At 46.0% G+C, this 72,089-nt stretch overlaps 2 protein-coding genes across 6 annotated transcripts in view; both read right to left on the reverse strand.

The window, feature by feature from the left end:
• Nucleotides 1–12,958: 12,958 nt before the first annotated feature.
• Nucleotides 12,959–49,349, reverse strand: src (v-src avian sarcoma (Schmidt-Ruppin A-2) viral oncogene homolog). Of its 3 annotated transcripts, XM_049016851.1 has the most exons (13): nt 48,879–49,349; nt 27,128–27,388; nt 26,363–26,462; nt 24,000–24,017; nt 22,159–22,257; nt 21,634–21,737; nt 19,886–20,035; nt 19,345–19,500; nt 18,916–19,095; nt 18,720–18,796; nt 18,146–18,299; nt 17,623–17,754; nt 12,959–17,347 (listed from the first exon to the last, which is right to left on the reverse strand). In XM_049016851.1, the coding sequence occupies exons 2-13, from the start codon at nt 27,378–27,380 to the stop codon at nt 17,139–17,141; spliced, it is 1,632 nt and encodes a 543-aa protein (XP_048872808.1). In that variant the 5' UTR covers nt 27,381–27,388; nt 48,879–49,349; the 3' UTR covers nt 12,959–17,138. The 3 variants fall into 3 exon arrangements, with proteins under 3 accessions (XP_048872808.1, XP_048872810.1, XP_048872811.1); XM_049016853.1 differs by lacking the exon at nt 24,000–24,017; XM_049016854.1 differs by lacking the exons at nt 12,959–17,347; nt 17,623–17,754 and having other exon boundaries at nt 17,873–18,299.
• A 7,584-nt stretch (nt 49,350–56,933) lies between these two features.
• Nucleotides 56,934–72,089, reverse strand: part of kcng1 (potassium voltage-gated channel, subfamily G, member 1) — a 19,867-nt gene continuing 4,711 nt past the window's right edge. The window contains exons 2-4 of one of the 3 annotated variants that reach the window (XM_049018475.1): nt 65,716–65,862; nt 61,045–61,872; nt 56,934–58,463 (exon numbers count right to left, since the gene is read on the reverse strand). In XM_049018475.1, coding sequence (XP_048874432.1) covers nt 57,678–58,463; nt 61,045–61,815 — 1,557 coding nt within the window. In that variant the 5' untranslated portion in view covers nt 61,816–61,872; nt 65,716–65,862 and the 3' untranslated portion in view covers nt 56,934–57,677. The other 2 variants (XM_049018474.1, XM_049018476.1) reach the window with 2 other exon arrangements.

A 72,089-nucleotide genomic window follows, 5' to 3' on the forward strand; every position in this document is an offset into this window, starting at 1 on the left:
ATTCTGAGTACTCATTTACAGAATCCTGTGCACATTTCCAAATCTCAGTACAGATTTACAGATTCTATTACACATTTATAGATCTGATTACGTACGCATGGACTGAGATTCAGTCACACAAGTCTCCATACATGTTTGCAAATAATTTTGCTACACTAATAGCCCCATAGAATCCTTCATTATAAACTGTAAACCTTTAAGGCTGTACAATTAAATGTTGAGCACTAATTGATGCATATATTGTTATATATTGTCTGATTTATTTGTACTGTAGACAAGAGAATCTGCCAAATAATACATATAAATGTCATTAATAGATTAAGGCGTAATTAACTGGTCAAGTTCAGTATATTTAGAGGAATTAGAAAGTTCTGCACAGACCCGAGTACAGTACTATTCCTTTGCTGGTAAGTTCCATCAGAAAGGTACCAAAAGATCAAACGTTGGACTTGATGGTGAAGCAGCCGTACATCAAAACTTCCGGAGCGGTACACTTGATGTTTGATGTTTGTCCTAGTGGGGAGATGTCAAATAAGTGTCCAGGTATTCCAGGGGATTGCAAACTTTTTGATCAAAGGTCAACATCAGATGTTTGTTCAACGTCAGGTGTCCGGAACAATTTTCAATAACAAAATTTTGTTTTGGGAAATTTTATGAATTAACACTGACTTTTGATATAAACATGAATAAATATCAATAATGGGAATTTAAAGTAAAGGCTAGTTGAACGCTCCCTTATCATTTCGACTCACTGTCATAAAATAGCTAACATAAAGTTGAAATCAACTGCTTTTAAAGGCTACACTGCAAAGGTGATTTTTGTTTTAAGATGATTGGGAGGGAGGGATACATCTTAGGCAATACAGAGGTAGCAATGATCCTAACTGCACATCTTTGGACTGGAGGAAAACCACATTCACAAGACAACATGCAGTCTCCACAGACACACAAAGTAGAGGTGGGATTCAGTCCCACAAGGTGTGAAGCAACAGTGCTAGCAACTGAGCCACCAAGACAGTGGCACATAAAATCCACTTATCAGCGAATCAGATTGACTTGACCTCTTTGCTTTCTAACCATGCATGTACTCATCCTCAAAGAGTGGCACGAGGCTGAAGTCGGCCAATTTGCAGACCAGCTTATCTCCGACAAGGATGCCGGCTGCCCTGAGGTCTCTGTGCATGTGGATAATCTTCTCCACGTAGGACATTCCTGTGGCGATCTGACTGTACAGCCAGTGATTTACCCCGTGCTTTTCTGATAGAACTTAAATTATGTAAAACTATATATGTTTTACATAATTTATAGAACATTGTTTTATGAATGTAGATCTGATAAGGCCACCAGTTGTATATAAAAACTTTTTTGTGATCACGGCTCAGAAACATTCACATTACTTTAGCAGAAGCTTTAACCTGAAGTGACTATTTAAGAAAGTTGGCTTAGTCAGTCCTTGGAGTATCTGGGGGGGGGGGGGGGGGGGGGGGGGCGGGGGTTAAGGCCCGTGCCCAAGCATTTCGGACACTGATGATCCTTTAATCATTTTAAATGGATTTATGAAAATAAATTTATAAAAAAATGATTCTTGAATCATCGATAATAATTTTATGCACTGGTAGCTGCTCTCTACATGGGGGGGGATATCCCATGCGTCCCGAATCAGGCCCTTGAGCTTCAGAATGGGACACACCTCTGTCAGGCAGGGACACCTCGCATCTGCATACTCCACAGCAGTGTTTCCCAACCCAGTCCTTGGGGAACCCCTGACAGTCCACGTTTTTGCTTCCTCTCGGCTCCCAGCGCACCTGTACCAGGTATTCAGTGTTCCTGATTGGCTGGGAGCCGGGAGGGAGCAAAAACTTGGACTGTCCGGGGTTCCCTGAGGACTGGGTTGGGAAACACTGCTCTACAGGACAGACACACAATCATTTTTAGCATACTTTTGATATCTGGTATTAAACCAATACAAATATCCACAGAGGCTGTTGCTAAACAACAGCACTGTCACATGACTTCCCCATTGGGAATATGTGTTCATTTCTATAATTCTGGGGATTCAAATCACTGGAAGAGTAATTATATCATTCAACCATCCATCTAATACTTTTATCCAAAGCAGCTTACAGTAGAGAGAAGGGTTACAATTTATGTGTGCTTCTTATTTGAACCCACAACCATTATATTGTCAGTGCAATGATCTACTTGTTGACCTACCAAAGATACAGCACCTTGAGAACCTGAACCCCAGCTGCCCTACAGATGCCAGCTGACCCTGCTCCTTGACCCTCAAGGTTTCCTTATTTGTTTGAGGCTTTGTATGACAAAATGTGTCCTAAATAATGTGAAGAAGCCCGTAACCTGCATGGGCCCCTCTACCCAGGTCGCGCACTCACTCCTGTACTGGAGGACCAGATCCTGTAAGTTACTGTACTGGGTTTGGGTTGTGATGCAGAATCCACCGCTCTCTGGATTTCTGACTTTGTAGTGTTTGACATTGCGGCCCTTTTTTATTGTCATCGTCCACAACAGTCAGAGAGTAAGCACCTGCCAAAAGGCATAGAGTAATGAAAGGGGAATTAGGTGCATTTTGGCTGTAATAAAAACAAAAGTCCAGACAATTACATTATGAACTATGCTCTTCTTCAGTCTTATGCAGTGCTACCTTTTCCAGTTATGCGGCAAAAGTCCCTACACTTTTTCCCAGCTCCTTGAAACTATGGTAAATGCTTATGGGCGGTATGCCATTAGAATTGTGTCTTGTTCAGGTCTTGCATGCATACTGTTGGCCACTAGGGGGTGTCAAATAGAGACAATGCCAGCCAGACAGTCTGCCTTTAGTTGTCACTCGAGTTCGGATACGACAGCTACTGTCTGTGTCTCGCGGTTCCCTCCGACCTCCACTGCTTCTGAATGCTGTAGTTAGGAGTTTATCTCAGTCTCGCTCCTTGGCCCAATCCACCAACAGCTCTGCTGCTTTGTGACTTAGGTATTGGTCACATTCACCCTTCGTGGTCTCGCTCTCCCTCACGAGGAAGGTGCCTCTCCGAGTCCCGGCGGGTGATGCTGCCGACATGTCACCCGGAGCCGACGACAGCAGAAACTGTGAGAAAATCTGAAGGGGCCCATTTGTCTTCAAGTGAGTCCAGCATATTTTTAAAACAACCATCCATTTACCCATCCATCCATCCATCCATCCATCCATCCATCCATCCATCCATCCATCCTTTCCTGCTTGTCCTATGCGGGGTTGCAGGGGCCTAGAGCCTATGGGCACAAAGCAGGGAACAATCCAGGATGGGACGCCAACCCATCACAGGGCACACACACACACCAGTTACACACACAGTCACACCTGTGGTAACTCCAATTAACCTCAGCATGTTTTTGAACTGTGATGAACATGCAAACTCCATACCTGGGGTGATTCTAAGATTTGACCCATAGGGGCCCTGACCCCCCTGAAGAAAAATGGGATGCCCCTCCCCCCATCATTAAATGTTTTGAGTAGGATATAGTTTGCTGAGTCGGGGTACTATGAAACGATTAAACCATTAAATGATTTTAGAAAGAGTATTTTTTGGGAGGGTTGAAGCCCCATTAATCAGGGTTTAGACCCCCCCGTGCTCCACACACACAGAGACTCAAACCCTGGCCCCAGAGGTGTGAGGTACTGGGCTGACCCCAATTAAAATATCAGTATAGAAATAAAAGCATTAAAATAAGGAGTAATTATTTTTATACAATATTTTTATAAAGTTTTACACTAACCCTAACCTCCATCAGTGGCGTTCATCTTTTTTGCAAAAACTTGTAAAGCTTCAAACCTGGCTGGACAAAAGCAGCATATGGCCTGTGTGACGCTTCAGTCTGTCTGCTTCCTTCTAAGTGTGGTTCTTGTGAGAGCTTGAATTTCCATTTTAAGCAACAAAACTCCTGTCACATTTTTATCACCGTGTTTTGAAAAATGCTTTAATATTGGCAGGACTTTGGTGTGAAAAGCAAGCAGCATTATGGGAAGGGAGGGTAACTCCTTCAGTGATGTTCATCTACGGTGCTTTTCGGTAACGTGTCATTAAAAAACAAAAGGATCAAAAAAGAGAGAGAAGGCTGAGATTTACTCTTCTGCTTGAATGGATTCTGAAGAAGCAACGTAGTTGCTGGGAATGTAGCCACTTTGTCCTGAAGTGAGGGATCGAGCCAGCCACCAGTCCCCTTCTCTGTAAACACAGACACAGTAACCACACTGCCAAACTGCGCAATTCCTTTACAAACACAAGCTCTTTCCTTCTGCGCATGAAGAACCTGAGGTTTAAAGGATCTGGAAAGTGCTTCCTCCCAGTCCTTTCTGTCAGATTTGTTTGGTTTCCGGGCAGTGCTGGGCTACATGGCGGCCTAACAAACTAAGTAGCTGTTTAGGGCCCAGTGACCACCCACGTGATCAGTCTGTCAGAATGGGAAGGAAGATGATAAATGAAAGTTAGGTTAAGGAGATTTTGCTCTGCAACGCCATTGGTGCGTTGGGTGAGGCTGCTTCTTACGTGTCTGTAGAAGGTCTGTAGAAGTGCGTGACTCATAGGCAAACCAGGTCACAATAGTGGTGCCACCCCCCTGCAGGAAGGGAGGAGACAATATATGTGGTTTTTAGTTATACAATGGAGCTTGGAATAAGACACTAAGGTTACTTAATATAATTAATATAGAACACTGTGAAGCAGGAAGTGTGGCCTTGCTGAGGTGGGCGGAGTCAGGTGCTGACTACCCTTCTTCCCCATAATATGAGCTCAGGTCTGTTTTCTCTCATGCTCTGTAACCACATTTAGGCCCCGATGACCTGTATGGCAGCAAAGCTGTGCCCCTCTTCTTGACTCAATACTTGTTTTACTGTCTTGCATGTCACCTCTTGAGTGTGTGGTGTGCGTCTTTGTAGCTGTTATCAGAAGGTTACTAGTTCGTATCCCAAGGTTAGAAGACTGATTTCCCCATTGGACTTTGAGCAAAGCCCTTCACATCATTTGCGCCATGGACTGACTGACCCCACTCTCTGATCTTCGTGTCACTTTGGACAAAAGCACCTGATAAATGTAATCCTTGTGTCCCGATGCCGAATCCCCTCCCCCTTTCCTAATCCTGACTCCATTCCCATCCCCAGTTAATGTCCCTAAGTCTTCCCCCCACCTCCGTGTCACATGATTCTTTTTGCCATCCTGCCTTGAACAATCCCTTGACTATCAGGTTCTTGGTTAGGTATCATAATTATGGACATTGTATATAAATGACTTATTATATAAAACAGGCCACTGTAATATCAAGATCGACATGCAAACCACAGGAAACGCCTGCTCTCCTCTCCCTTGGAGAAGTGTGAGGTCATGAGTGCTGAAGAATTCTATCTCTTTTACTTCACAAATGGTCAAGGACATGAAGGCACCAGTAATCCAGGAAATAATTGACCAATACAAAAACCTGAACAGGAGAGCCGGTTGTCTAGCGAAGATTGCAGCCAACGCGTTACTTAAACCATTGTGTTGATTTCTCATTTTCATGAGGCGAGGATACAGTGAGAGATTGTTTTTCATCTCTTCCTTGAATTCTCCTTGGCTTCTGGTTGTCTGATTGCTTGGACTAAGTTGCTGCGTCCCTCCCAGACTGTCCTGGGTCTGTGACTTTGTTTCAGTTTCCTCCCGTTGATGGGCCTGCAGGACACACAGAGCGCCCCCATGTCACCGTGCCCCCAGTGGCACTTCAGCTCAGAGAACAGAGAAGGTTTTTACAGGATTCATTTGGTCAAAGCATTTCACATTTAAAAGCTGATATAATTGTCTTCTGCTGAATATGTGTTTATTACTTTTGGTCAGTGGACATTTTTTTTTCACCATCATGAGAAAAATTAAGCAGAAATTTCGTTCTTTTACCTTTATCCATTTTAATATGCACCAACATACTTCCATCCATCCATCCATCCATCCATCCATCCATCAACGGGCCGCATGACGTCACAAAGCGAGCGTATCACCGGGCCGCATGACGTCACAGAGCGAGCGTATCAACGGGCCACATGACGTCACAGAGCGTGCGTATCAACGGGCCGCATGACGTCACAGAGCGAGCGTATCGACGGGCCGCATGACGTCACAGAGCGAGCGTATCGACGGGCCGCATGACGTCACAGAGCGAGCGTATCGACGGGCCGCATGACGTCACAGAGCGAGTGTATCGACGGGCCGCATGACGTCACATTGTCAGCACATGCATTTCTGTACAGCTGATGAGCTCTGGGAGAATGAATCATATCTCTTAATGAATCAGAGACTCTTAGGACACCTGCTAAAAGTCTACCTTGGACTTTTCAGAGTACTTTTCCTCATTGAACGATGGAATCCCTCCTTAAATAAGAGAGAAGATTAATCTGTATAATCTGAAAGGCTCTCTCAGATCTCAGGATGCAGGCCTTCATGTAAGTCCTGCAATGAGTAATCTGTAAAGATCCCAGCTGCAGGACTCGTGCTTTATAGGACAGCCGACCAGCTAATGCCCCATAGTCTCAGCATTTATCTCTACACTGCTGTTTCCGTCTTAATGTAAACCACATGACTTTTTTTTTTCCTCTTTCATCTTGTTGTTTTCCTCATTCTATGATTTTAGAAGGATGCTGTATAAAATATGTATTTTGAAGTTGGACTGAATACTGCCATTGCCAAATTGCCCATAATGCTCGATGGTCTGGGTAAAATATGTGTGTGTCGTACAATGGACAGGCCTCCCATCAGGGTGACCTATGCTCTGCAACTGGAACTCTGTAATACTATACATAACTCTCTTTATACAAGTCTACGGTAATCACATTAAATTAAACCACTTTTCAGTTCACACCGGCCTCGTTGTCAGGGTATACTTTTAGCAAACTCCTACCACCATAATAAAGAAAGCCTTTACATATCATCAAGTACATTTTCTTAATATAGATTTCTAATAATTAGTTTCTTTAGGATTAAGATTGGGGATTCCGGAATTGGTAGCTAAGGACGCAGCCATTTCCACTTAATGATACCACTTTAGAGCAGCAAGAGTGCTATTCGCTAGAAACACTGATCCATCAGAGATCTTCCCTTGTTCCAGTACGACGATCCCAGCACATGCACTGCTCAACAAGTGATTTCTTGAACACCAGCATGAAATCAAATGCTTTCCATGCCATCCTCGGTCACCAAATCGAATGCTTTGTGGGAAGTCCTGAAGTGCAAAATGAATTTCCACCTTAAAGGATTGTTCTTATAGAGGAATTGTTTAGTATCTCGGTAGAAACAGTTAAGGACTTGTATGGCACTTTTGCAAGATGGCTGAAGTTGTTCTGAAAGCAAAGGGTGGCCCCAATCATCATTAGGTCCAAAATATATCGTTAGGTGTTTTTGTACACAATAGACAAAAACCTGTCAGAGAAGGTAAACTTATACTAAATGAAAGACTCTATTGTGCACCTGTAGTGAAGATTCCCCTTTGAAACCTGGGTGCCGCCAGTTAAACTGACTTCTGGCTGAGGCACAAAACGCGGAACAAATGCTTCTATTATAGTCCCAAGACTCCAAAGCGGTCATCAGTTCCTACATGGTCATCTTGAGTTTCTCTTTTACTAATTTCCTGCTCTAGCAGGAAGTAAATGCCACCGGATCACTGGCTGTAATAAAACACATTTAGCCACTGCTGTGCATGTGACAGGTGGAAGCCATAGGAACCAGCCTTGTTCACATTCCTGGCATTCGCTCATCTGCTTGGTCCTTTCTCATTTAACAGATATTATCTTTAACTCGCTGTATGAAGCACACAGATTTGTATAGACACAATGGAATTTTTAGGTTTTTATCGACCTGTTCCAATATGAGAGTGACGCTCTATTGGTGTACCATTCTTGCATGTGACAAAAAAAAAATATATCTTTAATCTCATATCTTGAAGCTTGGAATCAGACACTTAGGATGCTTTTTAGACGCATTAGACAGCATTACCAGCGCTTGACAGAGTTTCATTGGGGTCACATTGTGGGTTTTCACGAGGGCAGGTTGTCGTATGGTGCAATCGCATGGCATGGGGGGCATGCAGATGTCACAGTCGCCCGATATTGGAACCAATGGGCACATGAGGGCACCCACACACGTCGTGAACATTCTGGTCGCCCAAGACAGACCACACCAAGGGAGGATCGTCGTAATGCGCCAAGCATTACAGAACCCCATGACATCTGTGCCTGCCATCTGGTCACAGGTATTGGACTCTCTACAACTCTGTGTCGTCCTGCACCATGTCTCGACAACTGACATCAGCCGGACTGTGGGTGCACTGTCCCATGCGTAGGCTGCCATTAACCTCAGCGCAGAGACGGCTGCGTTTGGAGTGGTACCGTAACCGGGAGGCATGGACAGATGATGGGTGGCATCGTACTGTGTTCAGTGATGAATCTCAGTTCTGCATTTCCATGGATGACCGTCGTGTGCATGTATGGTGGCGCCGAGGGGAGAGGACCAATCCTGCCAATGTTGTGGAGAGACGCACCGGTGTTACTCCTGGCATCATGGTGTGGGGAGCCATAGGGTATGACATCATGGTGTGGGGAGCCATAGGGTATGACTTCATGCTGTGGGGAGCCATAGGGTATGACATCATGGTGTGGGGAGCCAAATAGGCGATGACATCATGGTGTGGGGAGCCATAGGGTATGACATCGTGGTGTGGGGAGCCATAGGGTATGACATCACGGTGTGGGGAGCCATAGGGTATGACTTCATGCTGTGGGGAACCATAGGGTGTGACATCATGGTGTGGGGAGCCATAGGGTATGACATCATGCTGTGGGGAACCATAGGGTGTGACATCATGGTGTGGGGAGCCATAGGGTATGACATCATGCTGTGGGGAACCATAGGGTGTGACATCATGGTGTGGGGAGCCATAGGGTATGACATCATGCTGTGGGGAACCATAGGGTGTGACATCATGGTGTGGGGAGCCATAGGGTATGACATTAGGTCATCTCTGGTAGTGATTCTGGGACCTTGATGGCATCATGTGTCCGCAAGTCTTACCCCCCTTGAGACAGTATCCTGGTACACTCTTTCAACAAGACAACGCCCGTCTACACACAGCACGTGTGTCTATGAACTGCCTGCTTGAGGTCCTCCTGTGGCCAGTCAGGTCCCCCGATCTTTCCTCTATCCAACATGTGTCAATTCAGACCCTGTGCCAATCTGCAGGATCTCGAAGGCCAGTTACAATACCTGTGGGCTGACTTGCCACAGGACAGGATACAATGGCTGTACGACTCCCTTCCGCACTGCATTGTGCCTAGCTATGGTTTGGTGGAAGAGGGATAATGGTATGGGTTTATTTTTCAGTGATTGGGCTAGGTCCCTCTGTTGAAGTAAAGGAAACTCTTAATGCTCTGGCATATGAAAACATTTTGGACAATTCTATGCTTCCAACTTCCAACTGTGAGGTCAGTTTGGGGAAGGCCCTTCTCTGTTCTAGCATGACTGTGACCCAGTTCACAAAGCAGGGTCCATACAGATGTGGTTGGGAGAGTTTGGTGTAGAAGAATTTGACTGGTCCTCACAAAGCTCTGACCTCCACCCCATTGAACACCTTTGGGATGAACTAGAACAGTGATTGCAAGCCTGGCCTCCAGGTCCAGCATCAGCGCCTGACCTAATAAATGCTCTTCTGGATGAATGGGCAGAAATTCCCTCAGACATACTCCAAAAAAGCCATCTCAGAAGAGTGGTGTTCGTTATGGCTGCAAAGGGGGCCATATTGATGCCTATGGATTTAGAGTGGGGATGTCATAGAAGTTCTAATGGCCAGCTGTCCCAATACCTTTGTCCATGTAGTGTAGTATACAGTTGGATAATATGTACAGCACCCTCCACAATTATTGGCACCCTCATAAAGATTTGTGAAAAGGGTTAGAAAAAAAATCCACCTTTTGGTGAAGCAGCTTCATGTTGGATTTTTCAATTTTTCAGTGTGACGTTTCCTTAAAACAAATTTATTGAAATAAAAACAAATCCTTCAAGAATTAATTCCTTAACAAAAACACTTGTGCCACAATTATTGGCACCCCTGCTTTTAATACTTTGTACAACCTCCCTTTGCCAGTATAACAGCACTGAGTCTTCTATAACATTTTATAAGGTTGGAGAATACAGAGCAGGGCATGAGTCCATTCCTCTTCACAGAATCTCTCCATAACATCCAAGGTCCTAAGCCCTCTCTTGTGCTCTCTCCTCTTCAGCTCAGCCCACAGGTTTTCAATGGGGTTCAGGTCAGGGGCCTGAGATGGCCATGGCAGAAGCTTGATTCTGCGGTCAGCTAACCATTTTTATGTTGATTTGGACATGTGCTTAGGATCACGGTCCATCTGGAAGATCCAGTGATGGCCCAGTTTTCGTTTCCTGGCAGAGGCAGCCAGATTTTGAATTAAAATGTCCTGGTATGTCATGTAGTCCATAATGCCATGTACCCTAACGAGGTTTCCAGGGCCTTTGGAGGGACAAACAGCCCCACAACATCACAGAACTTTGACCATAATTTTGCATTTGGGATAAGGTTCATTTCACTATAGCCATCCTTCTTATGCCAAACCCACCTTATGTTTATTGCCAAAAAGCTCCATTTTTGTTTCATCAGACCATTGAATTTGGTTCCAGTCAAAGTTGTAGTAGTGTTTCACAAACTCCAGGTGCTTAAGTTTGTGGTTAACTGACAAAAAAAAAAGGTTTTTCTGGCATGGCTTCCAAATAATGTGAGCATGAAGGGGCCGAGTTGTTTTTTCAGAGACGTAGTAACCTCGAGATGTTACTTGGACTTATAATTCACCAACAGTCATCCTTGGGGATTTTTTTGCACCCCATGATCCTCCTCACTGTACGTGGGGTGAGGGGGGGGGGGGGAATAAACTTGGGTCCTCTTCGTGGCAGGGTTGTAACAGTTCTAGTTGTCTACTTTTTTATTGCCCTAACAGTGGAAATGGACATTTTAAGGTGAGTAGCTATTTTCAATACCCATTCCCTGACTTATGAAGGTCAACACACTTCTCCCTCTTTTGGTTTGTATGATGGATGACTAAGGGAATTTGGCCTCTGTGTCACCTCATGTTCGTGTCCCCATTAACCAGAAAGTCATGGATTACAGCTTGAAGGCTCCTATTCACTCCACTCAACTCGAAGATGTACAATTTATAGGGGAAACATGCTTCAGTTACATTTTGTTCTCTATAATTCCTAGGGGTGCCAATAATCGTGGCACATGTGTTTTGTTAAAAAAAAATCCTTTGTCAAGAAATAAATAATAAAGAATAAATTTAATGACAGTTTGGATTTTTCCTCTTTTTCAGTGTAACATGAAGCTGCTTCACCAAAAGGTGGATTTTTTTTTCTAACCCTTTTTCCAGGTCTTTACAAGGGGTGGCAATAATTGTGGCGGGCTTGGTATATAATACAGGCTATATGTATTTTTATTTCAGAACCACACACGCATGCCTGTAACAGAACTTGACAAGTGTCTATTTTGTGTATAGCGGTTGGAATAAGACGTGCTTTATTGTTCTAACCGGACAACCGGGAAGCAACTGTCATCTCACCACTAGAGCTGGAGGCTCAGGTTGTCAGACACTCTAACCCTGCACAACAAGTGGGCTGTCAGAGCCCTGTCAATTAGAGGGACGTTTGGATTAATGCAGAAGGGCTCTGCTGTCAGCATCCTACGGTGCAGTGTGCCTCTTCCAGGCGAGAAAGTCTTGCTGATCACCATGTTCCTGTCAACCTGTCATCATAAAGGTTTGAGAAGCACAGTTTAAAAAGAGCTTTTAGTAGCTGACATTTTGGTAGCTGTGGTTAATCTTACATGACCTGAAATTTAGTTTTTGTTCCACTTAAATATCTGAACAAATGGAAACTGTATGGACCGTTTGCACTAATTGTACTTGCACAATTTCTACTGTGTACCTGATGCCTGTTATACTTAGTGTATCTGTACTACCACAGATTTGCAGATCAGCGTTTCCCAATCCACGTTTTTGCTGCTTCTCAGCTCCCAGTGCACCTGTACCAGGTATTGGGTGTTCCTGATTGGCTGGGAGGGAGCAAAAACGTGGACTGTCCGGGGTTCCCCGAAGACTGGGTTGGGAAACATGAATATAGATTGGAAATCCTTATGAATGGTGACGACCAGCAGGTGGTGCCCTTTCTACAGTGGTGAGGTTACTGAATCCGGGTTAAGAACTTAAAGGTAAGCCCATGTAGTTCTCACCCAAGCGCATGCATACAAGTATGTACCATAAAATAAATTAATATCATTCTCATTATATATATATATATATATATATATATATATATATATATATATATATATATATATATATATATATATAAATAAATAAATTGGGGACCGTCCACTCATTTCTATGGGAAAAACCCCTTATCCCAATCACTACACCCTTAACCTCTACCTGCCCCTAACCTTAACCATAAGTAACCAACCCAAATAGAAGACTTTTGACATTTTTACTTTTTGGATTGCATTCAAATTTTTATAAAACTGACCTCAAAGATGCCCCCAAAAGTAGGGAAATTTCAGGTTTTACTGCACTTTGGGGACAATTTGGTCCTCAAATGTGATCTATGCAAACTCCCCCCCCCCCACACACACACAGGGTTTGAATAGATTATTAAAATCTTCATGCATTTCAGATATAAATGGATCCATTTCAATTTCCAATGATGTTGGTATGATAGGAAATTTATACCAGTTTTTAATGCAGCCAGTAAGTGCCTTCCTACTCTTGGCAGGAAACTGTGCACTGGGCTTTTGGTTTCCATAGCAATGCCATCTACTTCTTGGCAGTACTGGCTTTCAGCTTATTTTTCAGATTGGGTCATGGTTTCCCAACAACGAAGAAAGGTGTTGTGACCGATTTCCTTGATGGGGAAGGTATTTATTGACTTTGCTTTCAAAGCTCCAAGATGTGCCACACATGTCTGGGAGGTGCTCTCCATTCCCAACTCTTTGCTCTTTATCAAGTCATACATTAAAAAGCAGCTCACACAGAATCCACAGGTTAAAGGACAAAATAAAGCCGGGGGGTTAAATAATAGGCTTTTCTCACACAGGTGTGGTATTAAACTGGGATCTCTGGCTCTTATTTACCTTGGGAGCTTAATAGGTAAAGAACGTTAACAGTAAGTAGTAGCATTTAAGGTATATGGAAGCATTTAACTAAAACACCTCTGACTGTATTTAATCAATTTAAATACAAAAAAAAAGGAAATTTATTGCACATTTAAGGATTACAACATGAAATGGTACATTGCAGCCTGTTAGGTACAATTCCAATTTATTAGGTTTTCTGTTTGTTTTTTTTAAATGAACGAACTGATTCGACTGCTACAAAATTATTGTTGTTCTGAGATCATAATTGCCTTTAATGTCCATTTGTAATAGTAGAAAAATGGTCACAGAGGAATAGGACAAACCAGACTGCATAGGTTACAGTGGGAAAAATGAACAATGGCATAACCCCTATGCTGTGAAGCAAACTGAGAAAGACAGTGTCCTTGGCATTGCCCCCCCCCCCCCCCCCCAAAAAAAAAAAAAAAAAAAAAAAAAACAGCTGTCCGAATAAATCAGTTAACACCAATAAACAATACTGGAAATGTCAATCAACAGTTCAGAACTAGGGGTACATCCTGGAGGGGATGCCAACTACATCCACTTACATTTGCTTTTTGTAACAGCAATAGAAGCACAACTGAATTATACAGACCTTCCAAGAGACAAGCGTAACAGAAAATGCATGAATGGACTGAATCGGTTGTGATAGACCTTTATGGTAAAACTTCCCAATTGTAACAGGTGCCTTTAAAAACCTTGGGTGACTTTCTTGAGTTCAAAGTTACCTTCTTTAGGCTAGCAAACTAAATTTGAACATAATGACAAACTCCTCATTTCTGTGGTGGCAGAAGGAGGTTTTATATCCTAAGACAAAGTATTTTGAGATTATACTCCCATCTAGTACCAAAATTCAAGTGTCTTAAACCAAGAGACCAGCACAAAAGGGTTGGTGTCAAGTCAGGAAAAGGTCAGATCTACATCATTATCCATTTCGTACCTTTAGACCACTTATGGTGCCCTGCAGATGGTGTTCTTAATCTGCAAAACATACACAAATAAAAGTGACTTTGTTAGACACTGCTGAAGGAATATATTTTTAAATACCTCCATGACTAACGCACAACCATAAACCAATGACTTCATAGCTAGTGGTTTATAATAAACCAAACCCATTCCGATTTTGCAGTAAGGAAAAGCTGCACCATGTTTTCATGCCAGCTAACACAATCTTGCATGTAGAGAAGCTCTTGCATTTAGCCAATCATCAACAACATTCCAAAAACGTTTTTCCTCATTTAAATATCAGGGCAAGACCCTACCAACCTGATTTATTACATTACATGACACTGCGGTTGTTCCCAATAATCTGGACGCTCTTTCTTCATGATTGCACAAAAATACAGGAATTTAGTTTTAATTTAATTGGTGCAAAAACAGGTTCAATGAACTGCAAAGGTCTTAGGATTTCAAGGGGACCCTTTTGGATGTCAGAGTGAATCGACTTAGTCAGAAACGGGTTCCTCTTCTCCTGAACCGTTTGCATAAATGCAGATGTATTCATACTGATCAATGGCAGAAAAATCCCAATCATATTACATAACTGAAAGCTAAAAATATTTGATGTTCACCCTGCCGGGCTACAACAAAAATCAATTCGGCATTTATTGAATTACCTCCAAGGCAAATTAAGGCAGATGTTTTAGGCATAGTCAAGCAAAATCTAAATTAAATCATGACACACCGGAACAGATATAAAATGCAACAAATGCAAAAAAAAATCATGAGAAAGTCCTGCGATTGTCCACAGTTGTAGCTCGGTCACTGATTCGATTTTGCAGGACCATGTTCATTGGTCATACTGAAGTCCTTCTCTGCGGTTAAATGACTGCACCAGGAATCTGGCTGAATAATTCATGACAAAGAAAACATTCTATTCCAATGCTTTCCTGAATGGTCCTTGGGGACCTGCAGACTGTCCACGTTATTGCCCAAGCTGGAAGGGAGCAAAATTGTGAACTGTCTGACAGGTAGCTGGGAGGGAGCAAAAAATGTGGACCGTTTCTGTGTCCCCAAGAACCAGGTTGGGAAACGCTGTTCTATTCTATTCTATGACCAGTGAAACACACTGGTCAGATTACATCCAGTGCATCCATCCAGATTATTAATTTAAAAGTATAAAACATTTTTGAGAGCCACACATGAAAACATTGCACCCACTGACTTCCTGAATGGGGAATGCTAATATTAATGCACCATTTTCAGTGTCTATCAGCAGTGTAGTGATGTAGTCAGAATCATATAGGATTGCAGGCATCTGTAGACAATCAAACAAAGGCAAATCTACACAAAATAGCCCCCTTGTGCCATTTTGTATCTCTATTAATGGTCATGGCTGAATCAAGAGAAGCTGATCCAGTGAGAAATGCAGAAGAGAATGAAAGGTATGGATGATTGACTGAAGAAATATTGGAAATGTGTTTTCAAGGAAGAAAAAAAACCCAGAAATATTCAGTGCAGCTCAAAATTAATGGACGGTGTAACAGGACCTAGAATTCTGTCAAATATAGAAAAATGATGCCTGCAAATGGCACACGTTTAGGACACATTTTTATATAGAACATTCAAGTCAACATCGACAAGGGAAAGGATTTCCATCAAAAAGGAGTGTGTTGGGGGGAATGGGACAGAGCATTTTACTCGCATAAACATAAGATGGGAGGGGGATTAGCAGGTCACTTTGTGGACAGTCACTATACCTCCAAGGCGGCCCAAGTGCAAGTACACCACCCTGAATCCCAACCACAGGGGTGGCCCAAAGCGGAACGAGCGTCAAATCAGTGGGGGGGGGGGGGGGGGCGTGGGATTCTCAGATAATATGGAACCGCTGCTCGGGGCTTGCCAATGGACGGACATGGTTTTGTAGGAAACCGCGAGATAAAAAATACGCTCTTTCACAGCAGACAGTACAAAAGAAAAAAAAAAGTTTCATTGGCACCAAAAAAAAAAAAGAATCTGCAGCAGGATCCCAGTATTAATAAAGGACTGGGCTGATCAGTAGTTTCACAGGGTTGTTTTCTCAGAATTCCTACAGGCTGATCACAGCAGCTCTTGTTGACTTTCAGTAACCTTGTGGGTTCTTCTTTGAGGAAGCTCTAACAAAATAGTAGTACCCCCCCCCCCCACTCCACCTCCACCTGCCTCGTTCTTCTTCATGAGCCTCCTAGTGACTAGATGCTGCTATCTTCACCTTCAGTCCTCCCACGGACAGCTACCGTTGCCGCTGGTCTGAACAAATGCTGAATTCCAGTCAATCCAGTACTGGGGGGAAAAAAATGACTAAATATTGACCCTGTGTTTCATATGGCAGAGATCAGTAATGCCTTGTCGAGCTGGGAGATACTGGGGGGGGGGTTGTTTTTCACTTTGCAACTCCCCCCCCCCCCCCCAACCAAAAAAAAAGAAAAACAAGATAAATGTCAAAGAAAAAAAAATGTGCATCTGAAAGAGTGAGAGCAACACCAAGGATGGAGATAGTGGTCACCAGAGAAACGTAGGGCTCATCGCAAGCTTGACAGGGCCAACAGACCTGACGGAGACTGAGGGCAGAGGGGTGGAGCGGGGTTTGAGGATGGAAGGGGCCACAGGTCGATGAGGATCTGTGACTCACGACATAAGTTGATGTGAAAGTCAAATCGTTTAGAGTTTCTATCACCTGACCCCAAAACAACACACAAATAATAATAATTATTATAAAAAACAGCCAATTCTGAGGGTTCCGATTATACAGCAGTGAACTCATCCCCCAGCATGGGGTGGCGGTTTCCAACGGCAGACATCACGACAGAGGCAGTTTCGGGATGTAGGTGGTATAAGATAAGAGAGCCGAACGGGATTGGCAGTGGCTTGCCAGGGGTCTCGTGGGGGTAGGGCACAGCTAAACACCCACTCTTATCTGCCATTGAGTCTACATGGGACCTGCCTCCCTAAAGGTTCTCCCCTGGCTGGTACTGGGGCTCCGTGGAAGTGAAGTAGTCCTCTAGGAAACCCTGCAGGTACTCGAAGGTGGGTCTCTCCTCGGCCTCTTTACGCCAGCAGCTCAGCATCAGGTCATGCAGAGACTCGGGGCATTCGGCAGGGCAAGGCATCCGGTAGCCACGCTCCACCTGCTCCAGGACCTCTCTGTTCACCATTCCTAAGAGTCGGGGAGGAACCCATCAGCAAGAAGTTCTACTTGACCATCAAGGCCCATTATAGTTGAGTGTATGGTGTGATTGACAAAGAACTTGTCTCCAGAGCTGGAGTTCTGTCCAGTGCCAGATTGCCTCAGTAAACAGGTTTAATGAGATCCAGAAAATTTAAGTGGCTCTTAATAATGACGGAGAAAGATTATAAGTCAGGATACATTTGGCCACTCCACTACAGAACACTAACAAAGGAAATAAACTACAATAATCCGCATCATCTCACCTGGGTATGGTACCCTTCCCTTGGTGGCCAGCTCAGTCAGTAGGACACCAAAGGACCAGACATCAGATTTGATGGTGAAGCGACCGTACAGCGCAGCTTCCGGAGCGGTCCACTTGATGGGGAACTTGGCTCCTAGTGGCGAGACGTGAAGAAGGTGCCAAAGTATTCTTTCTAGAAACTTTTGTGTGCCCGGTTTGAGTAGAGTGAAATACCTTTGAATTATGGTCATTACTTCTCACGACACTTCCACTACACGCAACAATTCTGAATATCATATGTATAGCAACTTAAGTAAAATAAATGAAAAGGTAAAGGCCCAGAACAGACTGTTGAGATTTTAATTTATGTTAACACGTATATTTATTCCCTCAACAGTAGTAAATTAACACTAAACATCCATCCTCCCTGCCTTACCACCTCAGCTAAGGAAAAACAAGCTTGTATAAAAGTTATAATTCCTTAAACTCGACTAGTACTGAGATGTTGACTTAGGGGTCTTATAAGATGCGTCTAGGTGTGTAACCTTGTCTGGCTGTGTACTCATTGTCCTCGATAAGCCGTGCAAGGCCGAAGTCGGCCACTTTGCAGACCAGGTTGTCTCCCACGAGGATGTTGGCTGCCCTGAGGTCTCTGTGCACGTAGTTCATCCTCTCCACGTAAGCCATTCCAGAGGCGATCTGATGGTGCAGCCAGAGTGTTACGCTGTGCTTTTCTGAGGCAATTCATATACAGACGCTCCTATACTTACGAGTGAGATACGTTCCGAACCACCGTTCGTAACATGAAATGTTCGTAAGTCGTTATTCAACATCATTTAAGGGTTTACGCAAGTACTAAAACTAGGATGCTGGGAGTACGCACGCTACGCTGCTGCGCGGCGGGAGTAGCGGCCAGAAGTCGTACTGGGCGGAATTGGCGCACAGAAAAAAACATTGATGTTCCGGACATGAAACGGGAGCCCAAGGAACACAATTTGGACTTACAGTCCTCTTTGTTCGTATGTCTGAAAGTTCGTAAGTTGAAAGTTCGTAAGTAGAGGAGCTTCTGTATTTACAATCATGGCTCAGAAACAAGAGTGAAAAGTTTCAGACACCAACCTGTGAGGCCATGTCCACTAGTTGGGGTAGTCGCAGCACCTTGCCCATTTCTCCTTTGAGAAAGTCCAGCAGGCTTCCTGAGGGGACGAGAACAGGAATTGGTTGGTTACTGTTAATTTGCAGACACCACGACTCAGCCAGTCGGGCCACTGGGCATGTGTCAGAGATGTGTGTCCCAAGTGCCTCTGGTGCCGACCTTGGCCCATGTACTCTGTGACGATATAGATGGGCTCCTCAGAAACCACTGCGTACAGCTGCACCAGTTTCTCATGCCGGAGCTTCTTCATGACCTGGGCTTCCTGGAGGAAAGCCTCTGGGGACATGGTTCCCGGTTTCAAGGTCTTGATAGCCACACGCGTCGTACCATTCCACGTACCTTCAGTTGTAAAGGTACAGGCATATTAAGACAGATAAAGGGAACGGACCCACCACATCCATTAACCTACAATTGTTAACTTTCACATGTCAGAAAAATATTATATCCATTGCAGCTGGATTCATCTAGAAAGTAAGAATGACTGTAAACATAAGCAAAATGTATCAGTAGATAAACCCCACACAGGTATCAATGACATTGTGAAAGTTTCTCTTATGTGGAAATAAAGTGATAAAGAAAGACCCTCACCCATCCAGACCTCCCCAAAGCAACCCTGACCCAGCTTAACATCCAGCCGCAGTGATTCGCGGGGGATCTCCCAGGCGTCCCGAGCCAGGCCCTGGGTCTGGGGCTTCAGCACGGGACACACCTCTGTCAGGCAGTGACACAGCCCATCTGCATACTCTGCAAGACAGACACACAGGCATTTTTAGCCTGCTTTCAATATCTGGTATAAGACAACAACAAATGGAGTTTTCCTACTGCAATCTATAGGTACAATATGGAAACCAATTTCTTTAATGTTTGGCTGTTAATTCTGCATTAAGACAAGGTTCCGAGTGAATGTAAGGATAATTTTAGTTTCAAAGAGACGGTTAAATAAGCAGGTCAACTTGTCCTTATATTATATCCAGTGCTGAATAAATATGTACTGTCCGCATCTGTGAATAGTGATCCTAGGTCTGGATTTATTTGTGACTCAAAAGACCTGAGCTGTGACCGTCATGTGACCGCCATGCGCCATCACTCATAATTTGCATGGTCTCCCTTTCCATGTCTGCAGACTCACTGCGATAGTGCATGACCAGCTGTTGCAGGTTGCTGAACTGCATTCGTGACGTGATGTAGAATCCTCCGCTGTCCAGTTTGCGGATTTTATAATGCTTCACGTTGAGACCTTTCACGTTGTCATAGTCCAGGACGGACAGACAGTAGGCACCTGTGAAAGAGCAAAAAATAAAAATAAAGGTGTGGGAGAACAGAGTTTACAAACTTCCTCAGTGACCGATTGTTAGAATCTGTAGTACAACAAGCAAATTTAGCTATCCTGGCTGAATACCTTTCCTAAAGTCTTATTTAACAAAGTGCCTCTGAATATCCATCCATTCATCAGTCCAAGTTCTGGAAGCTTATCCTGGTCAGGGTCACGAAGAAGGAGCTTAAATTTCCCTCACATTACTGGAGATATATTTATTTTTGTGGCGCAATCTTAGCTTATAAATCTTATAAATCTGGATAACTAAAGTTCTGCATGTCTGATTTCAACACTGTCTGTCAGCTGGCAAATCCCTACAATGCAAACTCAATGACTGGACAGGCTTTAATGACATCATGGGGTCAAGGAGTGTCAAAGTGAATGAATTCTAACGAGTGAATTGCATTTTCAAAACACCACACACAGCACTGTTGAGAACTACTTTCCTGATGTTCATAATGGGAAAATAAACCAAAAATGTTCATTTCTACCAAGCATTTCACAAATCTATCCGTCTGGTTAACAGTCTTTGATGAAGAAATTCTAATGTTTTAGTAACTACATCAATACACTAGTCATTTTTAGAGATGTACAAAGAATTAAAACATATTCAAAAGCACTGCTCTGAGAATATGAGAGCTGAAAGTCTTAAATTTAGGCTCTGCGTTTGTCCATCACGAAAACTCTGAATTCACAATGAAATGAGGAGTGTAGTCCACACAATATCTGCCTTAATTCCTGGACAAAAGCTGTTAAATAAATATAAATATACAGTACATGCAGGCACCAATACTTGTTATTGCTCTACTGATCACTTGGGGGTGCCATACAGACTGAGCAGAAAACGGACTGACTTCTGTAGTCACCCTGCTTTTCAATTTCACTTCGGGGGAGAGTTGCCCAGTAGTTATGCAGGCTGGCTGAACAGTGACCTACTTATGTCCCTCTCCTTCAGTCTGTTGCCTCAGTTGCCTGCCCCTTCAATCCTTTGTTGTCAACAAGGACTCACCCCTGGCCCGACCCTGCAAGGATCCCACTGCTTTGTCCCTTAGCCTCTTGAACTGTCTCCACAGCCCTTATTCTCATTCCCCTGGCCTACTGACCTACACTGATAAGGGATGCTAGACGAATTTGCACTTTTAAAAGGAATGTTTCCATAAACTTCCCGTCTCATTTCTGGCTGCAACATCTGACGCAAACATCAGCAGAGTTATACATCTATGGCTGCAGCTCAGACCTGCAGCAAAAATGTTCCGACGAACTGAAAAAGTATATCATCTCTATATTCAGTGGATTTCTTGTGTATTTTGGAACACTTATTAAGCCCACTGGGTTGTTTCTGACACATATTTAGGTCATCGTTAAGCCCCTCAAACCCTGAACTCATGTGACTTTGTCACATGACGTAGGAAAGTTTTGTGGAGTGTAGGCTGGGCCCTTCCTCTGCTCCGTAGTGTAACGGCAATCCACACTGAATTCTCCTCTTGATGGTATAAAGAGCCGAGATAGTGAGAAGACCATTTTGGCTTAAGGTATCTACTCTTAATTAAGGCCACACTCACCCTTTGTGGTCTCGCTCTCCCTCACGAGGAAGGTGCCTCTCCTGTTCTCCAAGCTCAGCAGCAGCCTCTCCGAGTCCCGGCGGGTGATGCTGCCAAAATACCACCTGTAGCCGACGACAGCAGAAGCTGTGAGAAAATCTGAAGGTGCCCGTTTGCCTGCCTGTCTGTCTTCACACTCATTCTACTCCATAATGTTTTTTTTTTTTGTAGCAAAAGTATGTGAAGCTTCAAACCTGGCTGGACAAAAGCAGCATATGGCCTGTGTGACGCTTCAGACTGTCTGCTTCCTTCTAAGTGTGGTTCTTGTGAGAGCTTGAATTTCCATTTTACTCAATGAGACTCCTGTCACCTTTCTATCATCGTGTTTTGAAAAATGCTTTAATATTGGCAGGACTTTGGTGTGAAAAGCAAGCAGCATTATGGGAAAGAGGGTAAACTCCTTCAGTGATGTTCATCTACGGTGCTTTTCGGTAACGTGTCATTAAAAAACAAAAGGATCAAAAGAGAGAGAAGGCTGAGATTTACTCTTCTGCTTGGATCGAGTCCGAAGGAGCAACGTAGTTGCTGGGAATGTATCCGCTTTGTCCTGAAGTGAGGGATCGAGCCAGCCACCAGTCCCCTTCTCTGTAAACACAAAGACACAGTAAACACACTGCCAAACTCGCTCTCCTCACTACTCTGTGATTCCTTTTTCAAACGTTACTGTTCATCTTCCACCTGAATAGCCCAAACTAGGCATAAAATACAGAAAAACATCCAAGTTTAAGAATTCTAGTCATGTGCATCACCTGCTACACCTGTGTTTACTTACACCAGGATGTGCAGTTTTGTATTCAATCTATGACAAAGGTAACTTATAAAAGTGCTGCTCTTCAAGGCAGTTCTGAGACATTTCATTCAGTTCATTGTTCAGTGCATCACATAAAAAAGAGGCAGTTCTGTGGTTTGACACCATAAAGGTTATTGGAACTATTTACAAGAAAGTTCTTCAAATTCTCTTATGTGAACTTATGTGATTTTAGGTAGCTAGATGATCCAAATTTTGTCAGTGGTGCACTGTTAACCAAAGTAGAACAAATACTTATGACCTTAAAAGGTCACTTAATATTTTTCAGTGATACATTCTGAGATATTCTTTGTAGTTGAGGAATACCAACTATTCTGCAGTAGTAAACTTTTCTGTTTTTTTTGTATGATTCTGCTGAAGTAGTGGTTGTTTTTAAGTCTAAGATAAGACAGGAAGAACTTTATTGATCCCAGGAGGGGGAAATTCTGGGAAAAAAAGTCCTTCAGCACCACAGCAGGAATCTCGAACCAGTCAAGCTAGCCAGCTCTTTGGCTAAACGGAATGATTCATTGGCTAATTTCAACTGCTATTTCATTTATCCATTTTAGTGGCTAACATGATCTACTGGCATCCTGTCCAGCCTGTGCTCCGGCTAATGCTCTGTCCTTCTTGGGATTGGCTGCTCACCATAAACCAGGATGGAACAATCTGTTACCGAAGATGGATGAATAGATATCATGGCCTACAGATACCTATCAAGATATAAAATAACAGGTGCTGGCTTGGTGATAGTTCTACCATACAGCTATACTGCTGAATTCTGCTTCTCTGGGTAGGCCTCAACTGAAGCCGGAAAGAGTAACGCTGTGTTCTAGCTGTTGAACTTCAACCCAAGAGCCTAGAATCAATGCCAACTAAGTCTGGAAGATCCACATCAAAGAATGAACTGGTGAGTCTAAACAGTAGTGAAATCACAGGAAGAACAAATGTTGAACTAAACTGTGTGAATCGTCATGAAATTAATCATTACAGGACACTGAGGTCAATCATTTTTGTCCATCTATAGATTGATGTATAAGATAAAATGACTATAGCTACAAGTAAAATGCAGTCAGTGTATTTCAGCATGACCAATCTGTAAAATTATACTTTCATACTCCCAAAGAATACCTAGGATGGTGTGACTTCAGAAGGCCAAGGCACAGGAGGATGGACGCTATACAGCTAAATGACCATGCGCTCATGAGTGGTGGAATGGCAGAAGGAGATTTTTAAGGAGAAACACTGTCTACGCAGAAAATGAGGGAAAATCTCAATGGCGGACCAGCATGATGGCAGCAACCCCAGTTCGGAGCAGGACTCGTGCTATTTTGGGCGCTGACACTGTTACGATGGGAGACCTCATAGGAGGAGAGAGAGTATGGGCTGACAGAGCATGGCATCCAAAACACACACACGCACTCACACAGACACACGGGCACGCTCTCTCTCTCTCTCTCTCTCTCTCTCAGACACACACACACACACTCCATGAACCAAGGACAGGTGGAAACGGATATAAGAGAGTAAACATACCAACCTGCAGTTCAACTTTCTCCTAAATTACACCATGCAGCAGAAAGGTGGGAGAGAGGGGTTGGGGTAGAGAGTGGTTAGAAAAAACAAATCGCAGGCATTAGAGCAGAAGAACACAAGCAAAGCAGACCCGACATTGCAGAGAAGAGAACAGAAGCCCCCCCCCCCCCATTACAAAACAACACCCCACTTTCCAGTTTCCCAAGGAATGTCTCGTTTCATAAACAGCACATGAGTCCAATCAGATGGACCAAAAATACCACCAACAGAGTCTCTGTGGCAAGCACCACAGGGCAGTCTGTAGGTAAGGGGAGGTCAGACACACCCGTGTGCATAGATAGCGTGAGGCTTAGAGACGTAATTTAGTGCTTCAGGCGTAGTCTGGGTCAGTGTCCGTGTCAGGAAAGCCTGCTGAGGAAAGCAAACGCACTCAAAGACGAGAATGTAGCTGAGCAGGTAAGTTAGCCAGGCACAGATGTTTCAGAGGAGTCACACAGAAACAGGAAGCCTGGAGGGTCTTGTGCCTGAGGACATCACCCACTGCGGAGACCTGAATAAGAGGCCCCACCGACCACTAGAAAGGCTCAGAGCTTCTCCATCAGCCTGCTGTCAGGGTGAGTGTGCACACAGGAGTATCCCCTGGTCGGTAAAGTGGTCTCGCCGTCGGACCCCTGAGCCCTAAACCCCCAGTTGCTCAAGGGGCTGCGTGACCCTGCTTTCAATTGTACATCACTCTGCATGAAAGCGTTGGCTAAATAAATAAAATGTTCAATGTCTCCAATGACCCAGAACAGAAGGGAAATGATTTACCTACATCAGTGAACCAGGATGTAACACATATATACATCGGCGGTGAACTTCCTGTGTGTGAAGTAAAATGCCCGCCCGCCCGCGCGCACGCACACACACACACACACACACACACACACACACACACACACACACACACACACACACACACACACACACACACACACACACACACACACACACACACCACATGGCCCTTATTAAGCACAGCCCCCCTCCCCCGCCGCCCTAGAAAACGGACTGCTCAGTCAGTGAGCGTCACATGCTCATCGCTGTGCTATTTAAAGCGGCCAGGCAGGTGCCCAGGGATCAGAGGGAGAACAAGCAGGAGAGAAGATGGAGGCATTTGGCAGGGCGGCTGCAGAAACTGCGCCCCCTGGGACTCTCACACACCACGGCGCAGTAAGTGTGGCGAGAGTGGCTCACTAGCCGCAGAAAAAAATGTAAAAATAAGAAACAAAACACATGCGTCCAGAAAATTCCAGGCCTGTGATTGGTCAGGGCCCACTTGCCGCAGAAGGCAGAGCGGAGTAAAACACGGGTCACGATGAGCTGACTGACCGCCGAAAGCAGCAGCCGTACCAGAGGAGGTGCATTAAAAGTGGCTGTAATGGTCGTCTGGGTGGCGGTTTGTCTGGTATCCAAAAGCAACCGGACCCACAGTCTGATCCCGGAAATGTTTAGCCACTCATTTGAAATGCTCCACCCACTGTTCAGGTGACCTGGTAATTTATCTGCATGACTATCATGTAATGCAAATCGGTCTCATACTCTATTATAATGTTGGGGAATTTCGGGTGAGTGACCAAATGTTTCCAAAATCGAACAGCGAAACAAGCTGGTTTTGATTTATTGGGAGATGTGCATCGGGAGACAAGATTAGTCGACACTGGCTGGGGTGATAATAAGGGGGCAGCAGCCTAAAATTTGGGGGGAAAAAATGGACTGTTACAAAGGATTAAGGAAGACAAAAGCTGGGGGGGGGGAGCAGCACGAGCTTATTCAGCGAGATGGTGATACAACTGCATGGGAACGACTCCAGGAGCCAGGGTAGCGCTCCAACCAAACGGGAACGGTTCCAGGAGCCGGGGCAGTGCTCCCACTATATGGGAATGGTTCCAAGAAGTTCCAGGGTCAATCACACGGCCATGAGGTGACATGCCATGGGCCAGCCACAGTTAAAAAGCTGCCACCGACTAATTTGTGGCAGCAATGGGAGTGGGTGGAATCGCGGCGGGTCAGCGTTTCTGCGGAGACATCTCACAGAGTCAATGCCCCGTCTAATTCAGCCTCTTATGGGGGCGAGGTGCCATTATACAGGAGCGGCTAATAAAGTGGCCACTCAGTGTATTTCAAGACAAGAACTCGGAAAGGGCTTGTTTTGGACCAAAGCCTGTTTCTACGGCAACCAGCTCACGGAGGGAGCCTGAGATACAGGCAGGGCCAGTCGGCGATACGAGGGGTGAGGAAAGGCAGAGATGCCGGCTGGCAGAAGGCCCACAAGATGGGCACTGGAGGGCACTGCAGAGCTCTGTTTGTGTATCACTGGATCCTTACGTGTTATTGACGATCTGCAGGCGCTCGCCCTTCTTGAAAGACAGGTCTGCGGCTGTGCGTGACTCGTAGTCATACAGTGCCACGAAAGTGGTGACTCCCCCTGCAGGTGGTGGGAAGAACAGCAGTGAGAGCTCACTGATAAACATTTATTCCATTTACATGCAGAAATTTCAAGCGCAATCACAAACTCATTAAGCAGAACTGTGTGCAAACATACACAAACATGGATCATTTAAAGCACTGCAATTTATTAATTATTTTGTATGCATGCACAAGGTTTGCATATCTGTGTGCAACTAAGATTAATCTTTGGAGCAAAAAAACAGCAGCAAAATGACCAATTATCCACACTGCATAACGTTTCCTGATTGTTTAAAAAAAAAAAAAAAACAATTTATTACAAGCACATAGAATGAGCGACTTGAGGGGCTATGACCGGCTCAAGACATCCCCCCCCTTAAACTTGCAAACTTGCACGTTAGCAATTACTCACCAGTAATGAGGGAAATTTAAAGATCCTCTCAGCCAGTCTAATTACTTTTACAGATATTGAGTATACTTATATTACTATAAAACTATTATTAGAAAAAACCAAAACACTTTCATATAGTAAAGCTGCTTTTTAAAGACAATTTAAGACACTGTAGATAATTTTTTATCTTTCTTCCTATTATCCTGTTATGTACATTAGCAGTCATGTTAAAGGACACATCGCTGTCGCCATGACAGCATTTCCACGTTGACCCTACTCCAGCACGACCGTACCTGCTAGCTGTCCTCTGTGTGGGGAGGTGATGGTCCCAGGGTGGTCCACCCCCCCAAAGAGGGCGAGCTCTGCGTTGCTGACCAGTGGCTGAGTGCCCCGGCGGGTGCCGTCCCTGCCCGGACTCCGCGTGGGCGTCAGGGACTGCGGCCCGGGGCTCAGGTGGTGCCCCCCGCCACCGCAGGGGCCGATGGTCCCGTCCAAGCTACGGGAACGCTGGCCCGGCTCCTTGGGTTTGCTTTTGGTCGCCCCCATTGTCGGGCCTGCGGCACAAGCAGGGTAATGTTATGTGACACAGTGACATCACACCCAGCAGCCCCACCACACATAGAGGCATCTCTATGTACCAAGCTTACTTCTTACCCACCCACATATTAGAAGGTGACCGGAAAGTCGTCGGTTCAAATTTTACGTTCAGCAGAATTTCACCTTTGGGTCCCTAAGCAAGGCCCTTAACTCCCAATTGCTCCAGGGACAGACGGACGGACGGACACACTTACACACACACACACCACACACACAAACTCACTCAAAAAAAAAGTCACCTTTGGATAAGTGCCTGATAAATGTATAAAATGTAAACCAATTAAACATCTTTTTCTTCTCCTCTCCTCCTTTCTTCTTTATTTCTCCTGCATCAAACTCTTTCAACATTCCCAGTTGCTCGGAATCCTTGCACTGATGTCCAAACAACAAAGTAAATCTCATAGCATTTCGTTTGAAAACACGGATTCCCATCCTGAACAGCAAAATGTCCACCTGCCCCACAAAGCTGTAGGACGATCTGCGATGGTCACCTTGACCAGAAGTGCTACAGTCCAAATCAGATCAAAGAAGAGAGCAGCACCATGTATCCCCCCACCTCCCGGGTCGCGACCCCAATCTACCCTCTTTTACCCAGGTTCCGGCATCCGAAATGGCAAGTTATCACTGTCAAAGGAATCTAAGACGGCAGTGCACCCCCATCCTGGGAGAGAGAGACGGGAGAAAGTTTGGAAATAGAAAGGAAAGACTAATTCTAAAAACAGCTCTCACATCAGGGGGAGACAACCTCATTCACAGCTTAATTGCTGTCAACCTTAATTGCTGAGACAACCTAATTCAATGCTTAATTGCTGTAACGGCGAGGGCCGTCGGGCCTCGACACTTCCCTGTGCTCTATTATAAGCGCTTGCCTGCACTGAGGGACCCCTGAAAGCACCGTCTCCTAATTACAACGGCAGCCGCAGAGACCTGACACGTGGGAGAACCGCTAAGAACGTGGGCAGCACCTGTCAGCCCGCCAAGAGAAGGCGGGGTGGGGAGGGTGAGTAAAAGTATTTATTTACAGACAGGAAGTGCACAAATGGTGCTTGGAATCTGAGAACAGGAGAAAAACAGATGCTCTCAATAGCATCTAAAGGCACCTGTTAAGTTCGCTTCCCCACCCAATGAGTTAAGGGCTCTGTGCCAGATTCCAGGAGGTTGTGGGTTTGAATCCTGTAAATCAGCAAAGTGGTCGTATAATCGTTTTGGTTTCTGAATCCTACCCTCTCCGGTGCATGCCTAGACCCTGCTCCCTGACCCAAAGCTTTCTCTTGTAGGTCGCTTTAAACAAAAGCATCTGCCAAATAAAATAATAATAATAAAAAAAGCAATGTGATGTCATTAGATGAGGATCTGAACCTGTAGATACATCAGCTGGTCACCAAGGATAAAAGAGGATGGAAAAATAACCTTTTTTGGGCTGGGAGGGGGCATGAGCCAGAGCTGGGAATAACCAGAGCTGGGGAAGACTGGGAAGATGCTCAAGTCACCCAAAGGAAGATCTGGTAAAAAAGTTTACTGGGGGGAGGGGCATCAAGATCTGGATTAGCCAATCAGAAATCGTCCAACACAGAGATCATCAGTACGGCCAGGAAGCTGTTCCATCCATCTTCAAAAAGTCATTAAAAACCCGATTAATACTTTGAACCTCACATGGATGTCGTGGTTATCTGCCCAAATGCCAGACCAGTAGGCTTTCTGCTCTGGAATATCTCAACACAGATCCTTTCCCAGTATGACCAGCTTCCCAGCAGCAACTCCGGTGAAGCCTGTCGCCCCCATGACCACACTGCGTTTCATTCGCTCACCACCACTCGGTGGAGCTGCAGCCAGCGATCACACCAGGGTACGTGTCGGTCCCCTTTTACATGTCGGATTTACCTTTCTATACCATTTAAGGGAAGTTTTACTTTCAGGCGTTACACCATTTTGTGTTGAGGCTTCTCTGAGCTCTATACATCTCAGGGGGACTGACGTTGGGAGTACGCAGCTGCTAGGACCTTCTCATCAGAGAGCATGGTCACATGACAAAAAAAAAATCATAAAGATATAAAACTAGGACAAACCGTTTTTGGTCTGAAACAGCACACCTCTCTAGTTCAGGTGATCCACCTTAAACTGTCTGTCACTGACCATGTCTGAGCATGACTGAGTCAATAAGGTCACTTGGGATTGGCTGTTGGGCGTGGCCTGAAATAGGAACCCCGCCCCAGTGGCCGTGAGCCTTATAACCCAAAACCCATGGGTGCCTGGGCGGTTAAAGGGAGATTCAAAGACAAAGTCACACAGTGGGCTTTGGGCTAAATGAGATTCTTTCACCACCACCACCCCCCCCCCAAGGTCCTTTGACACGATGGGTCAAGGTGGCCTTAGACTCAGAAAACAAAATGAAATTAAAAAAGCACACACACCCAGAGGGCATGTTTTTGTATCGCAGACAGGCTGAGTGTGACAGTGGCCAGACGGGTCAATGAGATCAGGGCGTTCAATAGCCCGGCCCAGAGGGCAGCCTCTGCTCTGCTCACCCCAGGCACGTTCATCCCTCCCCCAGCGGAGGGACATGGGACACCACTCCCTCTCGACACGGCTCCAATGACGAGCGGGATTAAAGCTTATTAGAGCCATTAAATGTGAATATTTATTCGCTTTATGGTTGCCAAGCTTTGTCAGACGCAGCGAGAGTTAGCATCCGGCCCCACACAAAGGTCCTCGTTGCAGGCCACCAGGAGGGGCGTAATTGAGACGTGTCATAGGGCGGCCGGGCGTGTTGCCAGGCAGCTGACAGGGCATCGAGGGCAAGGCGGATCGCCACGAAAATGAGGGAGAGCCCCCCCCCCAGTTCTGGAATTATTCGGACTCAGTGGGAATTCTCTGAGCAGCAGTCTTACAGTACAACACATAAAAACACACAACACATTCAGACAGCTCCCCTGGTGGAGGGCGTGGGCTTCTGTGACCAAAAAAAAATAAATCTAATGTATGAGAGCCCCCCCCTCCTTCCACCAGTGCCCAGGCTGAAAGGGAAAAGGTGTTTAATTTCACCATGTTCCAGCACCATGTCCACCTGCTCATAGCTTCCTTCACCCCTCCCCAGTAAACGGTGGATGGGTGGGGGGCACACGACGTCCCGGAAAACGCTTACTGGCACCCCCCCCTGAGGAAAGATCAGCCTGGCTGCTGCTGACGTGATACTGCCCGGAGATGGGATTACTCGTGAGGTGACAGGGGGGGCACTTACATCTGCTTTGTTCGTTATCATCCATCCTCAGTCCCACAGGGGCTAGTCGGGTGGGGGGGGGGGTGCTATCGATTTGCTCTCAGTATGACCCAGCCGGTCCCGCTCTGTAACTTTTCTGCTTATCCACCACCTGTTCGGATCGAAGCCCCCATCCCAAACAGGACCAAATAAAGTTCAGTATGGAGGCATGAAGAAACTAAATTAACTCCCCATTCCAAAAGCTGACATGGTATATAAAACCAGCATGATGTTTTTCATAAAGGGCTTATTTTCTGGAGGAGCAGACCAGGGGGTGGCGCTGTCCACCTCATACAGAGGCATCCTGCCCCCGCTGCGCCTCCCTCCCGCAGCGCAAGGCGCAGTGGTGGTGGCCCACATTGGGGCTGCCCATCAGGCCCCGGGGCCCCGTCTGACGTCAGCCGGAGACGACGTTGGCGCAAACAGCTGGCCGAGTTCTTACCCTGGATGCATTCGGCATCGGAGAGACGAGTCACAGGAAAAGCTGCTTCTATCACCAGCCGAACCCTCCAAACACACACACACCCTCCCAACAAACAGGCTCACAGATACACACACACCCTCCCAACAAACGGGCTCACAGATACACACACACCCTCCCAACAAACGGGCTCACAGATACACACACACCCTCCCAACAAACGGGCTCACAGATACACACACACCCTCCCAACAAACGGGCTCACAGATACACACACACCCTCCCAACAAACGGGCTCACAGATACACACACACCCTCCCAACAAACGGGCTCACAGATACACACACACCCTCCCAACAAACGGGCTCACAGATACACACACACCCTCCCAACAAACAGGCTCACAGATACACACACACCCTCCCAACAAACGGGCTCACAGATACACACACACCCTCCCAACAAACGGGCTCACAGATACACACACACCCTCCCAACAAACGGGCTCACAGATACACACACACCCTCCCAACAAACGGGCTCACAGATACACACACACCCTCCCAACAAACGGGCTCACAGATACACACACACCCTCCCAACAAACGGGCTCACAGATACACACACACCCTCCCAACAAACGGGCTCACAGATACACACACACCCTCCCAACAAACGGGCTCACAGATACACACACACCCTCCCAACAAACGGGCTCACAGATACACACACACCCTCCCAACAAACGGGCTCACAGATACACACACACCCTCCCAACAAACAGGCTCACAGATACACACACACCCTCCCAACAAACGGGCTCACAGATACACACACACCCTCCCAACAAACGGGCTCACAGATACACACACACCCTCCCAACAAACGGGCTCACAGATACACACACACCCTCCCAACAAACGGGCTCACAGATACACACACACCCTCCCAACAAACGGGCTCACAGATACACACACACCCTCCCAACAAACGGGCTCACAGATACACACACACCCCCCCAACAAACGGGCTCACAGATACACACACACCCTCCCAACAAACAGGCTCACAGATACACACACACCCTCCCAACAAACAGGCTCACAGATACACACACACCCTCCCAACAAACAGGCTCAGATACACACACACACACACACACACACACACACAATCCTACATACAGCCTCACAGATATACACACACAGGCTCACAAACACACACATATAGACTAACTTCCCCCAAAAAAGCTTAATGGCCACCTCATTTATAAATTTCTTATGTAACAGATACACACATACATATACACTCCCTGACATGCACACACTACCCTGACAGATAGACCCAGACCCACACACACACCCACACACACACCTCAGGTTCAAACCCACTACCCCAAAGATAACTCAGGCTCATTCGATTTTGACGGCCCTTCTTTCCTTGCACCTTCCGGTAATTTCCTCCTTCGCTGTCCTCGGTGGCCCAGAGACTCAAATTAGTTTCCTGACAGCAGCACTTGCTCAGCAAGTAGGACACCTGAAGTATTACCCATAAAGCCATGGTGTCGGTGAGCGGCCAGCTGGCGCTGGGGGGGGGGGGGGGGGGGGGGGGTGGGGGGGGGTGGGTGCTCACGGTAGAAACCGTCCTGACCTGGCCTGATGATGCGACCGGAGCAGGGAATTGGGGAATCTGGGATAACGGGAGTGCCGGCACACGGAAGCGGAGCGATACGTCACCACGGATACGGCCGGGGGGTGGGGGGCAAATGTCACAACCAGTTAAGCAGAGGCGCCCTTCTGGTGGTATCTGCGGCCCTCAGTGGGGCCCCGTGTTCGGTCGAGGGGCCCCAGCAACCAGTGAAGCACCGGCTGAGATTTAGGATCAGACACACAGGGACAGAATTAACCTGCTCCTTTCTAATTAATGCCCCCTCGTTAGCCGGCCCCCCAACCCCTGATGTGGGGGGGAGGGTGGAGGAGAGAATTCGAGGGACCATAAATCATAATTCATACATAGAGGCCAGCCTTACCATAAGCCAATGATACGTTTTGAATTGGTTTGCAATTTACAATTTAGCCTTCGGTTATGCCCCTGTCACCTGTAAATACACCCCCAGGTGCACAGCTGTGACATCCCCCATCTCGCTACGACACACTGAGTTGTGCCCCATCAGGTGGGCTGGGGGGGGGGGGGGGGGCCTGGAAAAACCAGAGTTTCAGACTCTGTTTAGTTTGTGAGTCGTCGGTGACTCAGGATCACTGAAATGAGTTGGCAAAACAGGTACGTGCTCGAGGCGTGACGAACCCCAACGGACATGCGAGGGAACAGCGAGCAAAGTCAAACGAGAGACATGGGGGGGCCCAACCCCTTCACGCTTCTCCGTCCTTCACGAGAAGGCCGATGGGGGTGTGCCCGCGTGTTAACCTGCCTGCCGTGGCCCCCAAAGCCGCCACTCGGGGGAGAGTAACTGGAGTAAATATTTACTGTGTTAGAGACCTGGGGTTACCATGGCAGCATCCCCTGCATTCCAAAACACGCACACACACAGACACACACACACACCACCAGGGAAGGCCTGGCTTATGACAATCCCACTGCTTGAGGAACAGTACTTCAAAGGCTGCAATTAATCTGCGTGTCGTTTTGTTTGGCTTTCGTGTCTGTTAATAGTCAGATGACATAGCCGGATCTAACGATCCCATTAGATAAAAGGGGTCAAAGGTCATAGGCTCTGTATACGGTAGTAAGTCACAGTAAACAGGACTTTTTTTTGGGGGGGGGGGTTGTCATAAGGGAGGGTATAATTCATAAAGTGAGAGCAACCTTAACATTAGTCAAATGCGTTTTTAATTGGTGAGTGACAGAGGAGAGACCAATCAGCTTTCGGCTAGACCTGGTGCCCCTCTGCCTCCGACCCCGTACAAACCCCTGATGGTAAGAAGCCTGCATATAAACACAATATAGATAAGGGCCCCCACATACACCGTTCCTCAAAACCAGACCGACACTATGAGTCTGAGGTGACCTTTCCCCAGTGAACGGTGCTTGAGGTTAGTAGGATCAGTTCCCGCTAAGGAATGGCATGAGAGGCCAAAGGCATGAGGCAAAAGCGAGCCTCCGTGGTCCATATGCAGAACCGACGTCCACGATTGTGTCTGTGCTGACCTACAGCCGACACGAACCCGCTGCCCTCCGTGAGGGACCGGCGAATACTCTGCCGTTAGCTTTTAAAGCAAAAACCTGGTTTCGTTACATGGCAGCACAAGGTAAGAGTGAATATAAGATAAGTGATAGGCGGGCCAACCGTCTGATTAGCCAGTTTTGGATTGGTGAATGACAGGGGAGGGGGCACTGAAGGAGCCAATCAGATCCCAGTGGGGGCCAGTGTCGAAGCAACGGTGAAACCTTGATTTAGCAGCATCTAGGAAAACTTTGGATGAGCAGCTCTGCACCCCTCTGCTCCTGGTCATCCTGGAGGACGCTGCTCATTTTGGTAACATGGCCCTACAGAGAGGTGACCGATCCCAGGGGACAGTTAAAAAAACTGCAGATGCTGACAGGACCGTCTTGGGAAGGATTGTTTAAGGCAACGGCAGGCTGACGCAGAGCCACAGACTGTCAGCGGGGGCCTCACGTCAGTGGCCCCCGGCCACCTCGATATGCTGGCTGCAGCAGAGCACAGGCTGGCAGGGGGGGGGTTATTCTGGGTGGGGACAGCTGCACCCTTGGTATCTAATACCAAGACAGAAGAACGCGGTACGGGGAGGAAACCCATCATTAAAACATACGTAAAAGAACTGTATGTGTGTGTGTTTCCAGTGATATGAGCATCATTATGAAGATTGAGTTCATCTACCTTGTCATCCTCTTCCTCTTTTACACATTTCCATACGTTATGGTCGTCTTCAGTGCACTGGATCTTCTCAAAATACACCTAGAATAAGACCACTTCAGTCCAGTCATCTGTGCTTTAAGCAGAAGTTTGGGCTTGACGTGGTCCGAAATCCACTTGCTGGCTTTGCTAGCAGCCCATTAGTACCTATTCCTACAAGCCCCCCCCCGTCACTCCTCCGCCTATGCGGCATCATTTAAGTACGACCTTCCTCAGAACCGTAAAAGGTAAAGGCAATGTGAGCATGCAACACCTGACGTCACAGGCAAGGATTAGGCAAACACATCAGCCCAATTTCGTCATGCCCTCACCTCCAGGACAAGATGATTAATGATCAAGTGTCAGACACAGCAATGGTGTTTAGCGGAGAGCATAAGGTGGGGCAACCAGACCCTGCTCGCAGACGATACAGCACCGGGGGCTGTCTGAGAGCAGTTATCCAAAGCGATATACATTTATACAAACGATATACAAGAAAGCAAGTTCAGACAATTAAGGGCCTTATTCAGGGGCCCACCGATCAGGTAACCTTACTTGTCCTGGCAAATTGAGCCAGTGACTTTCCAATCACAGGCACAGGCGGGGTTCTAACGCGCGGGGTTCTATCGCGCGGGGTTCTAACGCGCGGGGTTCTATCGGGCACTGGTCCACATACAGATGCTTGTAATTCAACAGAATATTATTACAACTCACTCGTTCTTATGCTTTCATAAAAAATATATTTAATGACACCAGCAAGACAAAAAAGAAAGAAAAAAAAAAAAAAAAAAAAACATATCCTCAAAATATCTACCATTTCATGTACAATTCAAAATCTAAAAAAAAACTTTGGCAGGATGTCTAAACAAATCATCTGAGGAAAAAAAAAAACAAAAGCTAAAGGTTATTTGGGCTGAGTGAGGATTTCCACTATGTTTTTCGTTTTAACAATAGATTAACACTGCAGCACAGTAAAGTAAACACGATAATAACGTTATTTTTCTCTGAGGCAATGTTTCCACTGAAAGCTATTCAAGTTTTAAATAGTCTGCACATTGATTTATCCTTTATCATTTAGACAATATAACAAACAAATATTTGAAATAGTGAGTTCAGAAGATGGGTCCAACAGGCAGTAATGGTGCACTGCTGAATTAACCTGCCATATGGTGTGATATCATCATCATATCACCATATCATCAAAATAACAAGCTGAAAAACTAACAACCTTACTCTCTGGATGGGCCTCATAATTTCCAATGTACCTGTACTTGTGTTGTAAAATTAAGGATTTGTCACTTGTTTATAATGACATTTATTTGTAGATTAGCTTCTGATATATAAATGGATTTAAAATTAACCATAAATTTGGGAGCATTTCTAGGATGTTTTTAGGTAGAGGCACAAGATGGACAGAACGGCTAATCGCACAATTAGCCAGTTACATGTTTTGAATAGGTGAGTGAGAGGGGAGGGGCACTCTGGTAGCCAATAGGCTTTTAACTGAGGCCAGTGCCCCTGTGGCCCCACCCCTGTACACGTCTCTGCACGTGCTCTGGTAGCTCATTGGATGGCATGATATGACACCTCACACCTCCAGGGCAGAGGGTGCGAATGCAGCTCCAATTGTGTGTGGAAGCTCCATGCTTTTTGCACAAATTTTTATCTAGTTACTCGTCTCTCTCCAAATGCATTTAGGTGAAATTCGTCCCTAAACAGGACCAGTCATAGACCAGCCAAGGTTCACCAGGACCCCATGCTGGATAAGACCACAGACATCAGGATAAGTAGGTGACTCTCAGTTTGTGCTGTATGTATCTGCAGGAGACGCTAATCGCCTAGCGGGCAGCAAACCTCATGGACATTGCCGCTGGAGAGGGTCACTCACAATGTCGGCAGAGAGAGAAACAGGCAATATATATATATTTAGCAAGTACACATAATTTATAGTCACACGCTATTCTTGAAATCCATGGTCTTTAAGTGGACTCAGTCGTCATGTGTGGTCACACTAAGTCACTAGGGGAGAAAAAAATAGGTTTCCTTTCCACTCTGCCTAAGAGTAGCTATTGTATTACAGCCGTATGGCCAATTCATGTAACGTGGGGTCAGCCGGTGAATCGACGGACACAGAGTTTGGGGATGATGCCGAGAGCCCTCTCAATGCCCATACCGGGATGCATGGGGCAGCATGCACACGGCATCAGACGCGCATCAGACCGACGGCTTAGGAGGAGATTGGGACACTGATCAGTTCGAATCCCAGGGTCAGTGCGATTTCACAAGCGGACCCTCGAGCGCGGCTCTTAACTCCTGATGCTCCGGGGACTGTCTGACCCGGCTCCCTGCGATCGTATATCACTTTGGATAAATAAAACGTGAAAATGTTCTGCCATGGTGTCAACGTCACTGCAGGGCTGAGGTTTATAGGAGCTTACGAAGCGGAACTCGCAGCAACGATACCACTGGGAAAAATAAAATGAGTCACCGGGGGGAACAAATGAATGAAGGGATGTATAAATAAAACTGACAGTCACTCAGAGATGGGAACCATTCAGCTCTTGGGGGGGGTGCGCTATCCAGCCAAACAGATTCTGATCAAACCTCCCCAGAAGGTAGAGCTGCAGATTAATCATCCATCACTACTCACCATTAGCACCAAAGATTAAATACACGGTTTTGAAATTAGTTTGGACCGAAGAATATACATTTTTAAAAAAGGGAAATGCTTGTTTCAAGACGAGAGGCTTCTTGCTACAACAACGTCCATGTGCTTGCTGCTCGTCATTGTGAAAAAACACAGGCACCCTAAAGGGGAAGCGTGTGGCCAAAAACGAAGGTCTCAGGTGTTTCCGTGTTTCAGGACGACCCTTAAAGCCAGAAACAAGCCCATCACTCCACATGTACGTGCTGCCACAGCGTCGGTGTCTGGCCGTACGGGAAGGGGGTGTGGTTTTCCACGCCGAGCGGCATGCTGCCATTTCTCTCCTGCTTCATTAGCCTTTGTCCAAATCGCCGTCCTTCGCCGGCGTCCACAAACTATTTCACCGCTTCTTCCACCCTCTGCCCAAATATGGGCATTGTGCGGAAATAGCTGGGGTTCCGTGGCCATGTGACACCCGGCAGCCATGGGGGGTGGGAGGGGGGACAGCGTGATCTAACCTCAAGGGCTGAGCCGTTTCCCACCCCCCACCCTGATGCGCAAACTCTCAAATGAGGAAAGACACATACTGTGGGAAAACAGGAATACTCAATTTCAGGCGAATAAGTCAGTTTTCTTTGGGGGGGGGGGGGGGGGGGGATCCCTGAACGCAGATTCATGGGTCAAACAGCATTGGTAGGAAAGTAAGGATCCCAACAGTGCATCGGTGAAATAAAGACAGACAGAGACAGACACCATGGCTGCACAGACAAGTTGCGCATACGTGTGGCGCAAATGCATCGACCAATCACATGGACCGCAGCCTGGACACTCCAAGTTCTATGGGAAAAGAAAGGGCATCTGAGTATAGCAACGCAAGGTCACTTTTCTGCCTTTATTCACTGGGCTGGGGTTCGGTATCCCAGAATGCTCCTCTGCACACTGGAGTGCACCAGCCGGAAGGCCAGCCCCACAGAGGCGCAGCTGGAGGCTTAAGGAGCGGAAACCGTTATTAATGCGTGAAGGTTTGCTGGAGGACTACCAATGCGCTTTGTGCTTCGAGGGGGGGTGGGGGGGGTGGTGGAGGAGTCTTCAGAAAACCCCCGGTCACGTCTGAAGCAGGAAATGCCAAAAAAAAAAAAAATAATTATACGGGATGAATCAGAGCTGGATGGTGGGATGGGAGCGGAGCGTGTCATCCTGGACGGGTAGGCAAGCCTGGACACACGGCCGGCTGCGGAAGCCGAGCCCCATGCCAGCTGCCGGCGCGATTCCGCCTGTCCGGGATGATGCGCTCCGCTCCCAGCACATTCCCGTGAGACACTTACACGCTCCCTAAACAGATCTTCCCGGATCTAAATCTACATCTAGCTCTGCTACAGAAAGAGTGATAAGGAGTCACGGTACCAGAAGACATTTTCAAACGCGATTTCCACAGATATATCAATAATAAAAGGCAGAGAAGCAACTGACCGCTATGAGAAAGGAGCTTCACAAATCGGGACACCAGAGGCACGAGTAGGACAGTCCTTAAAGTATATATATTTGAACTGAAATGGTACAGATAAGATCCTTCTTTTTGGGAAATTTGTTCTCTGCATTACATGCCACAGAGTCACTTTGGAAGCTCCTCTGCCTTTGTAAAAGGTGACGATTGGATTGCCACACAATTTAACGTCGAGTTTTGCCATCCCTGGGACAACCTGAACATATCGTCTGTGTAGGCGAGACTCAGCTTCTTTTTAAGGTGGGGTGCATATGAGGGGTCGTCATAGATACAGGGGGCCAACCTTATCATTATGTTATGAATCGGTGAGTGACAGGGGAGGGGCACTCTGGGAGCCAATCAGCTTTCATATGGAGCCAATTCCTCTGTGGTCCCGCCCCTGTACACACCCCTGACCTTCTGTGACACACACTTATAAAGATACTGATATCCAACCCCAGGGAGTGGTACCTTCATGCATTTCAGCACACAGGTAGCGTGTTGCTCTCTCTGCCAGACGATGACTGACGGGCGAGCGGAGCAAGTAGGGCACATCCATCAATAACAGGACAGCGAGAAGTGAAAAACTAACAAAGGAGGAGGGGCCTCGGCATGTAAGGGAACAGGCCTGTGCCGAAATGTGAGTGATGTGACTGTAAATATGACCCAGAAAGTGCTTAAGGGGGATGGATGGATGGATGGATGGATTCGAAACACATTCCTCAAAGCTGGCATAATGCTCAGGCAAATGTGCACAGTCAAGAATAAACACACATTTAGATATATGTTGGGGCGAGGGCAAAGGCGAGGGGGGGGCTACCAGAAAAGAAGGCCCATCCATCCTGGAGGGGGGATAACAGGGGGCCCACAGGGGTGGGGTCATGCTCAAGGTCTCAGTACTGCATAGGTGATTAAGAGTTATTAAATTTAACCAATCGATCGCCTTGTGCCTCCGCCCAGCAAATTACCATCAGCACTACGCCACCGCCCCCCCCAAGCTCCGCAAGCTGCAATTAAACCCCCCCCCCCCCCACATCACCCCCACCTCTTAAGAAGCCTCATAAGCTGGCAGGAAAATGTACTCAAACTACTGCCCCCCAGCGCCAGCATGACCCGGGGGGAGGCGTGAGGCCGGGCCGCCCCGACGTCCCCTTCGCCAGGCAGACGGACCCGCACACCCCGTCAGGCTCTACCATGGAGTAACAGTTTCCACAGCGCTTTCGTAATAGAGAAACTCCACCTACATACAGACCCCGGGAGCCTGAAGGCAGATTGGAAAAGCTTGAGAGAGAGAAGGACAGAGGAAGCAGGACACAGTCACGCAGTCATGAGTAACTCAGGACACACAAAGCAAGCAGAAGTAGTCAGCCAGAGTAACACAGACCCCAGTGAATGAGTACGATCCCCAAACAAGCCTCCCTAATGCTAATGAACTGATTCTGGATATTATTTTAGACTCTATGTAGGACAAAAAACGAAGCCTTACCTATATTTACATTCTTCAATGAAAATACTAAGTTCAGTTTGGGTTCAGCCACACTGGGGAGGGGTGCTTACTAACCAGATGAGGCAGAGAATGCCCTCCCCCCTTTTGCTTGGGGTTTGCTTTGACTGGACAAAAGTGATGACAGCATCATGCACGAGTGGCCAATTAAAGGAAGATAAATAAAAGGGTCATTCAGGGCCTCATTTACCTCAGGGCCCATGATAAGGGGACATTAAAAGGCCCCCGGCAGTATTTCCATAACAAAATTCAGATTGGGGGGAGGGTGGATATCTTCCGCCAAAACCTCATATGAACCATTGTTCCCATTAATTTCAATATTCAAACCTGCTGGTGGTGCAGAACGTTACCTAACCAGAGCACGGTATCTGCGTTTCAGAGGGGCAAGGCCCATCGCAGTCACATGCCCCTCCGTCCCGGGACTCCCAGGTGCCACTGGGCCGTACCCAGCTGAAATGCAGACACCAACCTCTGGAAGTAGGTGGGCTTCCAGAAAATATAGCCACACTGCCCAGGACTTGGCAGGGATGGTCACGCTGCCCTCAAGAAGCAGCTGATCTTACGGAGAATGCAACATCAAAATTAATTGTAATTGTATTTAGCTTACATTATACCTAAAGTGACACAGAATGGAGAAAGTCGAGTCACACAGTCCTTGTTGCACTTGGGCTTTAGGGACCTTGCTCAATAGCCCAATGGTGACATCATTCGAACAACCCTGGGATTTGAGCCGACAACCTCCTGATCAGAAGCACAGAACCCGTATGAAAAGAGCAGGGCAGGTCTGCACTCAACAGCGTTACTAATAATTAGCTTTCCCGTGAGCTCAGGCACCATGTCTCGTCTGTGCATCCCACTACCGTAAGGGACATGAGGTGAGGTCATCCCATACGCAATGTCACAAGACAGCAGTGGAAAATTAAATTTAGCTATGAAACACACACATCAAAGTGTCTTTCACTGTTAGCTTCAGATATAGCATGTGTGGATTCAAGCCCTGAGCTGAAAGATCACTCTGGTTGCTCATAGCGCAAGCGAGAAGCAATAAACAGAACATATATATATATATATACACACACACACACACACACACACACACACATTACATACATACATACATACACTTGGTTAGTAATATGTAACCAGTGAAACACCCAGAGTTAAATAACAGGATTACAGGATTAACCTCATTCTAATACACCTGACCTACCACAAGGGTTCAGATCAAACTGACAGATGAAAGGATCACAGCTTCATATCATGTCTGGTTCACTTCTGGTCAACGGTGTCAACTTCCTCAAATGCACCTGAATGCCGTATTACATACCTCGTGTTTACTCCTCTTTCTTGTATGTCTTGTCTTGTATTTATTCTCTGTCTGCGTTATGCCCTTATTGTTAGCTGTCTATTGTCCTGGTGTCTCCAACAATAGCAAGTTAAGCCAGCACACACTGCACAGCACAGCAATAAATACCCTAATTGGGATTTTGGTTACGCCACGGCCGCGTTTCCCACCCTCCACGCTGGTCTGGCCATCCGAAGCCATCCCCTGGGTTCCAGTAGCGCGTTTCAGGACCTGAAACTTTCAGGCACCAAGCGGTCTGGCCCACGCCGTCTCGGATCCCATCACGCCTACGACGCGTAAGAGGGGAACAAAGTCAGTCCCGCAGTCGACCAAAAACCACCTTGCAGCTTTGAAAAAGTGTAGAATCCCTTTGTTTCCAAAAATGACCCTGCTGACTGCCCACCAGCGATGTTGGGGAATTTACTGACAAAAGTAACCCATTAGAGAGAGAAGTGGAAAGTTCAGGTCCAAAAAGTACAAATCCAGACCAAGGTCTTGTTTTTTTGTTTCTGATACCAATATGGTACCGGATATATCCTGCATTGCTACAAACCAGGGAAGAGTGAAGAAAGTCGATAGATATGGAAAACGACGAGGGAAACCTTGCAGTATCCTATGGTCTATGAATCCATCCACCCAACTTGTGGAGCTTATTACCCACTGCAGGGTGATAGTGAGCCTGGAGCCAATCCCAGGCTGTGTAGGGCAGGGAACACCATGGGTGGGATGCTGCTCTATAGCACAAACATTGCAGGGAATGAATGGAGGGATGGGAAGGGGGTGTATGTGTGCAGATTCGCTATGTGTGCAGTTATGTGACGCGCACAACTGGACGAGGAACTTAATGAATGATCTGAATGAATGAGCGACTTGGGGGATGAATGAGCGACTTGGGGGACGAATGAGCAGCCTTGGGGGACGAATGAGCAGCCTTGGGGGACAAATGAGCAGCCTTGCCTCCTGACTTTGACCCCACCCCACAACTTCTGGTAGCTTAAGGCAGCGTTTCCCAACCCAGTCCACATTTTTGCTTCCTCTCAGCTCCCAGTGCACCTGTATCAGCTATTTGGTGTTCCTGATTGGTTGGGAGCTAGGAGGGAGCAAAAACGTGGACTGAGTCGGAGGTTCCCGGAGGACTGGGTTGGGAAACATTGGCTTAAGGAGTTACACACCACAGGCACTGATCATTTACACACCTCTTATCTCCCCTTACCCAAGAAGTCATTGGCAAACAAAAAGGACCACAATTAAAAGTGGTTGTTACGTACAGTACCATGGAAATCCAGCAGGAACATTCTACTGGGATGCGATCAAGTGGTCAGGCACTGTGGTGGAGGCTTACAGGCGCCCATCCTAACCGCACGGGGAAGACATCGCAGGCAGCAAAAGCCAGAAGGGCTCTTTGTTTCCCCTATGGAGGGAGCGAAGCAGCAGACGCAAAGCCGAAGAGTCTGAAAAAGCCTCTCAGGAAGAAAGAAGTCTTTCAGGAGATAACCCTGAGCCATTGATTCGGGAGGGGGAAAGTGGTGGGGGGTGGGAAGAAACTGTCAGGGCTGAGAAGGGAGCACTGTTCTGGCAGGAACCCGGGGTGACCCCAGGGGGCACAGTCACCCCGCTGTCCCCCAAGACCTCCTGACACCCAAGCCGGGCACCCCAGGGTGTAGATGCCACACGGTGCCCACCACCCCACCAAGCTGAGATACATACAGCCCCCCTGTTGGTGAGGAAAAGATGCTTTTTATTGTTTTTGTTGTTTTTTTAAAGCTGTCGACGCCATTTTCTGAATATGGTGCCCTTGAAAGTGGCTGGGAACTAATTAAGCAGCAAACTGGGCCAGTGTGACAGAGGAGAGAGAGAAGGTGCCACAGGATCGAGGCTGGGGGGGGAGTGATGAGGCCCAGGAAGGCCAGACCGAAACTGGACCTGAGGGAGACCAAGGAGCTGAGTCAAATCTAATCGATTCACTTGTTCATGGGGCTAACTGGCAGGAATCGCCAGTTTCTGGAGGCAGGATGCGGTGGGGTCTTCTGCATGGCGTCCATGCAAAGGGTCTCTCACGCTGAAATTCCCAAAGACTAAAATTCCCAAAGACTAAAAGATCACGGGAAACAAGAACGCCTTTGAGCCCAGGGTCTGGCGTGCGGCGCAGCACTGGGTGGGGGGGGGGCAGGGTGGGGACACAGCAGCCTGTGTGGGGGGAACAAAGGGGTAGAGAGTGACGCTGATGCTGGGGGCCGGGGGGGGCTTTCCTAGTGATCTCATCAGAACATCCCCCCCCCCACCACCACACACACACACAGAATCAGCCAGAGCCTCTGCATGAAGCCGGCTCTTCACAGAGACTTGTCCGCCAGGCCGCACACAGAGGGGGACGCTAGATATTTCTGAGGCAGATGTTTCCGGGAAATGCTCAGCGATGGACACAATGGGGTACACTATGCCATGCTAAGAGGGCTTCTCAATGGGCCCTTGTTCTGACATGCTGAGGAACAGCTGGTTTGTACCATGTGATCGCAATAATAATGAAGGCGTTACAGTTAATATATTGAGAGGCACCAAATACATTGAAAACACGGCAGGATCCATGCATCCATCCATCCTCTACTTTGCGTTTCCAGGTTAGGGTCATGGGGGTGGGCTTGGAGCACATCCCAGGCATCATGACACAGGAGAGTATGCAAACTCACAAACAGTGTGGACATAAAAACCCAACCTGGGAGTCTAAGTGACCATAAAAGCCCAATAAAACGCGATTTCAGAAACTGTATGACTTTTGGAAGTATGCAGATAAGTGCGTGGTTGACATCCGCTTTAACTTGGTCAATCAATATCTAATTACTTCATCCAACTGCAATAGGTTCATAAAACAGAGTGACTTTTGATGAAGCAGGCTGCCAGGATTTACACACACGGATGAACAACGACGATTCTGTTCTTTTCATAGGAAAGGGGCCTTGAACCTATCCCATGCAGTAGAGGGCAGAAGGCTGGGGAACAGCCTGGACACAATGATACTCAACCAGTCAACCAAACTGAAAGTCTCTGGACTGAGGAAAGAATCCTGATTACCTGGAAGAAACCTCCAGTAGGTTGTGGCCCAATGTGAACTAAAATGCAAACACACCTTTATGTTAGTTTCTACGGCAGAGACTGCCTGAGCATGATCGACAGAGGTCAACTTTGTTAAGCACATCATAGGCCAACGACTGAAACCATATACTCGACCTGGAGGGGGCGACCTGCACTTCCTTAAGGGTGTGTGAAAAGGACAGGGGATCCCAGAGCACCAGCGGTTCCCTTGTGGTTGGCCTGAAATGTGGCTGTGTTACACACCCAGTGGAACGTAGGCTTAGACGTGGTGTTCCAAATCGCTCGGGTATTACAGTGAAGTGCTCAGAAGGAACAGGAGTGTGAAAAGTAAGGACTGAGGCTATCAAGCCTGCATTTGTAGTGTATAGTGGCCCCCCAGGAGCACTGGCCCCAGACAGGAGTGCCCTGTCACCCTCACTCACCAATTTAACACATATTACTGGCAGATAAGGTTGGGAAAATTGTAGGAATTATCTCCCACGCCCCACTAGCGCTTTGCCCCTCAATACCTGCCATGTCCCTGGAGCCTTCAGTCAACTCGATACGTCTCTGCCAATCAAAACATGGCGCCCAATGCTTGATGGTGGCAGTTAAGGTAAAAGGTCAACTTCGGACCCAAGAAACACCTGCTTTTCATAACTGTTTGAACTGGGAGTCTCACTGAATGAATTAGTAGGACACAGAGGCTTTAAAAACAATAACAATAATTTACGCCAATTATCTGTCTAATGTGTCATCTCTTCCCAAACGATAAAAAGCTCATTAGGCAGAAATAACATTGACTGGGTCCTATAACTAATAACTCAGCCAAGACCAGTGCAAAATGAAACGTTAAAAGGAAAAATAAAAGGAGTTTGACAGGAACATGGGTGGCAGCAAGACGACATAAAAACTGTCAACAAAAGGTGACTGATCTGCCAGAGAATTTCTTCTACTGCCCAATGGACAAGCTGGCCTGGAAGATCACAAGGTACAAGAGAGGGCTGGCAGAGCGCAGAGGGACAGACGCACGTGTGTGCAGGTCAGATATACATTACACTGCGAGATCCAAATGTCCCCACAATGTGAGAAAAACATGCTATTTCGACACTATTTTTTTTCGGTCCCCGAAAGGGGAAATTCTATTTTATAAAAATCTGTGACTGCATACAAAAAACTAAAAATGCCAAAAGACTTGGTTATTTATGGATAAGGTTAGGGTTGGGTGGGGGTTAAGGTCGTCATTGTTGGGATTAGAGTCTTGCCCATCGAAGCGAATAGACATTACCCACTAAGACATGAGTACAGGTCTGTCTGTGTGTGTGTCTATGTGATTCTGCATTTTCCCACAAACATAAACCCACTCCTCTGAGACATAACCTTCCCTGCTTCCGTAACCCATGACAAAAATACATGCCATTAGCAAACCACAGCTTAAAAAAACATACAAAAAAAAAAAAACACACAAATAATTTGTGCACAGCAGGGCAGGTCTCGCTCCCAGTCCCTGTCCCATTTAAAAACCCGCACGGCTTGTTCAGAAACCCAGCGTGCCCAAGGATGGTTAATAACACAATCTCGAGATGACACCCTTGGGAAATCGGCCAATCAGGTGTTTTTTGCGGAACATGGGCCTTGCCGTGAGCCGGAACGCAACCTCGTCAGATTCGGCAGGCTCTGGCAAGTAGCCAAGGCAACAGCGGATGGTCACATATTTTTGTTGGGTACAGCACCCATAACTGTAAAGGCCATCTGTGCTGGGGGGGGGGGGGGTGGGGCGCCATCATGCTGGCTGAGACTGACCGCGGAGGGACGTGATGGCGGGCAGCTCGCCGGATACCTAAATGCTGATGGCAAACGGTAAATGAGTAACCAAAACACACGACCTCTCCGGTGTGTGACTAATCAAGGGCAGACCGACATCTTCTCACAGGCATGGAAGTAGAAAAGAAAGAGAGAGAGAGAGAGAGAGAGAGAGAGAGAGAGAGAGAGAGAGAGAGGAACCTCAATCACGCATGGCCATGCGAGACTCAGACTTTTCGCTTTCTGAGTCACACTGAGTGGAGGCCTCTCCAGCATATGATAGACGTGCACCGCTGAATCAGAGGGCAAGGTTTGGGGGGGGGGGGGGCATCAGACACTAAGGAGGGTGCTGACCAGGGACTGGATTAGTTCCTGTGTTGTTCACATCCAATGAAAAGCTTTCCATGTCCTAAACATGCTCGAGCTAGAAAGTCAAAGAGGGAACGTCGGACGACTTCGGTCCCTAGATGGACAGACCCCTTCTGTCACACCCTCAGGAAAAACACTCATCCCGGATTTCTTCTGATGCACATCCAGCTATATAAACAAGTACAGCTTTCATTTGTAAGCCATCAAGCACGGTGATGTGTGATAATCAATATTTTCGTCACTTATAAATCCATCCGATTCGAGGCAGCAGGTGCGACTGTAGCGATTAATAATTTGGGAGGCCACCTGCCTTAGAGGAAAAAGTCCAAGCTAATCAAGTCAGCATCATGTTAAGGTCAACATCAACATTAAATGTAATAACAGCTTGTAGTATGTAATAACATCAAGTTCACACAGGGATTTTTATGGGTTTAACTAAATGAACATCGATGCTTCAAATCTATTGGGCTGCTTAACTCACATGTAGTGTTAGGCAGAACTACGACCAACCCCAAAACTACCGAATGAACAATGTACTGGGAAAAAAATGTCTTGCCAAACAAATACGACAAAAGGAATACGTCCAATACAATAACATTTGTAAAATAAACTCAAAATATCCCAATGGCCAAATCACATTCGTGTAATGTGAGCCCATATAATGAACAGCAACACAAAACGCTGTCAGCTTGATGTCAGCAACCGCACTACGCACTCCGTCGTTTCTTTTAGGGATTCATAGCTTGGAGGCAGTTCTCAGAATTAATTCATACCGCAAGAAACAATTTCGGTTTCAGAACCTCTGAACTATTTTTAAAGTACACAGGAAAGGGACAGTCCCGGTAATGGAAAACGAGCGTAATAAACCCAAAACTACATTCATAATATTCGCAAGAAACAGTGGCTTTCGGAGTTTTTCGGAAAAAAAGGTACCACAAAGTTGCAATAATCCATGTTAGAGAGTTTACACACGGGCAAATAGACGTGTTAATTCACTGTGCACGTCTCGCCTCCTACTCATTAATACGTGGTGAGCGCAGACATAAGTAACTGTAAGCCAAGTCAGCACCCCATCCGCCCCCTACCCTCCCCCATACACCCCCCCCCCCCCAAAAAAATGAAATGAAAACAGCTTTTAGGGCACAGTAACAATAAGGTGCTGCAAACTGGACGCACAACAATGGCTGTGGTGAGAAAAACGAGTCCGCACAAAAATACAGTTAATTTCAACTTCTCCCGTTAGAGACATTTTAGCCTTAGATCAGATCCGGTAAGAGATAAGCAGTGCTACGAGGAAAAATAAAAATAATAATAAAAAACACGAAATGGTGTATTGTACAAGCCAAAAACGGGACCGCTCCATTTTTAATGTAAGACATCGGCTACTTGGCATGAGCCTCAAGCGTGGTGCAGATTATCTGGAGGGTCGTGATTCTGCCTAGACTGGGACTGAAATGTATAAGCAGAATAAATGAAATGAACGAAAAATAGGCTTAACTCCCTAGTTTTTATTCAAAAGGTACGGAGTCCCCTTGATTGTCAAATGGTAATCTTTTTTGTAATGTATTACTGCTTGAATTGCATTGTCTTTTACCCCAGCGCAACAACAACAAGGCAGGTTATTCATCCCGACCGGGTCAATCCCGTTCAAATCAGACACAAAAAAATCACAAGTTACCCACCTTCCTCCTTTGGCGTCAAACAAATGTCTTGTTTGACTCCGGCGTGTCTGAATCCAAGCAGATCTTTAACTCAGGCCGCCATTGATTAAGGTATAAATGATTGCCAATTTCGCAGGGGATCGCCTCTGATCGCAGGAGGCAACACGCCTATCGCGGTGGTCAACTTGTCAAAATCACTGTTTCCGTTTCAAAAAATGAAAAGAGTGCGAATGCCGGCGGCGTTACAATGTCAGCAACGCCGCGCAGAAGGCAGCCGTACTGCGGAGCGGAGCGCGTCGTCTTAACGGAGCCGATTGAAGCGCCGCGGCATTGTTGATATCGATGAAAACACAGAGAAAAGCAGAGCACTCCTTTGCATACCGCCGTCTGCGCAAAGCCATTGAACGGGCATATGGGGGAAAATGCCGTCCCGAAGCGAAAATGATGGATCCTAGAGCCGCCTATAGACTCGTATTTTCATTGGTCTTTCATTTAAGGTGGGACGCTGGTGGATAGTGGCGAGGCTGGCCCTTTAAGGCCGCCCAGTCTGCGCCTGAAACAGGAGCCCAGTCATACACAACAAGCCCGTCCCGGACACAAATGCACTTTATTGCGTATTTGTAGAAATCGAGCAGTCAAGGGAATAATTTCAAGTAATAAGCACACAATATCCGAAATCCCAAGAATGAAGTGAAATATAGAAAAAGCCGAAAATGACAACTTAATCTTTGTTTATTTGTTCGCTTAATTACTTAAATAGTCATATCAAATTAAGTCGTCTCTTAGTCCCATAAGCCATTTTTGGGCACACCGATATTTTCTTCTCGTACAGATTATTATATTTCACTGATGATCATAACTGAATGTGGGAAACAGAACTACACACACAAAAAAAATAATTCCATTATCTTGGTGGTGATGGTGTCATCGTATCGAGTTTGGTGAATTACAAACGCAATAGGAATTCAGTATTACCATGCATACCGCCAAAACGTGAGGGTCATTTAAACGCAATGAAGAGTCCAACATATCAGGTGTTCCACGTGGCTCCGGGATAACTCTGAAGTCTTCAGTCACGCAGTTATAATCTGTAAAAAATATATAACAAATACTATGGTAGGAGAAAATCAAGCATGTAAATTTGGGTATGGATAGTAGAGTCGTGCCCCTACCAATAATGTGAGAGTACTGGTATGTTTAGGGGGGTGGAGGGTTTGGGGCTCATTTGGATCTTACTAATGTTCGAAGTAAACCTTTGCCATTGGAGTAAATACACTTGTGCGATTGTATGCAATACTTGTAACAGAGAGACACCCTGACCGGCGTGTCCCTTTCCTCCTGGGATCAGCTGAAGGCTCTCCCTCATCCAGTACAGCGGTGTTTCTAAACCCGGTCCTCGGGGACCCCCCCCCCCAAACAGTCCACATTTTTGCTTCCTCCCAGCTCCCAACAGACCTGTACACATTGAATACCTGGTACAGGTGTGCTGGAAAGGAGCAGAGATATGGATGGACTAAGGTACTATTTAAGCAGTTACAGAAGATGTGTGGGTAGGTACCATAACTCACAAGTCCTGCAGCGTAAACAGAAAGCCAGCTGAACAAGCAGATTGTACGTCTATGAGCGCCTAACAAACAGGTTCATGCTTGTGCATTACACATTTCCATATCGCTAAACTACATTTATTTCCAGATGCCTGCGTCTAACGCAGCTTACAGCAAGTTAGATAATACGTCACCAAGCGGACAGCTGCCATGGAGTCATCCTGATTAGATGGAAGTGTAGCTAGGCTGAGCCTCCTATCCACCGTTCCAAACACACAGCAGCGGCAGTTGCTAAATGGTGACTCCTGTCACACACTGGTAGGAAAAGGACCAACCAAGCATTTCAGGACATCTCCACCTCTGTGTTTTCCCCTCCGCTGACAGAGATAAGGAACGGACTGACATCCATTATCTCTCTAGCTTACAGGCCTCATTGAAAATATGAACGGATAAGGCTGAAGGTAAAGGTGCCACTTTGTTTGACATTCCGCTCGAACGGTAATGAATAATGGGAACTAAACACCCCAGAAAAATCCAGATAAAACTGAGCTCCATGGCTTTCTGGTAAAGTTATTTTATCTGTGTGGAACGTTACGACTTAACACAAGAAAAAAAAACACAAGAAAAAAAAAATCAAAGATGAAGGAATGAGCCTTGGTGTAAAATCCATCCATCCATCTATTTTCTGTAACCACTTTAGCTATTCAGGGTTGCGGGGCGCCCAGCGCCCTGGAGGGTACAGACGGATGGCTTGGTGTACAAAGTTTATTTAATGTAACTTTTATTATCAGTTTCACGTTTGTCCATTTCATGCGTTGCGTCAATACGCATGAAAATGCGGAATGCAATGAAACAGGATGTCTGAACATATAAGAGTGATAAGCCGTTCGGTTCGTTGGAGGCGATTTATTTCTGCTGAAAAGCAGCTTCAGCACATTCTCCGAGTTCCACACTGCTTCCGGGGAGGATAGTCTTACTCCTGTTACCCAAGAGGAACTCTTTCCCTCCAGGAGACTCTGAGACACAGAGGTGTCATCCTAGATCTGTAAGGATCTTTCTACCCCTGGAAGGCTTCCACACAGTAATGACATGAACTGCACTGCAGGGCACACTGCTTCTGCAAGGTATTCCCAGGTCCTCAGGGGTCTCTGAAGCCTTCCTGACCTGTAACTTACTGGTTTATCACTTCTTATTTTTTTTGTGGGAGTGTTATGGCACAGCACACCGTTCGGTGTCCTTCAGCTCCTTGCAAGTCATGTTCCAAGTCTAACATTAGTGACAAAACACTGCCGCTGAAATAGCAACTTAGACACATTTTCTCACAAATGTATAATAAACTTGCCAACGCCACCTGATTCGTTAGCCCTAGTCCTGTGCCAGGGGGTTGAAACAATGGAGTGTGCGCAACCATTCCCCGTTACCAAAATCTGCTATGTAAACCGTTACATGTCCTTAATGAATTTGATGATTTATGTACTTTAACTTTTACTAGAATCGTAGCTTCATTCTGGCGGTGAGGCTAAATATCAGCAGACTGATCTTATCTGTTAGTAGAAAATGCTATTAAGACAAAGTATGCAGGTGAACCGTGCGCTTAAAGAGATCGCAGCGCAGAAAACTCCCCTGGACGACTGGCTAATACAATATTAAGTCATGTAGTTTTAATTAAAGATTCACCGCTTAACCGCTAAAATGAAGCATTTTGCATTTTATTTAAAAACACTCATGAGCGTGTTCCCTGCAACGTTACAGTTAACTCAAAGAAACGCAACTGTACTCTGAACAAAGGAAAACTATATCTATAAACGTCGGAATAGATAATCAGATGAGGCAATACCTTAATTAGGAATGTAATTAGGCATGTTACTAATTGCAAACCGCATTATTGATAAACGGCTTACTGCTAAGGGAAAGACAACCTACTCTGCATACAGTTAAAAGCCACAAATATACTGCATGCAGAGATTTGCTATTTCTAGTACATAACGACCACCAGGCATTTCTCTAATAGCACGCATGCATACCAATGTTATCTCAAGCACGGATCCTGGACTTTCGGATATGAAATCACACGGATATCGGATCACGGGCTTCCGGTATTTTGTCCCTCCCCTTAGATTAAAAATATTGATGCTCGTCACAATAGCGCCCCCTGCCGTAGGCTCATTTATCTGCAACATGAACCGTAAGGACGATGCATGTAGGCTATAAAAATATTTAAAGCATGTGTTATGTTATATTTAAATAAAATTAATAACCGAGATACGTAAATGACTGTGAAAGTTATACTGAAATTAAACTGAGCCGCTCTAAAATTATTTTGCTATGCAATGCTTATTTTAGCAGCGTACTCGTTAAGCTGTTAGATACATTGCATTATCCGATCTGTAATGGTTACCTTAACGAATATATTTTTAGAGTCTGTATATAAAGACCCTTACTGTAATACTGGGGCATCAATCTTCATCTGCACTTGTTTCTCCATCCTGTACGAGTCCAATGTCTGGTTACGCCACCTCAGCATGGAGATCGAGTCCTCGGCTGTCTTATTTAGTGCTTATTTTCCCTACAGCTTGATCATGAATTGAACATTTGTCATGAACTGTCCATCCTGAGTCCCAACGAGAGTTTTTTCACCCCTTACCGCCGCCACAAATAAATACATTAATAAATAATGTGCTCAGGTACATAATATTGAATCTAAAAATATCTCCTTGTCCAGTAAAATGTAGAGGAGACCGATGGCTATTATTGTTTTTTTTCTTTCATTTGTATAAAATATAAGAAGAAAATGATATGACAGGGTTTTCTTTCACCTTTCAAAGTTGTACTAGTTTGCTAAACATCACTGCTGATCGAGGGACTCTAAGTTATGCAGGAAGATTACTGTATCCCTTCGAAAAACTGACCCCATACAACAGTACAAATTTACAGTATTATTGGTCTTTACTGAGTTTATAAATTGCAGATGTGTAAATTGTTCTTAAACCACTGCGTGCCACTCAGGTTGATGAAGAGTCTATGACCAAGGTGAGTAAAGTCACGGAGGATTGTGTGAGTCCTGTTTCTGCTGCCGTTGATGTATAAGGACACTGTCGAGGAACGGACAGGGCCAGTGATGTGTTGTGTATGATCCACTGCTCTCTGCAGTAATCTTTACTCCTCTACTTTGGTGTTGTTATACCAGATGCTTCCCATCAGTATACATCATAGTGCTGTGGTAGAAGTACACCGGGGTCTGTTCCTGCATCCCATACTTCCTTAACCGCTTCGGGAAGTGGAGGCCTTGTTGGGCATTTCTGATGATGCCAGCAGCGTTGCATAACCAGTTTCATTTCTCAGATGTGCAGGCTGAGCAGTTAGAAACTGGCGACTCTCTCCATTGTGCCCCATCGATGCAGACTGGTGAGAAGTTCCCTTCTCTCCTTCTGAAGTCCAGGATCATTTCTTTAGTTTAGTACTTAAGTTCCGGTAGGAGATATGACCACTTCCCTATCTTCTGTCGCTGCACTTGTCCAATTTAAAGTAGGAGTTATCAAACCTCTGCCGAATGAGCCAATCTTGGATCCACAGGTACTTGATTACAGACCCGTCTTAAATATCTGGTTTTTGCAGAAAATTCTAGAAAATATGTATGACCCAGCTTCACTTGTATTTGGATGCAAATAATACACTTAATAAATTCCAGTCTGGCTTCCATCAAGGACACAGCATAGAGACTGCTTTTCATTAGTCATAAATGAGATGATAGCAACTGATCCTGGTAATGCAACTGTACTGTTAGACACTGTTAACCATTCTATTCTGTTACATAGACTTCAATCTGAAGTTGGTCTGTGCGCAGTTGTGGTTAAGTGGTGTAACTCCTATTTAACTAACCAATATCATCCTACTTAAGTATCTAGTAATGGTAGTCCTTCACCAGTGTCACTAGTCAGGATTGGAGTACCACAGGGATCAGTGCTTGGACCGATATTCTCTCTACACATACAATAACAACAACTAGTCTATGTCACGTTAGCTAACTGCTTTAATGAAGTGAAGATCTGGATGAATGAAAAAATTCATTCTGCCATAATTTCAAAGCTCAGCTTTGATGACCTAAACTTCTACCAAAATTGTTCGGCACATAATTTTGGCCTCATGTTAGATACAAGCCTCTCATTCATGCAGTGTCATAGTCACGTAACCTACATCTGTGAAACATTTCCAAGCTCAGGGGTTTTCTCACTATTCTGGAGACTTGAGAGACTAATCCATGCTTTTGTATACAGTAGGTTAGACTACCGTAATTAAACGCCATGCAGTGTATCTGAAAAGCAGCAGATCTATTTGTTACTAGGAGCAGAAAGTAAGAGCTTATAACCTGCTTTTTTTGCACTACTTGCATGCAAGGAACTCAAAGGCCAAGTACCTGCCTGCGTGACTGAACTGTCTGATCCTAGTCATTAGATTGCAGAATGTAGGTCTCCTTGTTATTCTGCGTATAAATAACTGCCACGGCTATAAAATTTAGCATCCTTGAAACTAACACTGCACACTCTTGCTAAGTAACTTGAGTCGATTGTGTTGTGAAAGGCGCTATATAGGAGTGAAGTAAATAGAATCGGATTTTGCACATCCTGCACGGACATTTTTGCACCTTTGTTCTTTTAGTGTTCTGTATCTCTCTCTGTTCAAGCGGTTCCATATCTCATAAACCCTCCGGTCTGGAACCCTCACCGTACTCTTCCTGTCTCTCTGCAGGCATCTTACCCGTCTCCTACGTTCTGAGAAAGTGCCATGGAGAGCACTGCCTCAGCCTCGGCGCTCGCTTGATCACACTCCTTCTTCATGTGCTCCACTCTTTGCTCCTTTTGCACATCACTTTCTCTCACCGGCACCTTGACATCGCATTGTTCTTACTCAGTACTGTCAGTACTGTTTTATACCCCAGTCACTTCATATACTGACATTTTATATTCCGCTCTTCTGTGTGTCTCTGTGTGTGTATACTATTTATATCATTTTAAGACTGCAGTTTAGCTACATATTGTATTTATTGCATTTTGTCTGTAAAGTCATGTCTGACTGTCCTTCTGTCCTTTTGTACCAAGTAAAATTCCTTGTGTGTGTGTTTGTGCTTGGTGAGTAAACCATGACTGGGATGAACTGTTCTGTAAATTTGCCCCTCTGTGTGTTTGCTTTTGCTCAGTAACTGACTTTGAATTCTGATTGCCCTTGTCTGACCTTGGATGCTAGTATTTTGTTGTTCTGTATTGACCTTTTATTACTGATGTAACTGATTAGACGTACATGTTGTATATAAATCACCTATCGTCAAGTAGGCCTACTCTAAACACCCCTGACAATATGCATTCATTTAAAACAAGTGTTTACTGTAAGAGGGGTCATTTTCCCGATGAATAAAATCACTAAATGATTTAGAAACATTTTATATTAATTACATTGTACAATGCTAAACACTGCAAAATCGAATTAGAACACGACACACTGGAATATAAGCACTGCATACAATTTAATCAGATATATGCTGATCATTAGCCGTCACTCTCATCCTGGCAGATGTTTGACTTTTTTTCCGTTTTGTACTGTCCCTTTATCTGCACCACTCAAGTGACTTGAGAGGAAACCCATCGTCGCATCTACATGCTCTAGATATCTGTAGACAGAAACCACGATGCATCCTCTAAGTTACGGTGAAGCGATACATCGTTTGTAATGCATAGAGATTAGAGTGAATTCCACTATTTTGGCCACTAATGCACCTTTCACCCAAGTTACGCCCCTAAAATGTGATTCAGAATAAAGTCATCATCGGTTTAAAGAATTTTAGGAAATGCAGATTTACAATTACTAATTAAATAGCTACACGTAGCCTTTACGTGCTTAAAAACAGGACATGCAGAACCGTCTTAAAAAAAGCGTGAATCCAAAATCCCCTGGGAGCTTCTCTGTACTTTCATGCCTTCAGATCTATGATTCACCCGTTTCATGCTGAGTCGGTAATAACACTCATTTTGCGGTGAGGTCGTTAACGTTTAGGACTATATTAGGACTCCACTCGTAATAAAGTAATTGTTCTCTGGATAATTTGCATTAAATAATAATGATCAATAGTGTTATGAAAGCTATTTAATCCTAGATTCGCAATGATCATGCTCACTTGAAAATAACTAAGAAAAATCAAATTTAAATAGAGCTAAATCTTTTCAGCCATGGACATGAATGTGTTGTTGTGCTGTTGGCAACAGATCCCTTGGCAATTGACCTTTGTGTGGTGGCATGTAGCTCAGCGGGTTTGGGCTCTATTCCCATTCTGGAAGGTTATGAGTTCAACTCCCATGGGTGTCAGAATAATCCCATCACTACTGAGCCCTTAACCTCAGCTGGCGCAGGGACACTAGCTGACCCGACTCTTTGATCCTCGCTCATTCGTCACTTTGAACGAAAGCACCTGCCAAATAAATGTACATTCATAACACAAATGTTGTTTCTTTGATACAAACATCAGGGAACGATGAGTCCAAGCTGACCAGGAGGACTTTTATTGAGACACTACAGAACGAGTAAAAAATAACTCCACATCAAAATGCAGCACAGTCATTGCAGCAATAAAGGAGTACATTTGCATTAGTTACATATAATATAGTGTCATTTAATTTATGAATTAATTCCATATAGAGCCATTTCATACTTGTGTGCCAGTCATAATAATATTGGACATGTAATGCTGCCTCTGGTGGTGATTTCCGGTATATGCGTGTTTTTATGCACAAGTCTATATATTTTTATTGTGTTCCATGTGGAAGAAACAGATGACAACGGAATAAGAATAAAGCAAATCACCTCCATGATGTTCTTGAGGCGGGAGAAACCACCGGGTAGCATTCTCAAGGGCACTGGGAGAGACCAAATCAGCCTCAACCCCCCCACCCCCAACACACACGGTACCCCCATAGCGTTGGTAAGGTCATGTCCCTGCCATCCATACCCAAATTTACACCATGGGGCATTTCTAGGTTTTGAGAGAGACAGGAATGTCCTGCCAACACTGGTGATTTGTAATGGTTTCTCCCGATTTCTGCTGATGGACTCCTGATTTCAGGCTTGGCAAATTTAATCACTGGAAAAATGCCTCCCCCCGCAGTTTGGCAAGTTTTCTTGCCCCCTCCCAAAAAAGTCTCCCTATCCCCCACAACGTAATGTGATCAGTTATGGAACGATGGAACGAGTCGACCAAGAGACCACAGTTAAACGGAAGGAAGATGCCAGCTCAGTCATCAGTCTCCCGGGGCCCTGAGGAGGAGGAGCCACTGGGGAAGAGCGCGTCGCTCTCCAGAGACAGGTTGCTGAGGTCCGTGATGCGGTTGCGCAGCAGGAAGTGCGTCCGTCTCTGGAGCAGCCGCTGCTGCTCCTGCTTGAGTTCCAAGTAGGAGCGCGAGAAGGTATGGAAGATGGAGGTGACGGGGAAGGCCATGAGCAGGATGCCGCTCAGGATGCTGCTGAGCGCCACCACCTGGCCAGGCACGCTGCGCGGCACCATGTCCCCATAGCCCACTGTCGTCATGGTGATGACGGCCCACCAGTAGGTGGCGGGGATGCTGCTGAACTCGCGCGCGCCCACCGCCGCCTCGCTCTCCGTCAGGTAGAGCAGCGGCGAGAAGAGCGCGATGGCCACGCACAGGAAGAGCAGCAGCAGGCCGAACTCGCGCGTGCAGCGGCGGGCCGTCAGCCCCAGCGTCTGCAGGCCCAGCGAGTGCCGGGCCAGCCGCATCACGTACAGGATGCGCAGGGCCCGCAGCACCCGCAGTACCAGCCCCACCTTATCCAGGTAGCTGCTGCCCGAGCCCAGCCGCTTCTCACCCTCGGAGGTGCCGTCTACCACCAGCGTGATGTAGTAGGGCAGGATGGCCACCACGTCGATGAGGTTCAGGGGCCGTCGCAGGAAGGCCAGCTTGCTGCGGTCCTGGATGAAGCGCAGGGTGAACTCCAGCGAGAACCAGGCCACGCAGACGGTCTCCACGATGAAGATGTTGTAGCACATCTGTGAGCATTTCCCCTGAAGGGAAGCAGACAGTCGTCATTACAAGCCAGTCGTGTGTATTTCTCAGAATGAGTATGTATGCAGGGCCAGGCCATAAATCAGTGAGATTAAACTTTTTTTTACCCCCTACGGTTGATATATTGGTCCTGACCCCCTCCCCCTACACACACACACACACACACACACACACACAGACACACTAAATGGTATTCCAGATATGCATCATCATATTTTATGTTTCCTCTCGATTTAGGTGTTTCACATTTCCTCTTCTGCTAGTATGTCAGCACGGTATGTAATATTTATCACTGTGACGTTATTAGTCATAACAGTGTGGTGTGTTAAATAGGTGGTGCCTGTCTATTTGACACATTTTAATTATTTTAATTTATTAGCGTCATATAATGTGCTCAGGCAAATAGCTTGTTCACATTAAGGTTGCAATTTTGAAATAGATCTGCCCCCAGCTGAACCCCCACCCCCCCCAAAAAAAAAGTTCTGTTTTTTTCCCCCTGGCCTGTGCCCACCTCCGCAATTCCTTCACACCCCAGGGGTGGGGGCGTAGTTTGAATACCTCTGGCATAACAAACTAAGCGGCTGCTTAGACCTCAGTACCATCCCGCTCCCCCCATGTAATCAGCCTGTCAGAATGGAAGAGGACAAATGACTGCCAGGATAATCGAATTTTGCTTCATGTCCTGAAGAGGGTGGGCCCGGCCCTGGTATATTGTCTGGGCATACATGTGGACAAAGGCAGCTTACCCACCTGTTACACTCTCACTGTATTCCCTGCTTTCTATTTCATTCTCGTTAATCTATCTAACTGAATTTGATCTCGTCTCAGTTAAGTTACATACACCGCGCACCGCGGGAATTTCACGCACTACGGCTCTGGCTGTACCGGCTGTCTGCCACTAGAGGGAACTGCAGCTACACGAATGTGCAAAAGCGCAACCTGAGAGCTTCGCTCAGTGTATGGAGGGACGTGGATCTCGCCTCCCTCATACATGTCATATGCATCCTTGGACTACGAGTGTCCAATTTAACGGTCTTTTTGCCAGGTCACTCTGCCTTTATTCTTAAGCATTTGATAAGAATTAAAGTATAACTCCGGAAGAGGAAATTTTGCTTGTTTATAATGAACTGTTTTCAGCCGTGGCTTTGCTATTTCACTCATGAAATAAAGTCTGCAAACATTCTTTGAAAATAAAGCCTATTACCCATATGTTGCATTTACGTATACAGTTACATACGGGCATTATCACGGACGCACAATCACAGCCCGATGAATCCACGCTTATTTTGATTTTCATATGGTAGCTGTTGTTTAATTCATGGTGCTAATTATGTTTTTAATCGTATTATACGAAGTCAGCTTGAGGATGCTTCTACTACCAAGACCAACTGGCATATTTTGTCTCTAGGTTTTTGTGTCTTTTTCGTGAATTAATATTTCTAATAACGTAATTGGTGAACTATTCTAATAAAACCAATCATCAAATCAGATGTGAAATATGTTCCTGTTGATAAAGTGTGCTGTAAAACATTGTCGGTAGAATTTCCTGATTAGGCACTTTGCCAAATAAGTGTGAGATCTGGCCGCATGTGCAATAAGAGAGGCCTCCTATAGTTCTATGTTGGTAGCAATTATCGATAGATAGAACTACGTATATCGGTAAGTAGGTATGAAATTTCGATAAGGTAGGACAGCCCGACAGATAATCTGTAACGGAGGCTCATATCATCCGGGGGCTCCGGTACATGGCGATCCCTGTCCCAGTCGGTAATCTAATTTTCCAGTAAACTGCACTCGGGAAATCCAGAGGATCTCGACACTGTATCGCGGCGACGTGATCATATTACCCCCGGATCAAGCGGAGGACGGTGCCCAGCATACTCTAGGGCAGCCAAGCACTTAACTGGATAGGGCATAAGCGCTACGGATTTGTTTAAGATTAAATACGATCAGCATGGATTGCCTAAAATCCACGTGCCCAAACACCATTTCAAACCATACGCGTCTGCTCTTCCTCAATCTGAATGTGATTTTTTTTTACAGGGAGCGTTTACAATCTAATTACGCCACAAACTGATGTCAGCCTCGATAATGAGCCCCTTAATTCAATTTGTAATTTTTTTTCTCAATGCACCAACCGGCCATTCAGTGCAGCGTGTTTGATTCAAGCCTTTCTGGTCTTCGTGCCTCGAAGTTCTTATTATTCTACGAATCAGCACCACGCCGCTCTTTTGTTGGCTTATAAAGCAGAGCTTTAATTAAACCTACGTTCCACCTTGCCATCGCTATGATAAAAGGGTACTTAGTCCAAATTAGTACAGAAAATGCCGCGTGAGGGATTTACAGAGGAAAAGTGTGAAAGTAAAGCTCTGTTTTCAAGTCTGTGCTGGTTCTCATTTAATCTCATCATTCAGCGGTGTGATTGAAGTCACTGGCAGGATGAAAACTCACCCTGCCCCGGGTTTTAAGTGTAAATGAGCCACTAATGAATATTTAATAAAACAACGTTGTCCTTGAGGACAGGAACGGTCCCACAGGGAGATGCACAGAGAGGGAGCCAGCCTTATGAAGAACACTCACCTGCTCCTCTTCCTCCCTCATGGCTGGCATGGTGCTAATGGACAGGTTAATGGCGGTGATGGTGACGAAGAGCACGGACAGGCAGGCGAAGATCTTCCCGGGCAGACCTGAGTGGGGTCTTTCCACCATGTCTCTTAGGCGTCCCATGCACACGCCATGCCACGACTCCTGGACCAGCGGCTCGTGCAGGCCGCCCTCGGCCTCCAGGAGCTCCTCTTCCTCGGCGCGGTCCAGCTCCTCGCACTCCTCGATGCGCTGCAGGAGGCGCCGGCGGCAGCACCACTCCAGGCACTCCTCAGGGATGCCCCAGTAGAGGAGCTCCTCGCGGAAGGAGAGGACGCAGGTCTCGCGCAGCGCCCGCAGCTTGCCGGCACGCAGGAAGGTCAGGATGTTGCGGAAGGCGCACGGGTTGCGGTCGAAGAAGAACTCATTGCAGGTGACGTCGTAGTCGTCGCAGACACGCATGATCTCGTCGAAGTTGCTGCAGGCCCGCAGCTGGCCCAGCCGTGTGAGCGGGAAGTCCTCAAGGGTGGTCCACGGCAGCTGGTAGCGGAGGCCGCCCACATTAATGATGGCGTGGAGCTTACGGGCACTGGGCAGGGGGGCCTCAACTCCACCCTTGCCCAGCGGAAGGAGCTGGGCCCGTTGGTAAAAGGTGCCCTTGAGGACCTGTCTCTCCTGGAGGAGGGTAGGGCCGCTGAGCGACGACTCGGAGGCACAGCTCAGAGCACTGTAGTCGTAATCTGAGCCATCTCCCGTAAGCAGAGTCATGTTTGAGTCAAACCGCTGTCACATGCCTGAGCCACCTGCTCGCTGTCACACTGCCACCTGCTGGAGGAAACAGGTGAATTCATTACACGCTCACACCTTCTCATGACGCTTATTTATTTTTTACTTAGAAACTGTTTTTATTCATAAAAAACAGTATGAACTATACTGATATCACAACAAGGTCCCAGACAGTGTCCCACATGCATAATACTCAGAAGCTGGGGCATTGCTAAAGATTTTGGGCCCCATGAAATCATATCGTTTTGGTCCCCCAGTCCAGACCAATCCAGTTATTTTCCAAATTTTTTAGTCCTCCTGCCCCAATAAAAAGGCCATTACATTTTTCAATAGTTTGCATTATTTTAACTGCCATTATAGTGATTATATAAATACTATTATTATTATTTTATTATTGTTATTGTTGAATACAATGATATTAACGACCAGTGGTATCCAGGAATCTATCAGCAATGCTCTACTTAACCTAAAACGTGAAACACAAAAGTGGAACCTTAGGGACCAGCCCTTGGTGAGGGATACGCACCAGAACCGAGGCACCCTACTCCTAACACCGGGGGATTTCAGCGCTACACAACGATGCGGTTCCACGTTCCACGGAACTGGAGCTGGTGATGTTTCAACGAGGGTGTCAGCGGGAGATCGGACAGCGATCGGCACATTTGTGGAGGAAATTGGGACTCTTTCAAACCGTTTCTATTTCGGACACGTTCTGTCTTGCCCGTCTCACCCAGACCTCCGCACACGCCGCCTTTCACACCCTTCCATTCTCTCACTTGAAATGTAAATTCTCCATCGCTTGGGGATTGCAGACGCACGGACACACAGGAAACATCCACGATCCCCCTGGTGTTTAACCTGCCATGAGTCACAATGGCTTAGTCTAAAGCCACAAATCACAACCGATTAGCGATACTCGCTTTGATAAGAAAATGTGGCTAATTAGGATTCAGACATTTCTTGTCACTATTACACTAAAGCTTATTTTCCATAAGGTGAAATAATCACTTCATAATCATGTTTAAAATAAAGGTAATTTTCCAATGGCATTCAGGGCTGATTTTATACCTTCATACCATTATTATTATAAATTTTTAAATTTCCTCTGACCCCCCAGGAAAGGAAGCCATTTTTATTGAATGGGTTCAATGAACACATGGAAACAATGTTCGGTTGGCAAATAATGTCATAATGTTATGTTTTTATATATCCAGACTGGTACTGCAGGGAGGCTCGGATGCATTCGCTCCAAAACACCATGGCAACTACAAGCCGTAGCTGCACCCAGACACACAGAACTAAACCGTTTTCACGTTCCTGCCCGCCAGTTGTAATTAAATATTTGCACCTCTACTTCAGTTTAACTTCTAAGTCTGGTTTCAAATCGGTTAAATATTTTCGCTGCTTAAGTTCACTCATGTGAGCTGCTGGAAAATGAGCTTCAAAGCCTTCCAAAGTTCCTAAAGCCATCAAGGCAGGAGAAAACGATCGGTGCTCTTAAAGACCAACGTCCACTGATTATTAATCCTTAGGCTTATTTGTGGGTTTGTATCTCCCACATTCTGGCATGGCATGGGTTTCAGCAGAGGTACGTGCGAATGTTCACAGATGGTGGAAAGGGATACCGGGAGTCTGTAGAGACTCCACACGCTAGGACATTTCATTTAACTTATTTAGAAGACACCTTTCATCCAGAGCAACCACAGTCCCTGGAGCAATTAGAGTTTTTGAGGCCTTGCTCAAGATACAAGCACCCTGCTGATGCTGGGATTTGAACCTGTGACCTTCCAATCACAGACTCAGCATCATAACCCACTGATCCACACACCACTTCCTGCACTTACTACCCAAGGTCCTTCCCAAGCCTGAGGTTCCAGGAGCAGTTCTGTTTAATTCTATGGTCTTCCTGTGAGCAGAGTAACCTAGAGCACGAGGAGAGTGAGGCACAGATCTTGAAGTACTCTAGCACATGTCATGACACTACAGCACAGATAGGGGGCGCTTAACCGCTGGCCTGTTCCCTGGTTGCTCTCCTTCGGGAACAAGAGATCACAATCAACTACCTGTTGGCCATTTAAGTGCTAATCTGTGGAAGCTCGGTCTGAAAATTCAGCTTGGCATTTAGGAAAGTGTAACCAGGGCTGGTTATGTAGTTCGCTCACTCCCCTGAGGTGAGCAATTCAGAAAAAGGGTTAGCACAAAAAAAAAATTAACATTAGCCCGCTAGCTAGTAATAATCTGTTTGTTGGACTATGTGAAAAACCACATTATATTGTGTGTTCATCTCGCAGCACAGGTACGCAAATCACTGGCAGGGTGACAACATGTGCAGGGTCTTCAGGGCCCAGTTAGGCAATCGATTGAACGGCCTGATCAATTGGTATCCGGTGACAGAGTTATTGAAGATGCTACCAAGCTAAATCTGAAAGAAATTAAAAAACAAAATCGATTTAATGCATCAATTTTTTTTCCTCAAACACCACTTTGTTCCCCTCGTTGTTTTATTTTGCTCTTTATTTTTGAAAATTACATTGTGGGTTAGTGAAAATTTTTGTCAGGCACATTTTGTACAGAACTAGCTGGCGGGCTAGTAGCAGAAATTTTCAAGTTCCACCCGAGTGGAACCGCAAAACAACTTTAGATTTATGCAACCTTTCAAGCTGCAAGGCCCCAGCCCTGAGCCTGGCCTGCTACCTCCAGTCCGTGTCTCGGGATAATTAGCAGCTCACGTTCTCACGCCACCCGTGAGTCATCCCTGCTGCGGAGTCGGTCTTGTCCTTGGTGCGATGCCCAAAAGGAGTGCCTTAATAATAATAATAATAATAATCGGTTCCTGTTTGTCCTTCTGGTCGAAGCAATGTCGACTGCCATTGAGCCGGGTCTTGCCGAACATGCATCAAAACAGACGACTGACGCATGCGTGTCCCCAGTAGCAGAAGGTGCGTCCTCTCTCTTGCAGAGACGTGTTGGGTTCCTCGCCTCCGTCTTCCAGCTCAGTGAGCAGATGGCCTTTGCACATGCATGGCGGGAACACGAGCTCTTGTGGGATGCTTGCGACAGCGCGCTGGCATGCTCGTCCCGCCGCTCCAGGCGGCCCCGGCGTATCGAGGCAACGGAAAAGCCCGCCGAAGTCCTCCCAACAGACCGCCCGGTGGTCTGTTCCCCCCATCGAGCTGTTTGCACTCGGGACGCCAATCTTGGGATTTTTTTTTTGCCGCCAGATTGCCTGTGAGTCACGCTTGCATGCAGACCCACCAATGGCACTCAGAGACTCCATTTTCTTATTAGGTTTTATGCTTCGCTGGGCTGAAGCGACGATATAGGGACAGCTAAGTGCCAAGCGGTATGTAGCTCAGTGGGTGAGGCCTATGATTAGAAGGTTGCCAGTTGAAATCTGCTCTGTTGCAGAATAATCACAGGTCCATTGGCCCCTGAGCCAGGCTTTTAACCTCATGATATGGTCCAGGGGCACCAGATATACGACTGACCCTGTGCTCAGACACCAAGCTCCGGTATCAGCATTTATGTGTATATGTGTGTAAGGAGAGCAAGATGTTCTTATGGGGAGGGCTTTTCTTTGTCAGTTCTTTGGAAGCTCAGCCTAGCTGCACTAATACTAAGTTGACTCTTTGGCACCATGTACGTCTTTTGTTATTTTGGACAAAAGTATCTGCTAAATGTGTAGATGTAAATGTAGGGTGGGGCATGTGAAAAAGAGGGATTCCATTATACCTGTATGTGTGCAAATGGCAAACAAAGGAGCATCAATTCTGGATTTAACAACGGAATTAGCGGATCCGCTGTCACTAAATTGCCGGTAGTGTGTGTTCAGGTGCGTGCCATCGCCTACCTTGTGCTTCCTGGTGTCGGCTGAAGACTCACCTCAACCCTGCGCTGGTGCAGCGTGTGGCTCGGTGCAGGGATCCAAGTCCCTGTGCCTGCGATCCGAAGGTTGGTGGCTTTAGCTTGGCTTTGGCACATCTGCGGGTGCTTGAGCGAGGCCCTTAACCCCCAGCTGTCTGGGTACTTCTATGGGAGACATAAAAAGAATTTCCCCCTGGGGGTCAATAAAATGTTCATTATTATTGTTGATATGCAGTCATGGAAGATGGATGGATACCATACACAGGGAAAATTCTAGGATTTTTTTAAGGTTGGGCTGGCATAAGAGGCACATAATTCAAACAGACAGTCAACATTATTATTAGCCAATGAATTATTTTGAATTAATGATTGACAGGGGAGGGGGCATTCTGAAGGCCAATCAGCTTTCAGCTGGGGCTAGTGTCCCTGTAGGCCCGCCCCTGTCTATGTCCCAGACCATCCATCCTACATGTTAGCTCCAGAGTAAACAAAACGTCGGTGGAACACGCGAGCTGCACTTAAAAATGAGCGGAAAGCTTGTGCGTCACACATTCCCACTTCCCTAATTCCGGAATTCCACATGCCCAGTTTCACAGTTGCTAAATAGCTGCTCCAGTCACATGCAAGTATGAGAAGAACCAAGCACAAACACTGTCCCAACATTTCAGGACATCTCCACCTCTGTGTTTTCCCCTCCGCCGACAGAGATAAGGAACGGACTGACATCCATTATCTCTCTAGCCTACAGGCCTCATTGAAAATACAAACTGATAAGGCTGAAGGGAAAAGGTGCCTCTTTGTTTGACATTCCGCTCCCGTAGTAATGAGAAACAGGGACTAAACGCCCCAGAAACGAGTCGGAGAAATTTGGAAGCACAAACAGGTTGGCTGCATTCCCTTTGGAGGAAGACGCGCATGCAAAAAATAATGTTCACCGGGTATTACGAGGCTGTTTAGGTACAGAAGAACCTAAACTGAGTCTGTGTGTGAGTGTAACACCAGCTAAACGCCCTCATCTGTTTTATGGCTGCGTTTCCCTAAGTGCCAGCAAGATAAAGGAAATTGCACATTTTCCGCAGCAAAGGCGACTGCTGTTCTGCAATACATAAGTAAGCTCACTAGGATAACCCAAAATTAAAATAATTTTCCATAATCAAAAAGGTTACAGTTTAAAGGGCTTTAAAAGGCTGTGCGTTACTGTGTGCTACTGTGCAGAAATGTTTGAGAAATGCACAGGAGGTCTAGCTGGTGATGTGATAAAATAATCCATTAACAATGTGCACTATCCAGATAAGAAAAAAAAAACATCAGGATTTATGGAGGCGGGGGTAATTGTTTTTGTTACAGTCGGGCAGCCAGTTTTAATGTAAATATCAAGCTGTACAATAAGACTGTGATGCTTTATTTGCTTATGAGATGTCCGGAAGATGATGTATAAACCCCTCACCACCCCTGGCGGCAGTGAGCCAACGTGCAATTAGGCACGTGTGTGTGTGTGTGTGTGTGTGTGGGGGGGGGGTGATCTCCCAGCCTCAAAAGTAATTTCACAAGGTCCTACATCGCAGCACATTCAGGAAAGTGCATCAGGAACGACCGCTGGTCGTCTGTGGTCTCCAGAAAAGGGCAGATCAGATGCAGCAGTTTTTTCCACAACTACCTATATCTTTGCTCACTGTTTTTCCTATTGTGCAGTAATTTTATTTCTATCATTTTATCTTTATCATTCTATCTTGTTTTTCTTTGTATTTGGTATCTTCTTTCCAGCACAATCCAGGAAGTAGGTAGAGAAGCGCTTGGCTGTACAGCTGCAGTGTTCAAGTAAAACTTCGAGCTTGAACTTGATTGGCTTTAGCAAAAAATGAAGGGGAACGACAGCCAGCGCGATCCAAGTAATAATACGAAAAGGAGTAAATGAGACGTAATGAAGAGTAAATGAGGGGCAAACCAGGAGTAAACGAGGAATTAACTCTGATGGCTAAGGTACTGTCTAGGAGTAGCAGGAGCACAAATTGCGGGCCAGTTTAATCCAGGATTGGCAAAACATTTCTTTACATAAAAAGCAGCATATTGATATAAACATACACACATACAGGGGGGCCATAAGGGGGGGCAGTTAGTACGATTCCAGGGGAGTGAAAGGGGTGCTAAAAAATGTATAATATGCTTTCATGGGGCCTAAAATATGCATTGACACCCCTGCACACATATAAATGATCATGCAAAAGTCAGGCAGAGAAAATGTTTCATGTATTTGGTAAATTTCACAACCATCTCACTTAACAAATTAACTGAAATAGTCATGTACTGTAATTAGATGAGGTATTGATTAGCCAAACAAGTTGTGCTAGTGGGTGAGTCAATAAGCACATGGGTATATTAGTTGGTTACTAATATATGGGTATTTTTGATGGGTGACTTTAGGGGAGATTTTGAAGCTAGCACACTTTGATAGTTTGATAGGTCTAACCTGATTTACACCAACACGAAAATCATTTAAACATAAATTTCTATGAAAACCATAGACTTGTGCACAGTGCTGAATATTTCTTATATAATTATACATTTACACACACAGTGCAGATATATGTATGGAAATAATAAGCAGAAGGTTAATAGACAGGTAAATGGTACAGTCTACAATATCATAATCAAATACAGATACATCTGTAGTCTGGGGCATAAACTAGATTTACTGTCAAAGTTACATTACTGTTCACTACTTAAAGATTCTTATTTCCATAGTGACATGGGAAATAGAATAAGGAATTGAATTGCATTAAAATAATTATTTATTGAATATTAGTTTTTTTGTTGAAAACAGCGATTGCACATAGATGATACATATGTCAGGGAGAAACGCATCTCATTTTGGTTCCAGAGAAACGTTCAGATATTTTTTTCATTTGGCATGGAACAGTGCCGTGATAAGAATACAAGACCTTCTCAGATGGCAAAAACAATATCAGAAATATCCAAGAATCTATAAGATGTGAAATAAATAAATAAGCAAAGCCCCCTAAAATATTACTTTATTAGTTGATCGGGCCAGTTGATGTCAGAGCGCACATAAATGTATAAAAAGATAACATAGACTTCGTTTACGTATTACAGATTCAGGAAGCCGGAGACTGTCCCTCTAATATCCTATAGAGTCGTGTGTTTCTGTGCCAATGATTCATGCAGTCTAATTCCTAAACAGACATTTGCATTTTCCGACAACAATGGAATAATGCTTGAGTTCTGTGACGCGAAAAGGAAGCTGGCTGAGATGCTCAGGGAGGGAAGGTTGGCGAGGAGGCAGCAGGCAGGGATGCTAGACGTATTTTTGACGAAACCCAGATAAACAGTCATAACCCTGCGACAGCAGAGATACGGCGATGCGGAGCTGCAGCCCTGTGAGACGGGGGATTAGAGGGGGGGGCGCATGCAGCTCGCACTGGCCGCAGGACAAGCAGGCTTTCGAAGAGCCAAGGACGAGCATCCGGAAACGGTAATGAGACCTAAGAGTGCAGCTTGGAAATTACAACCTCAAGCACTTTTGAGGTTTTGAGGAGATCCATCCAGACAATGCCGGCCATTCAAGACCCCCCCCCCATCCCCCCCACTGACTAAAGGACCCTCATCGACCTCAAACCTTGACCGGCTCGTTGTCTTGCCCTCCGTCTTCATCCCCTCCTCATACCCTGTCTGGGGGCAACTTGCCAGACCCAGATATTCCTATAATTCCGGGACTGCTGTCATGTGCTTCAGTCCCATGTAAGACATCATGGAGGTGACTTATGATTCTATTGTCCCCTTGTTTTCTATAATGTTAGCATGCCTGGGGGGGGGGTGGGCTACTAATTGACCTTGGACCCCTAGAGGCTTTTTCTTCTCCTTTGTTGTCACCTGGTTTTCTTTCATACCCTTTTTTCCTGTTTCATGACAAATGATGTAATAATTGCCACACATTCTGGTCAAGTGCCTTGAGATGACCATGTTGTGAAAGGCGCTATATAAAAATAGACGGAATGGAACTGAATCTGCTGCCAATCTCTCGTTCGCAACGCTAGTCAACTGTGAGTCTGCTGTTGGGGCACAACGTTTATACCCAAACACTATAGCCAGGTAGGCCCTTCTGCTCAATATCAAGCCTCATTTGTTCTTTACCTATGATGGCCTGGCCCCCCTTCCTGGGTTGTTCCCTGCCTCGTGCCCATTGCATCCGGGATAGGCTCTGGACCCCCCACGACCCAGTAGGATAAGCGGATTGGAAAATGGATGGATGGATTTGTTCTTTATTTAGTAGAAGACAGCATTTTTCTGCGGCGTTCCCTTCAGCTGGCTGGTGGGGGTTCGCGCTGCAGCTCTCGGAGCTCGTGGGACCGGGATTACGTCTCTGCCGCCCTCTCTCCTCCCTACATTTGCGCTGGTTGCCTGTGTTTACAGCATTAAAAAAATGAGCTTTCACATGTGGAAATGTAGTCGGGGGCAACGTGCCTGGAGCGATACACAAACTGCGGGGCCTCTACTTTCCCGAACTCCGGCAAGAGTTGGAGACGAGAAAAAGAGGGAGTGTTTTTTTAGCCGTAAGTGGGTGGAATTAATAAATCTCTGAATACATTGAAGCCAGAAGCATCTCTGGGCTTGTAATTGCCTTCATATCTCTCACTGGGCTTGACGATATCTCATTCTGCTTCAGCTGCCCCTCACTGCCTCCCCATTTCCACTGTCTGTCGCCCCCAGCCTGTAGCCCCATTCCCTGCATTTACCACCCCAAGAGTCTCGTTCTTTTCTTTGCGATTTTGCCAGGCGTGGCAGTTTAAAAAGCTGGAAACCCAGGGGCGAATACAAAGGCGGAGCCACAGTGTCACTAGCCCTAGCTGAAAGCTGATTGGTCCCCAGAGTGCACCCTTCCCTGTCACTCATTGATTCAAAACATATCATTGGCTATTGATAAAGTTGGCCCCTCTGTGTGAATTATGGCCATCTTATGGCCCTCTGCCTTAAAAAATCCTAGCAGGAAGTGTGTAGTGCATTCATAATTCGATCAATCCCATTCGCATTCATAATACCGTGCTAAAACAGCTAGCTCTTCCACCACCCTCCAGGTTGGCAGCCTCTGCTACTGGCAGGCAGCCTCTGATGCTGCCGGTGGGCTTTGCACTCTTTCGGCATTGTGGCTTCTCTCGAATAGCCCATTACGGCGCCGCCCTACTGCATGTCCTTCTTTTTGCTCCCCACCTTGATACTGTCACTCTCACATCACCTCCAAATCAAAAACGATCATCTTCATAAATTCATTCACAATCATCAAAAATCACTGGAGGCACCGTACTGAATAGGCAGTTGGGAGATGATGGAGGGATAGATATATGGAGGGAGGGAAGGATGGATGGACATCTAAGAGACCAGGAAAAAAAATTATATACTATGCTAATGTACTAAGAAGACTCAGACAACTGCTCCTTCCCATGTAGTCCTAGTGTTGGAAATTGAATGTCGAGTTTTAGAATTTTCTACCGTTTGTACGTCTGCGAAGTTCGGAAACCAAGGTGTCACTTTCTAAAAAGAAAACGTGTGTTAATCTCACATTACACCAAATACAAACTCATCACTCCCATTCTTAAGCAGGGGGGTGAGATGGGCCGGGGCCACAGGGGTGCTGGCCCAGGCTGATAGCTGATTGGACCCCACAATGCCCCCTCACCTGTCACTCACTGAGTCAAAACATATCATTGGCTAATGATAATTTTGCACCCTCTGATTGAATTATGGCCCCCCCTACGTTAAAAAATCCTAGAATCACACCTCCCCTTAAGACATTGGGTTACAGGAATTGTGTTCATGTTCTCCATGTTCACAAAGAATGTTCATAGGTAGGGCACTAATCTACCTCTCTCATCCTTCTTACTTATTGGGACTCGGACCAGGAAGAGCCATCTGGCAAGAGAAGAATCCGCAAGACAGAGGAATGCCCAAGCGGATGGGAATTGATTGAATCATGAACCGGCCAGCCATTGCCCCATTTGTGATTTAGTCTGCGGGTAGAAACATCTCATATCAACGCATCCCGCGCACCTTACGCCTTTATTGGATTTCGTCTGTGACGGCGGCGCAAACTGAATTACGATGGCAAGACATTAAAGCAGTAAATCACCTTTCACATCATACCTCATGAACAAAAGCCAAACAAACAGACAGCAATTAGGAGCAGTTTGACAAAAGAGGCACAGTGTGTGTTTGGGAGGGGAGGGGGACCAAAATCGCAGTTCTAATGTCCCACAAACAGACTTTACACAAACGGGAGCCTCTGATTGGAGGCAGCGTTTACCGGGAGATCCATCCTGCAGTCTTTAGACCCCCCCCCCCCCCCAACACATGGCAGGGAGGCCTGAGGTGCTACTGCTTGC

Source organism: Brienomyrus brachyistius, chromosome 6 (genome assembly GCF_023856365.1).
Source record: "Brienomyrus brachyistius isolate T26 chromosome 6, BBRACH_0.4, whole genome shotgun sequence".
NCBI classification, from domain to species: Eukaryota; Metazoa; Chordata; class Actinopteri; order Osteoglossiformes; family Mormyridae; genus Brienomyrus; species Brienomyrus brachyistius.

What these genes read in the sequence shown, in the direction of transcription:
- src (XM_049016851.1), bottom strand. Translation starts at nt 27,380, where the DNA reads ATGGGGGCGACCAAAAGCAAACCCAAGGAGCCGGGCCAGCGTTCCCGT. An exon ending in CACAGAGTACATGGGCCAAG is followed by an intron (nt 18,797 to 18,915) that starts GTCGGCACCAGA and finishes TCGTCCCCTCAG; the next exon opens with GAAGCCTGCTGGACTTTCTC. An exon ending in TGAGTACACAGCCAGACAAG is followed by an intron (nt 17,755 to 18,145) that starts GTTACACACCTA and finishes TCTCGCCACTAG; the next exon opens with GAGCCAAGTTCCCCATCAAG.